The following is a 71,722-nucleotide window of genomic DNA, read 5'->3' on the forward strand; positions in this document are numbered from 1 at the left end:
GGAAGCGTTTGTTGCTCTGTCAACAAGTCTTTATTAGGATTTTCATAACACACAAGTGTCAGTTGAAGTGGTACATAGTGTTCCGAACATAAGTTATATGTATACCACAAGTTCTGCACATGGTATACGTGGTGTGGTGAGTCAACAGTTCAACATAAAATGAGCAAAATTTTATTAAAGTAAGCTCATGTATCACAGAATAGCTCCTCGTGAGTGTCATTTAAAGCAAGAGTTGGTCTGAAGTAGAAAGACTGCAAAAGGAGGTATAAACTCCTAGAGGTTCCATTCTGGATGGTCAGAGACACCTGTGGACGGATTTCAACAATAATAATTTGAATAATTCTTATGCATTATTATAACGGTTTCTACATTTTAGACATTATAATAGTGTTTTGTACATTTCATGCATATAATGAACAGTAAAATGTCTAAATTGCAAGTTTCGTAATATTCTACATATAAATAGTGTAATGTAGTGTATCGTAATGTACATATAAATAGTGCAACCTTCGCCCACTTCACACATGCATGTCCATCCTCCTTCAGCAGGTGACACGACTTTCTGTCATTGTTTTTAAAGTCAACACTCAAAATTAATCCCTGAGCTGTCCTGCTGAAAAGAGGAACAGTTTCTCTCACTGCACCAATAGCAAACAAAATAAAAGTACTTGTAGATAAATTCAACATTTAGCTCGAGCTTAATGTCACTTGTGTTCCCGCACAATTCGTTTTGCAGTTTTAGAAAACACAGTGTTGAACATTGTGATACCAGCAACCTTTAGAGGGCTCGTTCACAAACATTCTGAATCCTGAAGAAACGGAAGAGTCTGTCACATTTCAGTTTTGAAAACAATAAGATGATATAGTCGTATCCGGTAGTAACTTGTTACCGACAGACAACAGAATATTTCAGCCCATCATATGGTAGCCACACTATCAGAAATCTTAAGCGGAAGAGTACAAAAAAGTCTGGCCTCATAAACAGCATTGTGTCTGGTATTGCAGCGATTGCCGGCGCTCTGGTTTGGTATTGCAGTGGTATTGAATGACAGGTTTATCACAGTTACTTGACTACCTGGAAAGGTAAGATAATGTAGGTATTGCGGGAGTCACTGAACAGTTACACTGTGCTTTTATCAGCCATGTTTTAATGCTGGAAAGAAGGAGAAATGACTCGGATGAGCTCGCTGTCCTTGGTCTTCGACTGCTGACTTGCAACGTTAGGTCAAAGGTCAGCAATCTCAACAGCCATTTTGTCTACAAGAACCGTAGCTCGCCTCAGGACCGACAGGAGTCTGTCGGAACAGCAGCTGTCACGTGATGGTGACACTGTTGGCCTTCCTTCGCGCAGGCGCACTTCAGTCGTCAAGCTGGCACAGCAGCGCCACCCCGCGGTTGATCCAGTGGTTGGGTGACAGTGCGGTGGACAACTCGATGGTCAGCACGTAGTTGGTGGAGTGGCCAGTCGTGGACAGGACGCCGCGCCGGGCAGAGGTCTTGTACACGGGGCAGGCGTAGGTCCTCCGAGCCTCGAACTTGGCCTTCTCCCCCGGCTGTAGCCACATCTCGACACCAGTCAAGGTAGCTGCAGGTCACGTGCACACTTAACTGGGTGGGTGGGTGGTTTGAGGGAGGCAGACTACGACAAGAAGGTCTCAGAGAAGTGTGTGTGTGTGTGAAGGGAGGTGTGTGTGTGTGTGAGTTCAAACTTTTCAAACACCTCGAACTACCAGAGAAGGAGGAGAAGTACATGCATGACGAGCAAGATGGCCGACAGCTTGACAGCTAATGTACATCAATGTAACTGCAGACTTTCCTGATATACCATCAGCTGGAGATGTATCTAATCTGCCATTAATTAAAGATTTAGCTAATGTACATTGTTTAATGTAGCTTAGTGCAAAAGGATACAACAGGCATGAGGTCGTGCAGAATTTTCGGCTGACTCTCCGCCATGACACGTGACGTGCGGCACCAGCGCGCGCCCTCCATGTACAGACCTTTGATATAGGCACCGTTAGCCTGATACAGGTAAAACATGAGTATTAGTAGACAGGTATAAGTATTAGTTGACATTATAAGTATTAGTAGACAGGTAGATGTGCTGCATGACAATTGAAAAATAGAAACATCAGGTCTAATCTACACAAACAATTCTAGCTAGTCATGTTTAGGACAAACATTTACACGCGTTTAGAAAGTAATTCAAACGACACAAAAACGAAATGATGATGTGGCTATTGTTCTAGTGATATAAATGTAACAGCGATATATCCATCAGATGTATAACGATACATCATTGAGAAGAGCGATGTGTACCGGCTTGCTGCTTATTTGTGTCTCGTGGTTGGTGACTTCGAACTGGAAGCCCAGGTGGTCGATGGGCACCTTGTAGCGGCGGGCAAAGTTCTGCAGCACGCCAGTCAGGAAGGACTGAGTGAAGTAAAAGCCGGAAATCCAGAACACCGTGGGCGTGCCGCCATAGATCCAGTCCTGTTGGCATAGCAACGGAAACCATGCACCACACCATAATGTACAGTAAACCTCCCTATTAACTTACTGAAATCCACAAAATCTTGTCCTAGTAGCAATCGATGTCTGCTTTTAATAGTCAAGTCGCCCAGGTCCAGGCTCAACCAGTGGCCCAGCAGTTCGCGCGTATGTGCGTGCATTCACGCACGACTGTTCGTTACCTTTAACTCCAGCTACTACGTCCAAATTACGTGTTTTCATTTCAAGAGTGAGCAGACAAAGGTGGGGCTATAACCAACCGCATACCTTGAAAAACGTGAGTCTGGTCAAGAGGTCTGTGATGTAGCCCCCTAATGGCTTCAGAGATGGATAGGATTTTGCAGCCCACATACCTGGAACCTTGTAGACAAAAGAAAAATATTACAGGTGTAAAACTTTGTGATATATTTACGTAAATCAGCAGGACTCTCTGTAATTAGTAATAATATTAATTAATTAGTTATAAATAGTTTAAACCCTTGTGTAGCTTTTAAGTGACGACAATAGGCTTCTTTTTTGTGAACCATCTCTCCGAGAAACCTAATCCATCATCTCTATTGTCTCTTTGTGTTTTTTCTTTAAAAAATAAAAATACTTCCAGTCTATATTTACATCTCGCTATGCAAAAGGTAGATAATAGGTTATATTTACATCTCGCTGTACAAGACAAAGATGTTATGATGTTTTTTACTAGACACTGTATAACAAAGCCGGACCTTCAATAACTGTAAAGCACAAGAAGGCCTTCAAGCATCCAAGTACCAAGTCTGACCTTGCCGACCATCATGCTGTCGAAGACATCCTCCAGCTCGGCGGACATGACCACCAGACCCTTGATGGCCTTGCGGATGTCCAGCAGCGAGCGGCGCACCACGGCGGTCAGGCGGTTAAAGCGAATGAGTTCCTGTAGCAACACCGTGTTCATGGACTCCTCGTAGCGGACAGGATACTTGCCCTGCACACCGCAAGAAACTGTTCTTCAAGTAAACCATAGGAAGACAAATGTGTCATACACAGGTATTGTCATCTTTGAACTAATCGTTCTTTTCTCGGGAAAGCTAGAAGATTGAGCTAAGCTTCTAAAACATTTTTCAAGTTTCTAGCAATACCACAGCATGTCCTACTGAGAGTTGTTTTCTTCAGTTCAGGCAAATGTTAGACACTTGAAATCCTCTGTACCCTCCAGCTGCTTGACCATAGATGAAATGTGTGTGTGTGTGTGGATTGGTAAGTGATATAATAGATGTGACGATGGTTTTAAATGTATTCTTATGTCTTGCTAAGATGTATCACCTGCTTTATCTTGAAACTAGTACATGTACTTGTTTGTTTTCCTAACTGCGGACACTGCCCAAGTTATAAATGTCCACTGGGATTAATAAAGGAATTATTTGTCACTTGTCAGGGTGTAGCAGTTAAACAGCTTTGAGATAATGCTCTATTGTGGTGTTACTATGACAACACTCCTAGTGTTATTACTTCGCGGCAAATGATACTTTCAAAAATGCAGGTGAAAACTGCAATTCTTAAAAACTCAAATTTCATGAAAGTTGTTTGCTTAGATTTAAGGGTTAGTCTGTTTTGAAATGTAGTAAGCTCACTCGCCTGGAAAAAGCTTTGCACTCAAACTAAAAGTTAGTCTAACAAGCGGTAAGTGTCTAGACATCAGCAGTCCATAACATACTGTTAACAGGCCATGTGTGAGATTTAATGGCGGCTGCTGCCTAGCAACAGTCTTGAGCTTGGAGTTCAATGCACAGATACCGCAAAAGTTTCTACCTGTCCTTCCCATTCTTTTTTTCTTTCGCTCTCTCTATCCCTTTATCGCTCGTCCTGCCTTTTCTTGTCTCTCTAGTCTTTTCTTGTCTCTCTCTTTCGAGTTTCTCTTTTCTTTGTCAATGTTCTCTGTTCTCTATTTCTTTATCAACGTGTCCTCCTGTTTCCCAGCCTCTACCTGTCTCTTCTCCCTCCCTTCACATCTCATCTTCTCCCCTCCCCCTCTTTAGACCGCTGAAGCTCACCTGCACCTCATCAAGGTTGAAGTCTGGTGGGATCTTCGACAGGATGTCACTAGCTAACTCCTCAATTATCGCCTGAGATGACTTGCCTCCCCCTGAAGTCTGCAATAAAAACATGTTACACGTGTACAGCGACACCTACGTTTGCATCACACAGTCAGCTGTGCACTTGGAAAGCAGAGTTGCGACACAACACAAATAGGTGTCTCTAACGGAATTTTGTATTTTAAATAAACTTTAATTATATTTCAAAAATCTTAGAAATTTATGTAGATTGAAATCATCCCTGTGTGAAAACGGACGCAGCTACAAGTAAATATCAAACACACTCACACATGAACACACACACACACGTGCGCGCATACGCGAGCGCACATCGTCTGTAAATTATATGTATAAAAAGTCCAAGGGATTGTGTGCAGTTTAAAATAAAAGGAAACTGGAGCAGGTAAAGATCAAGATATCCACACAGACGTATTAGACACACCGACAGCAGAGTAGAGTACCTGCACTTTAAGCTCCTGTCCAATATCATCTCTATCTGCTGTATGTGGACACTGGGAAGGTGTAATTTTGTCTACAGATATTGAAGTATTGCACTGCTGTGCCATTGTTTAAACATTGATCTAGATGTAAGCTTTATTAATCTTCTACTAATTGACATGCCCACGGCTCGTGGCTTTATTGCTGGGGAGTGGTTGTTAGACCGTCATTTGCGCTGACAGACCAGCGGGGGATCGATCCCGGACTGTTGAGACTACCTGACCTGGGGCCGGATACACGACACGTCACCAGGTGCTTGAAGTTCAGTGTTAAAGTTAGTGACGTGCATGCGGCCCCTGTACAGGGACAAGTGTAGTTTTGAATGCGACCCTCTCACAACCCTCGTCATCAGACGCTCACCTGAGCAAGACTCCGAGTCGTCCACTGGTCGAGATACAAACTGCGTGGTGACACGTGACCAGACCGCAGAACGCGTTTAATACAACTGTATGAGCGCTGTGCATGCTTCACATTAAAATGAGCGAGAAAATATGGGAGAAGTCGTGTTTATGACTTGTCTCACAAACACAAGACACACACAATGAGGGACATGGAAGGAGGCATAGAGAGAAGAGAGAGGCAGACAGAAGCCAGCCATCCAGACATACCTGTCTTGGAAGAGTCAGCAGAATTCCATCAAAAAGCTGTTGTGTTTCTTGCTGGTCCTTGGAGATGTCGGCATTTTCATGCAGCCCAAACACCTGTAATAATGGAGAACATCAGCGATGAGCACAAAACGGGAATGATCATCCCTGACATAGGGGCGAGTGCAACCGATGACCCTCATCATTGACCTAACTTTAATATATAGTTCTGTGAACTGTAACGAATAGCTCTTGAGCTTGTGCTTGACTTGTGACCATTGTTTCCCGGCGATGAAGCAGGTAGACATGACTAGGTCAAGGGTTAGCTCATGGTGGCTATGCAGCTGTACATGGCTCTGCCTGTGTAGATGTGACTACGTACACAGTGACTACATACATCTGTGTGTACATTGTACACAGTCACTACCTACCTCTGGATGGGGCACCTGCGGCAGGCTACGAATGTAGTCGACGTAGCTGTCGTAGGAGCCCTGTGGAGGGGCGAAATATAAACCACTGGCAGAGAAACGATAGCCGTCGTCTGTTATGGTCTGTGGACAGCGGAAAGGGAGATGTTCAGTTCTTCACTTTGAAACAACTGTAAGCTGCTAAACATAACATCCACTTCACATCTCAAGCAAGCTCTGTGGCATTATTCATCACATTCCCTTCAGATCCAGATTAATCATTGCAGATGACGTTTAACTGTGTTTCTCTCCTCTCCTCCCACCAGTCCCACACTCCACCTATACCCCGGGTGACTGACGGGTTTTCCGTGGAGACCAACCTCTAGACAGTAGAAGACGTGAAGAAGACTCAGGATGAGACGCCGGTCCCAGTCATCTGTCACACGACCCCCGTAGTTACACTCCCCCGTCAGGTAGCGCAGTGCCTCCAGGGGCGGCTCCTCATAGTCGTTGATAAACATCTGTTACAAAAGAGTAAGTATGTAGTCCATGTATTGCCTCCTCCTTCATATCGCGAGATCGCCACTAGGTGGCAGCAATGTTTAGTGAAGTACATTAGCCGACCAACCCTCTAGGGTGACGTATAGAGGAACGATGAACCTTACCTCCAGCTGTCTGACAGAGATTCTCAGATCCGACTCATTAAACTCGTATGGAATGTTCCAGCCCAAGGGACCGAACTTTCGCCGCTCCTGCACCAAGGCGTGGAAGAAGCAGAGGCCGAACAGGAGCTTTTCAAACACCTGAGGACAGGCAGGTAAGCATCAGACATCCGGGCTCTAAATAGCGACATTAGTTCAGTACATTTGTACAGTTTTTGAAGTGTTGAAAAGCCTACCTTAGGTTTCTTACAGCTGGTGAAGAATGCAGGGTCCGATATGGGGTCGTTGAGGTACGACCTGAGCAAGTTAGCGCGCAGTCCTTTAGGTGGCTCGTTAGTCATCTTCACGCCGTTCTGCAGCACCGACACAGGAAACACGGGTGACGGGTAGCTGGTCAGCCACAACCTGAAGGTGTCTTTGGTGCGAGTCGGGTCGGTGATCACCTGATCAGTAACAAACACAGAGCGTTGAAACTAGGTAAACAATAGTCGTTATGTGTGAGACTACAACAGATACATTGCAGTCTTTGTCCGAAGTCGTATTTACACTTTACAAGTTTGATCTCCTCTTTCTAACATATTTCATCTACTGACTCTCAGTCATGATAGATATACACCTGCTTGAGAAAAAAAGCGAACAAAAGCAAAGCAAAACCAGCAAAAAAACAAAAAACAAAAAAACAAACAAACAAAAAAACAAAAAAAAAACAACAAAAAATAAAAACAAAACAAACCAAAAAAGCACACAAGCACACACACACACACACAAAGACCAGAAAAATGTAACTCACACTTTCACAGATCCGTTCCAGTTCCGGAAGCCAGGAAGCGGCGAGGTGACAGTTCTGTAGAACGACCCACGAGCCTTCTTCTATTGCCTGCAGGTGAGTAGAACGTGGAGTGACGTCACGTGTCGAGTTCTTTCTAACATAAACTATACTCAGACATAGTGGGATTTGTCTAGACGTGCACGTTAAGTGTCACCGCCCTCACGTCGTGACGTAACTAGATGTACATTCATCACAGCAGCAGTACAGAAGAGAAGCAGTCAGCCACTTACCTCCATCACCATCTTCTCAGCGATGGGTCCTTGGCCCTGGCCTAGCGAGATGGTCTGCAGACCTCTTTTGCTGGACCCTACAAACAGTTGTAATAGTTCTACCGTCAAACTGTGTGCGACACGTGACTACGGCATACTGTAACTGTCGCAAAAGTCAAGCACTCATCATTGAGTGGTTTTGTTTAGGAATTGGATAACCTCATCTCACAAAGTTTCAACTCTGAAAACAATGTAGACATTTTAAACACCTTAGTCAGTTAAGATCAAGTTAAGATACATTATATTTTTATTTCTTTTACCCTCAAGAATGATTGGAAACAAATGTATGCAACGAAGGGAAGCAAGATCTCAACACCCATTCAGCACACTAATCTAACCATTATTACCATCACATTTAATAATCCGTACACAACAAAGAAGAATAGGATTTATTGGTGTCATCATGAATATTAAATAAATATTAATATTGTCATTCTCTGCAGCATTCTTCCAAAACACTCTTAATATACACACAAACATCTGCTTTCTCGGAGAAATTAGTTTCTAAATTTACAGCATACCTAATATTATCAGACACGTATAAATAAACTAGCTACGGAATCAAATAAACACTGCAAACTACAACTGAGTTCAAGCTCACAAATAAACTCTGCAAACAAGTTGTGATCCAGCCACTTCATTAACACTGTGGAAGTACTACAAAATGTGTTTTACTAACGAGTGAAGACGTGTGAAACATGTTTAAGTTCGTGTCAGTCACATACCTGAAGCAACTGAATAAAGAAAGAAAAGCAAAATCGTGCAAACGACTTCACAAGCACTGTCACTAATGTTGTATCAGCTTTCACTTGCAGGAAACCCCAATCTACCATTAATCACTGACTTGCTTCGTTAGTCACTGTAAACGCTTCAAAGCCATGTAAACAACATCGCTACCTCTCCTTAGGATTAGTTGCGGATTAGTTTGCTGCTTCATCTAACTGCTCTTTGTCTAATCTCACTGTGGGCAGGTGAGGGGTGCGCTAGTCAGACTATAAGGCTACGGGGCACCTACGGACGAGCATGGATGCTGGGTCCGGCAACAACACCGACGACCTCCGTCTGTCCTTGTGCGCATGTGCCGAGATTGTCTTTTGACGAGAATTTCCAAAGGCTACTACACCTGAGTTGTGGATGATGTTGCAATATTAAAAAAACAGAATGACCTGGGTGCGCAACACTGGCATAGTGATACAGCTGCATAGTGATACAGCTGCATAGTGATACAACTGCATAGTGATGGAGCTGCTAAGATTAAACTAACTGGTAGTTTAAACGTTCTCCAAAAGTAAACGTTAGGACTTCAGTTTCCCTCCCTTGTTCAAACTAAATTACAACGAAACTTTTTCCTTGAAAAGCAAGGAAGCATAGCAATCTTAACTACGTTCCCTTAGGTTTAACGCATAACAACACACGAAAAATATTCATTCACACGTGCATACAACACTAGCAAGATATGAGGAAAAGGACTGGTAAAGGGAGAGATGGGTGAAGCAATAGATAAGCGGACGAATGAGGAGAAGCAGGCAACCGGCTGCAACATTCATACAATCAGCAAAAGGTCAAACAGATGAAGAGGGGAAATAAACTTTTTACCTTTTTCCTCAGCGAATCTGTAGAGTCCCGCCATTGGGTCAGCGCCAGGGGACAACATAAAAATAAGTGGTGAAAAGAAGTTGGAATCCTCGTAGCAAAGCGACAGGTCAAAGGTCGGGGGTTCGGTGTACTGTGGACCCATGTGGTCTGTTATGTAGTTGCCAACAGCGGGTATCATCTGGACAAATGAATGGGACGATCTCATTTCCAGTGCAAACCATTCCTGTTACCAGTACATACTCAGGACAGTTGTTTAGATGCTGTCTGGTTTGAGAGGTAAACAAACACGAGGGCAAGCACACGTACTTTTCCTCTCATACGCTCGCTCGCGCGCGCAAGCACACACACAACCTCTGTGATACTAATTTTCATGACATAATTAAATCATTCCTTCTGTTGAGACTGTCATCTACAATCACTGAGTTGAGGACGAGTGTGTCATGTACAAGGACTGTGAGCTCGTCACCTTGTCCGGTCTGAGGCATCTGAGGACGATGAGCCTCTGCATGGCGGTCAGTGAGCTGGTGTATGGCGCCGGCAACCTCTCGCTTTGCGGCTGCGCAGAGTCATACAACCTCCTCCACTCATCCGGCTGTGAAACAGAAACGGACTGATGAATGATGTTGTGGCTGCAGGCAGAATTCGGTACAGTGGCCGGTTCAGAACGCCTTTGTCTTGTAAAAGGCAATAACATTTTATCAACTCAAAAGCTGAGACACAAGTGTAAGAGGAGTTCTAAACAATCATCATCAAACGGATTTCAATGAAAGAGAAGAGATGAGGAGTGTCTAACCGCTTTCTGAAAATGATCCATGAACCCAGTAAAAGCCGATAACTGCGAAGCTCGGACTATCTCAGCCCAGGACTTGTCCGAGAGCCAGGAGGGCGCAGGGTTGGGGAATGGGTTTTCCAGTGCCACTCCTCCTGTCAACAAGAATCTCCATTCTTCATCGACGATCTTCCCTCTATAAAAAGAAAGACACTTTGTTGACGGGGCAGTTTGGAACACAAAATATTGCTGTGAATTAAATTTGAATGTTTCGTTAAACACGAAGTGTATTTTATTACAGATCATGTGATACAAGAGCCGGGAGCTGCCCGGAAACGTTCATTGTCCCCACGAGAGCCTTGTTTCTTGGCATCCAAGGACCCTGAGGTAGGAGATGGGATGACAGTTACCTGCCCTTGTCCAGGCCCGTGCACAGAAGGAAGGAGAAGAGGAGTTTGTCTTTTTCGAACAGCGAGCGACACACGTTCTTGTAGATACTGTAGGTGAAATGCTGGTTCAGACAGTGGATCCGCTCGTCTAGCTTTGATGATGGCTTGCTGTTGCTAATAGACTGAGAAAATCAGATCTGTATTGCACGAATTTGAACTTCTTTTTTAATAAATAAAAAAAGTAACAAGATAGAAAGATCCATCAAAATTAAAGTTAAGAGAAAGGAAACTGTTCCTACCTTACTCCATTGTGAAATTAATTTCTTGTAAATCCGAAGGAAATATCAAATGGAATTCCAAAAAGAAAATTTTGATACAGGCTTCCGCCATAATCAATAATCAGTGTGATATTTTGCCTGATGTTTAGGGATTTTAATGCTTACACACTATGTAGAAATGAATAAACACATAACTATATGTCTGAACCAGTCTCGATAAGTTAACAAAACAAAATATTTGATTTCTGTCTCTCTAATTTCATCTAACAGTGCGTGCACTATTAAAATCGACAGATGTATCAAGCAGACTAATAACAGAATTACCTGTAGGTACAGATTAATGAACCAAGCCAAGGAATACTGGTACATAGGGTCGATGTTGGCTAAATCTGAGATGGTGAAGAAAAGAATGCTACCATGTTTGGCCACCTGTAGACAGAAAGCTTACAAAGGTTACATGGGTTACATAGGTTACAATGTTTAACCTAGAATCAAGTGCTTAATGTGCTTAAACCTACTTCAAAGCATAATGTATACATTGAGAAGATGCAAACTAGAGTAGAAAAGTGGTCACCTGCGAGATCACCAGGTGGACTACAGCAGGGCTGTGAGAAAGAAATTATATTATGAAATTGTTATTACCAGGAATTATCTATCCTGTAGCCCAGGGGTTGTCCTGACTGCAGACTGAACGATGAAAGGTTTGCATATGGCAACCGAAAAGTGCAAAATTAAAATGTGAAACGTTACTAATGTGTGTTTGTGTGCGTGCGTGTGTGTGCATGTGTATGTGTATGTGTGTGCCACCTACCGGCTTGTACCCATTCCTCGTGGCATCAATCTCAGCCTCGGTGACTGATGCAATCTTCTGTTTCTCAGAGATCTCAAGGGACAACACTTTACTCGATGACAGGATTTCAATGGCTGTTTCGTCCTCTAGAATGTTTCCCTTCAAACCACAAACAACACAGGGTTATAGGGTCATCCACTTGTGTTCTTTGAAACTTTTTATTCACAACAGTGTTAGCTAAAACCTATTTATTCAAAACATGTGCACTTTATATCTCTGTATATTTGATATATAATCAAACCTCAATAATATAATATCAAAAACAAAGCAGGATGGAAGAAATAAATAATGGAATAAACGAATAAATAAAACGCAATTAAAACGAAATAAATATACAAAACCAGTAATTACATTAAATAACGATAACAATATTGACAAAGTCTATGACATATTTTCTTGAAATTGGTCCTGGACCCCCAATTATTTGTTTTTCGAGTGGCATCTTATATGAAGCATCTCCCCAGCCCAGCTTGTTACTATTGACAAGGGATGGAAGTTGGAGTAAAAGGTCCTCGATGATGTTATTGATAATGCTATTTCCGTTTCGTATCTGCAGAATTGAAACATTTGTTAAAGCCACACCTTAGACGACGACAAAACTTCCAAAATTTTATCTTCGATCTCCTTCAGCTGCCGACGGTTGCGAGCGCTCTCCATGATGAGCTCATTCTTCTTCCTCTCCTAGTTGCGGCTTTTCCTTGGCAGCCACCAGCCCCAGCAGCTGGTCCTCCAGACCCAGGGGCGTGATGACAAAGTTGAGCAGTGTGACCTGTCACCAAGCATTTGTGGCGTAAAGCGATGATTAAACCGAGTATATAGGAGACATAAAGTGATGCCGGAAGTGACGAGTGCTACATTTCTAAATGAGGATAATATTCTTACCGTGTGATTTACACAGCACATGAGCACGCTCACAAAGGAGTATGCTGTCAGTGCTTGAGACAAGAACGAGACATAGCATACAGAAGACAGAAGGATAAACAAGCGTGCAGACAAGTAATAAAAGACAAACACAGAAAGTGCAAAGAGGAATCAGGGAACAAACAGTGAGGACTGAGAGTTTGGTGAATCAGCAGAGAAAGACGAGCAGGCGGACTAGTCAGTAGACAGTGGGGGAGGATGATGAATTGTTTTACTCCGAGACAGCAGCTATAAGGAGATAACACGGCAAAGCAGTCAGACTGTCAACAAAACCTTGTCCACGTGCACAGAAAGCGTGTCCCATGAGTGTGAGTTAATGTCACGGAGTTGGACACGGATCTGTGAACAGCACGGTGTCCATCGTGACTGGCGCGTCAAGCGTGGAGATGATCAACAACCAAATAAAGTTCCACGATTTAATTTTTATTTTGGCTTTCAACGAAAAAGGTCTGTTTTAATACTAGAGGATGTCAGAGGGTAACAAGGTCTGACCTTCACCGACACCTCCGGCAGGTAGTGGGGGTTGCGGAGGCGAGTGGTGATGTAGAACTTGAAGTCCCTGCTGAACTCAACCACGTGGTCACCGAGGCGAATATAGTCCAGTCCATTCTGCACATGTACGATGTATATACTAACTTACTACCAGGTTCTTAGGCCTGTCAGATTTCGGAACACACGCATAAACGTGGATTTACTTAAGTTTCTCTTAAAGTTTTGTAACTTTAAAAATCTGTCTATTGAAGCCCTTATATTACGACCCTCCCCATCACCACATCTGGACACTCACTAGTGTCTGTAACTTCATCCCCACTTGAACTACCTGTTTGAAAGTTTGCTTGAGGAGAATGGAGTCCAAGATGGGGTCGAGCTCCTCGCCGATGTTCTCCAGGAGACAAGGGTTGCCGAACTGCAGACAGTTCTCCAGTGACCGCACGTAGTTGGGGTCCGAGAACTTGATGACTTCCAGCTTGTTTACCTTCTCCATGTTTTTTATCCACTTGTTGGCCTGACCTTGAGGGTCAATCATCAAAGGCCACCGGTTGGCAGACTTGACAATGATGGCATTGTCCACCGAATAGCTAGCAAGAAGAAAAATAAATAATCTAAGAATTAGAGATTGATGTACTTTAACTATTGAATTTACCTATTCGTAGAAATAAAATAATATCATTCAAAAATCGAAAATGGTATTTTACATCAATGTTTATAGTAGATATCGATAAAACGATTGATAACAGGTGCCTTTTGGCACTCCTATTAGTTTTCCAATTAACGATATTTATTTCATTATCTCAGCAACTATTTTTTCCACCAGCACAAGGAATCATTCCTGATATTAATTGAAAAAGCTGATAAATTCTGGGTGTGAAATAAACGTTGGCAAGAGGTTGGAGAAGGCAGATATGTCCAAAGCACAGTCGGACAAGAGTCTCCCAAGAGGACAGCCCTATAGCCAGGACATACTTGTCGGCGGGCAGGCCGGCGATCTGCCATTCTCGGATCATGACGGCGTCACCGAGTGTCTTGGACATGGAGAACGGCTCAGAGATGGGGATGGCCTTCTCCTTACACAGTGTGAACCACCCTCTAATGCAGTCCTACACCGAAATACATACATCCACAGTCTGTATCGTTATAATGATAAAATTGTTCATGTTACGATGAAGCCTGCAATCAACATTACTCGAGGCTCGCTATAAATTCTTATTCCTGATATTCTATGACATTCTTCAACTTCTCTCAATGAAATACTGCTCCACCCCAGTGGGGTGTGTGGGGTGATGAGGGGTGAGTACACCGAACACACTGCTACTGCAGTTTACCTGTCGGAAGTCTAGGATGAAAGGTCCCAGGTAGGCGACGACTGCTGCAGACAGTAAAACATCTCCAATGATGTTGTCGTATCTCTCTGTCAGTTCCTCCACATTCTGCACAAACAGAATTTCACAAAATTCATGAGAGAGAAGTTTTATAATAGTAAACAAAGCAAAGTATTCCATAAAAGTAAATACAAGCGCTTAAAACTTTGCTGTTTCATTTCTAGTGATGGAGTTACAACAACTTACACCGCCAGCGGTCCTCAAACCACACAACTGTGAGACTCGCTAATGACTCCCATTCAAAACGATTTGTGAATGAGAAGTCTGCTTTATGTACCTCAGATTGTCTTCATCAATGAAGCGTAAAAATATCAATAGACTAAAAGAAATGTTTCATATTCTACCTGTGTCCACCTGTCCTTCTCTCCTCCCAGCCCACTGATGAGTTTCTCTGCACGTTCAATCTTCACCTTGCACATTCTATGTTGTCCTCCAGGCTCTGTGAAGATACAAACCAGAGCGAGCTTTGGCTCTTGATGACACCGAGTACACACAGAAGCAGGTGAATTTTACGAAAGTACCTCAGCATCAGGGTGGGACTATGCTTATAACACTATGCTTATAAGTCTGATATTACAATCTAGAAAATGTTTACCGTGCCTGTAAGTAATCAGTTGATGTTCCACGACAAGTAAATTTTAGAAAAATAAAATGGTTGAAGGTATTCAGAATGAAATTATTCAAACTACTCACCGCTTTTTCTTCTTGCTTTAAGGCCAGGTTATCGTTGAGACCTTGCAACTTGTCTGTGACCTCCTTCAGTTCTGCCTGTTTCTGCCGAAGCTTCGACATCTGGTCCGCCAGCACCTCCTCCGCCTCCTTCAGACTCTCCTGCTTGGGGGCCACAACCTGGCGACAAGCAGTTGGATTGTGGGTCTGGTCTTGCCATTTCTTTCATGCTCCAGTACAACCAAATGTGTCAGTTAAAAATATAAGGGGATCTCCAAGATGTTGTTATGATGTCAAAGATTATATTGTCACTGCTGTGTTGCCAAGTAACAGCTTACCTTAGCAACGCCATCATACACCTCCACGGCCCGCACCCACTTGCACAAGCCCTCGCAGGCCGAGGAGACGTTTTTGATGATGGCGGGGTCAAACTCCGGGTTGTTGATGTACTTGTCTCTGATTTTCTTAATAATCGGAGCCGGTATACGGTCTTTGTCGTATTCTTTCAGCGATTCTAGAAACTTCATATCTCCTAGCATCTGGACAAACCGGTTACAGACAGTGTTATGACCTGATGTGTATTTAGTATCAATTAAAAATATAAATTACAAGAATGAGATTACAGACTTTTCTGTCAGTCTCGTTTTTCTCTGTAAGTAGATATTGACTTTTTCATTCAGAGACACCTCATGATCAGCACAAAAAAGCTTTTTATAACATTAAAAGTGTAGCATTATCACTTAGAAATATTTAGCACGCGCATACACACACGAGCTCACACAGACAAGAATTATCGTCTCACCTTTTTAGCCGCAGGCCAGTAATCCTCAACAGCTTTTCCATTGAATCAACCTTTTTCTCCGGTTTGATTCCCTGTAAAAATGTCCAATTATAATGAGACAGCCGCGATTTATGCTAAGAAGTAGTCTCTCAAAGCTTGTATGCTTGGAGTTATTTTACTGAAATTCTTTCGTACGATTGGTAAAAGCTGTATTATTTCAGAAAAATCGTCCATCCTGTGAGAACAGGAAACAAAACATTGCAGTGATTGCGGTACCTTCAGAATGCAGACTGATTCCATGACCACCTTTACACCAGAGGGCGGGTTCTGCATTGTTTTCACGATTGTAATGTCATTCTGCTTGAGGGTATCCAGAGCAGAAATAGCAGCCTCCATCGCTGGCATCGCAACGGCCAGGCGAGCCTCGCAGTCGTCCTGTGAGTGAAGTCAAGAAACAGGTTGTAGAGTGACAATAAGCAACAGGTCACTGGCTTTTCTAGTGAATGTAAGCCAGTGGTAAACGTGGGGTATGTAGTGACGCAGCAGCAACACAACGGATGGTTTGCATTATTTTACCAGGTAGGAGATAAAGACAGAGGACATGTGGTGGGGCAGGGAGTTCGAACCTTTATCTCTTTGGCTTCCATGGCGGCCTTGTTGGCAACAGCCTCGTCCGCCTCCACCAGCGTCTTCTTGGCCTCCACCTGCACTGTCTCTGTCTCGATGATGCCGATGAGCTCTTCAGTCTCACGACTGGTCTCAATCAACTTGGGCTGCAGCTCCACCAGCTCTTGCTGCATGACGTTGATCTGCGGCGCATGAATGACATGTTTGTGAACTGGTGTGACATGGTGTGAGTTGAGTCGATAATGAACTAGTGTGACATGGTGTGAGTTGAGTCGATAATGAACTAGTGTGACATGGTGTGAATGGAGTCTAAGAGATGGCATGATGCACGACACGAGCCTACAAAGACGACATGATGCATGACACGATCTAGTGACGGGTGGCGACTCACCTGGGCTTCGGAAAAGGCCAGTTTCTCAAGTCCCACCATGTAGCGATTCTTTAGGGTGAGAATCTCCATTCTCTTCTGGTTCAGGAGGTTCTTAAAGTTCTTGATCAGCTCCAGGTAGGAGGTAGGAGTTACATAGTTCTGGCGCCTCATTGTCTCGTAGTACCTAACAAATGAGGTCCAAGTCAAAGGGCTGCTAGGCAGTGTCTTAGTAATAATGATGTCCCCTACAGGGGATGTAACAAATACACAGCAAATAGATGTACATCACTAGCACGACAAACGACTTGGTAGATATAAAAGTCTATTGCATTTCAGAAAGAAATACCAAAATGGAGATCACACACACTATTTTAACCATTAAAGTCCAATTTTAAGATTCCAGTAAAATCGAGTAAAGTAGCCACTGAGCTAGACTGAAGAGAGACAAGAGAAGGATGGAGCGGTACAGGTGGCGGGTGTCGGCGTTCAGTGCACTCACGTGACAGAGAGGGCCCGCACACTCTGGTGGAAATGCTTACACATGGCCACCATCTCGCCCCGCACCTCAGTCTGCATCTCCACGTCGTCAAGGAACTTGTTGGCCACCAGCTCCAGGCGTCCTCGGGCCATGCCTGTCGCACGTGCAGTAAACAGTTCGTGATCAATAGTGCTCGACCGACTTATTGCTCCGTGACATAAAATATCTCCTAACTAGATAGACCAGAAAACTATGTTTATAGAAATCTTTGAACACGTTGAAACCAAAAGTTTGCTTTCGTAATTCTTGTTTCAGTCGAGGGTACAGGACACCAAACGACAGTCTTACGTTTGTCAGCCGTATTTATTCAAGCTAATATGTAACTCATATTCATCTCCAGTGTATGCAACTTATGATATTTCAGTTATAATCATTCTTATAAGTCTACAGTGAGCGCTAGTCAGACCACAGGGGACTCGAACCTTGAACCAGTCGATCGTGCAGCAGTTGATGAGGGAGGGAAACATCCGCAGGCGGTTGCGGAAGGCGTCGCCGATGGGGCTGAATGCCAAGACGACGTGCAGATGGCGCCGGATGCGCTCCACGAACTTGTTGTACATGTTAAGGGGAGTGAACTCTATTTGCAGGTTCTCAAGCTGACAAACTGTCTGCATCTATCAATGAAAAAAAATATCTTCAGTAAGCGCTTACACATAATGTGTACAAGGTAAACACATACTCTTTCCAATAGTGACATAAATCACTGGTCAAGGTTTTGAACATCATTACCAGTCGGTTTCTGCGAGTGTTTATGTCGAAAATATCAGAAACTCAACCATCAAGTGAATCATCTTTTTGAAGGGGTTGATATTTACAGCATAGTCAATTAAACAAACGCTTTTCCAAATATACAGAAAACTCACAGATATGTTAAAAAATCTTTCAAAACACTGAAGATCGCAAGGTAACAATCAAGTGAACACAACTAAATAAATATTTCATCAGACAGGTGAACCAACGCTTTGAAACAATTTTGAACACTTTACTGAACACTCAAACAACTAAAATGAAGAAACCCTTTCAAATCAAATACCTTGCTAAAGAGACAAGTATACTAACCCTTTCAATAATAGCCAGTCGTTCCTCGTTGTCATATAAGTTTGGAATGTCACCTGTGTTGAGGATCATGTTTATATCTTCTAGGAAGGATTCGTCCTTAACAAAATTAAAAAAATAAATAAATACAAGCGTCAGCATAAAAAATGGAAAAAAAAATATGCAAATTGCAGGTGACCCAGTCTACGCTAATATTTAAGTAGTACTGAAGAGTCCGCGAGTTGCGAACCTTGATCTGATGATCTCCAAACAGGAAGACAGTGGACACGCCCTCGTCCCCGGCTCGTCGCATCATCTTCCTGAGGTCGTCGCGCCAGTCGGACACCGTGTAGTTCTTGGTGATCTCAATCTGGAACAGCTCAAAGTCCGACATGAACGCCGCCAGACGGGTGGTGCTTTGACGGCCACTTCCACCAATTCCTGCGATAAAACAAGGGATGTTCCATGAATACAGGGATTTTTAAAGTGGCCTCCATCTTTGAATTAAAAAATTATTTCATAACGATGGAAACCTTTATAACAAGCATACATCTGTATGACAGTAAATCTTTTCACACAATACATCTTGTCTGTGAAGAGGCAACATCACAAAGCATTACAAGTAATGCAGTCGTCATCAGGAACTATGCAGTGGAAAATGCCAACTAACGACAAGCACCCTTAAAGTGTGGGCTGTCATCTAACGACTAGCACCCTTAGGGTATCATCTATCGACTAGCACCCTTAAAGTGCGAGCTGTCACCTACCGACCAGCAGACAGTGACCGTTAGGCTGCTTGAGCACGCGGCTGATGCGTGAGATGTGTTCAATGGCGAATCGGAACATGACCAGGTCCATAGGGGCTTTGCTCATCATGTTGTACTCTGCAAGGTAATGTTCAACAACCTGGTCGACAGAGAGCGAGAAGACTACATTTAATTTTAGAATGTAAGAAAAAACTAACTGTATCTCTTTTAAATTAGGAGGGGGACTATTTCAACGACATCGGCCTTCGGTGAAATTTGTTCACACTCGCAATACAGTTCATAACTGTTTTTATCCCCGCCTTATAACGATAATAAATTATACAAAATGATCGCCACCTACTTCTCTAAGCTCATCGAGGTTTTGAATTTCGTCGTAAAGTTTTTCGTCTTCCTTTTTCTTCAGGTAGTCGCCAAAGATCAGCGAGCGAATGTCGTCGTCAACGATCAGGCGGCTGGCGTCAACGATGTGACTGAAGAGGTTGTTGAGCTTTTCCTTGAAGTGCATCTCCACTTTAGTCTGGAAGGTCGACCAAAGACTTATCTTTGAAATTGAGTTTCATAAATTTGAAAAACATGTTAAGACTGATCAACAGAAGTACACGTATCCCCAAATTTAAAGCTTGACAAGACCAACAAGTGATAGCAGTGATGAGTCCCTCTTCACGTGCATTATAATTAACTGTGGAGTACTCTTAATACTATTGAAAAAAATACCCGAAAGTTTTAAACATCTATTTAGATAAAACCTAAAGTTCACTCACCTTCACGATGCGGAAGAAAGTTTCTCTGTCGCTGTCGTCGACCAGACGATCATAGAAGACTCTGTAGACCTCGTGAATCCACATGCGGCAGATCTTCTGTGCACCTTCCACCCCGGAAGGAACTACCCGCGGTTTTAGTAGTAGTACACCCTGGGTAAAGTAAGAAAGAAACACCTAGACTGGAGGACTATTCATATCAGCAATATTGTAGACAGAACTGTCAATTTACATACACCTATCTACTCAAAACACAGACACATGGAGACAGGCGAGGAGACTAAGCAGGGCTTAAAGAGTACTGATCAGCGCTCCACAATAATCTATCACAAAACCTCTCGTTGTTACTGGAAAGTATTATATTTAAGGCATCATTCTACAAATAAAATCTGTCTGCTTATAGTTTTCAACTTGCAAAGTCCTCCTGGACTTTGGTGCTGTAGCCAAATGTAAACACTCGTATGTGTCCTGCACTAACACTTACACCACACTGGGCAGGCCTTCACAAGGGAAAGTCCGCTCCACTAGCGTTATTATATTGATACCCGAGATCCACCACCCTGAAGATACAGACAGAATGAGGGAGAGACTACTAACCTGCACAACTCGGGCGAAGTCGCGAAGGTTGAAGAGGTAGTGAGACTTTGAAGGTGTTGGTAAGAAGTTGCTGATGGCTTCCTGATAAACCTCTAAAGTGCAGGTGAGAATAATCTGCCAAGGTGTAAAAGTCACAAATATCTCTATAGTCTGCACCTTTAGAATCTTTTGTGTCCCTTTGTTTTACGCTACGTTGCATCAATCAAGTGGTTATCTCCCCTACGTCTGTCTGGAAAAGTTATTAAAGCTTTTTCTTGTTCTTGTCTAAGCGAGCGGTAACACTAGCAGACACACTGGTCGGTCAGTCAGTCAGCCAGACTGGTTAAAATATTATTTTCTCAAGACATTGACCAGATTCAAACCGCAAACTGAAGTACCAAAATATCTCTAAACATTAGACCTTCGCCAACATCAGAGCACATCAAAGAAGCATGTACAAAAAAAGTCAAAACAAAACAAACAAACCCTTACCCTCGCAAATCGTCGTTGTGGCGTCTCAAAGAAATTGAAATGCCAGTCGATGATGGGAGCGAAGATGCTTTTCATTGTTTCCTCGTCGAACGTCTCGATGCCGATGATGTTGAAGTGTCGCAGGAAGCGAGGTGTGACCATGTTCCTACCGCCACCAGGCGGTCCCATGGCGCACAGCATCACTACGTCCGACAACTGCAGAATGCTCGTGTCCTTCCTAATAACAGAAGACACAACTTAGAAAGCATTTAGTTTGTTTTAAATCCCTTGTTGCTGAAAGGTAACAAAGCACAAGAAGCACACTGCTGCTGTGTAGATGCCTTTCCCCGCCAAGTGACACTACCTGTCACTACCTGTGTAGCTAGAAGGACATACTGACGGTACCTGTTGCTTTCTGGGAAAGCCTGTCATCACAGGAACACTCACCTGTCGTACCAGAAGCCGTGGTCGATCCACTGGCGCAGGATCTCGATGGGTGGCTGGGCGCCATACCTCTCCTTGGCCGGCATGTTGAGGTCATCAACAAACACACACAGCTTCTTGCCTGGTGCCGGCCCGTACGTTCCTTTTTTCCGCCTGTCAGCAAAGCACCGTCATCAGGGGAACGAAACCCAGGCTTTTTTTTTTTAAAGAAAAGAATATTTCTAGAGGCTATACATTTCCCGTCTTGATGCCTCTTTCAGGACCGACGGCTGAGAAGATAGGTAACATCTATATGACTTGTACAGCGATAGCTCCAACTCTGATCACTTTCACCTTCACACAATGCTGTCACACCAAAACTTTATTTCTTTGAATGTATTTTTCGCCCATTTGATCTTTTGGACTTATAATGTCACTCAAACTTCTTCGTGAACTGTTATCAAATCTGCATCTCATGGCTTAGTATTTAACCAATGTATTGATTATATGTTATTCATATAATAATAAAAACAATTTATTTTGATAGTTTGGCCATTTGTAAACTAAAAATTAACTACTGCACACCTGTCCAACTTTGAAAAAATGATATCTTGCGTCTGGTTTGCCGAGGTTTGCGCGGAGAAGTTGATGTTGCAGGTGACGTACTGGTCACGTGGCAGCTCCAGCAGGTGGTTGTTGGTGATGGCACTCTTGCCCGTGCCGGTGGGTCCCACAAACAACACGGCTTTGTCCAGACTCAGGAACCGCGAGAGGAAGAAGCGCTGCCGCACGGTGTCCACGGTGTTGACGATCAAGGCGCTGAGCTTTGGGACCAAGGGGTAAACATGGGTCAACACACCCGAGACAAACATTTGTAAAAGAACAGTGCTATGACCATTGTCTCGTCTGTTAACAGGACACCTTTATCGAATGAGGGACAGCGCTTGGTATTTTCAAACAAGGGCTGTCTGGCTGTTTAGCCAGACTTAAGCCATTTCTTTCCCCTTAACAATGGAAACGAATTGATATTTTGTTGTAAAATAAAAGAAACTTACAAGTTGCTAAATCTCTTTTATTTCAGTTTTTACACATTAAACGCCTTTTTATACAATCTGTTCTGTTTGTGGATGTTCGTTTCACATTCTGAAAAATCTAAATCCAATTAATTTCCATTGCTTTTGTATACGAAGATGTTTTACATCAAGTCTTTAAATAACGATGAGTACACACATGACATTCACTAACAAAATTGTGTTAAGAATCAGAGAATAACGTTTATTCATGGACTTTTAAAGATAATTTAAATAAGGCTAAGAACAAATAGTTTCCTCGCTTTCTTGCTTACCATGATTCGGAGTTCCATGTCTCGCTGGTAATAAAAATTAACTTATGGCAGTCAAAAGGTGATAGACTCGCTATATCTCTAACTAGTCTTTCTTTAACATTTCAAATATTCTTGATGTTATAATGTGTATGTTCTACTGAACATTGAAGATAACAAATGAAGCCGAGACCACGGCTGACCAAATTCTTACTTTTGAAAACCAGGTTTGTATAAACGACTTTATGTTCTGTTAATAAGCACAAAAATCCTCTCTACATCAATTCTCTACTCTCTATATCAATTGCTTATATTTATTTCTCATTATGCACAGATGTTTATAGTATTGGCCCAGTCTCATAATAACTGACAGCGAAAAATAATATTAGCAAATAATATTCAGACCTTGTCACCAGGTTAATATGCAGTCGGTGCTGAATACAATGACAAAGAGTAGTGTATGAATATCCCAATACAATAATTATAACAAACGAGTGGTTATGCACTGAGGTGACAAAAACAAACATGTTTGCTTGCTTTTGATTGAGACATGTTTACTTTATTAAGAACCAGGGCAGTCACTGTCGAATAATTCTTCAATCTTCTGAACCTGTCATCCCCAGTTCTCTCTCCTTTCTTAACTTTCTTACTTCATCATTTAGTTTTTAAAATGTTGAGTGTTTTTTTTGCTACAATCATCCATCGTTCTTTATATTTCATGAAAATAACATAAACTACTTATAAAAAGCTTTTTTCTTCTACTTACAATTAGTTTACTTTTAACGAAATAAGCATAGTCAAAGCATAGCATAGGACACAATGTAGAACCCATCAAATAGTGTTCACAGTAATTGTTCAAGAGACTTGGAATCTTTATATCACATCTTTATGTTCAAACTGGTTTGAAACTCTTTCAATAAGCATGCTGTACCTATCGATGCATTTGTCAGAACTTAATACTACATCATTGCCAGTCTCCTAGTATTATCATTCTTCTATCTCAATCAGTCTGTGGTCCCTGTCTCCTGTAGTCTTCAATCTGTCTCTTCGTCAATACCGACAGCGCGGGTGTGGTCACTGTCATCGCTGATGACAACGGTTCTTTTGTGTCGATCTTTGCTGTTATGGACTTTCTCCCTCTGTTCATTCTGACCTTTGGTCTATGTCTGTTACTCTGTTAGCATCGTTTGAAAAGCCGACAGTAATGTTAGACATTGTGTTAGAAGCTGTCAGAACACCATGGGGTGAGGTCATGATGGACACAGCAGTCATTTCAATCCAACATTTGTACAAACTGTCAAGAAGTTTAGGAAGCCGACTGGTGAGTGACCAGAGGACAATACACAAAGATCGTCGTCAGTAATGTTTATGGTATGCTTTCGTGATAAGTATATTTCAGAATTTGATAACATGGTGAGCTAAATCACATCTCTATTCACGTTTAGAGTGATGGAACTAATACTATCTCTACCAATACGGATCGTTATATATTGCAATAAAAATATATCAATCAAGGAATCGATCAAATAACTCAAGTATGATCAAAGGAAGTACATTGCACCTCGGTGCTTTGATGTCATGTGAGACCATACAAACAATATTAATAATGAGTATTGTAACACGATGTGTCAAAATTACAGTAAGTGTTCAAGCCACCACATGTCAATATGTTGTAAGTTACCATAGTAACCCCTTCAGAACACCCAACACCTCACGTATCGTGTCACATGACGAGTGGATACACTCGGTAGAATCAACATCATGCGGTGTGATCACCGACTAAGCAGAGAAAGCAAGGAGATGGCGTGAGCTGGTAAGGACGAGAAATCAAGATGGTGTCATGTGACAATTAGGAGAAACCAACGGACTAAACAAGATAAATTTATTTGTTGTAAAGCGATAATATGATAAGCAAGAGAAAGTCACGTGTTGTAACGAGTTACAAGGCAACAGTAAACAGCATGCAACATCATGAGTTGATAAGCAATGAGTGGATGAACATGGTGAGCTGTTAATAAACAATATGTTGCTTTGATAAGCCCCTCTTGCACCTTGTCACCTCTGCTTACCACATCCTTGCTTGTCGTGACACTCCCCTGCTTAACCTTTGACATGTACGGGAAGAGGCTTAAATGAACAGTTTTCTGAAGTGAATCAACAACAATTTGCCACGTGTTCAGCGGCGGGTATGCTATTGGCCTTCTTATGTTCGGTTGAACAGAATAAACTGTAAAGTAACTTTGCCTCATTATGTTAATAAGTGAAACACTGTTTTTCTAAAAAATCTATTTAATGATGTGATTTTTTTCTAACTTAGCTACAGGTAGGGATGTTGGTTGGTTGATTGATTTGATGGAAAAGTAACTCCATTTGAGGTGATTTCGCACCATGAGAGAAGAGAGAGAGGTGGGGAAAAATAGGAGTACTCGGGGAAAACCCTCGCTAATCAGGTCTGAAAACAGGTGTCCCAAGACGAGACTTGAACCTAAAGCTTCTGACTGCAGCCTCTGACACTATCGGGGGCTCAGACCTCTAGGTAATAAGAAAAGCGTTTCTTCGTGAGGCAGGTTGGGGATTATTACCTCTCCTGACGCTGCACACGTCTTATTGGGTCGTCGGAAGTAAGTCATTATTCATGTGTGACACACTGACACAACACACTCATAATTTATCTACAATTTTGTCGGACGCTGGTTTACAGAGCAAGTGGCATTTAACGGTTCATGGCAACGTTGATGATCAGATACCCTAAAGGTCTAGCGGTATGAAAACAGTTTTTATATAAGTTTAAGTAAAGCTTAGTGCAAAGTCTAGTTTTTGGTCCAAGATCCCCTTCCGTTCCCATCAAAATACACGCCTACAAACATCGTCCTGCAATGGTCCAGGTCTACAACATATCAACATTGCACATGGATACGTCACGTTGTCATGGCCTCAGCCAATGGAAGATTTACTACCTTATGGTAATTAGGTACATCTGTGTACAAACGTGACATCGCCATTTTCCGTGCAGTATGATGCTTGTAGGCATGTATCGAAAGTGGGTGTTTCCCCACATTCGGGGAATTAGCTTTTGTTTTCATGGACAAACTGCTGTCACGTTTAAAAATAGATATGCTAGACAAATAAAAGGCTAAGAGCAAAAGAGCTTTAAAAGAGATTGGTAAATAAGTAGTTTAAATAAATAAATAAATAAATAAATAAATAAAAGCACTCTAGCAAATGAATCACAAGCCTTGACCGGACTAAGGACTATGAATGGCAAAATTAAAAATGTTTTGAATATGAGGTTATTATTGTACAAGATAATCAAAATCGTTACCTGCAGTTCCTGAGAAATCATCACATTTAAAGTTTTTAATCAAACGCCAAATCGTACTATCTCAAGTGACAAATAAATTTTATCTTGTACATTTTAAATCAATAAAATCTTGACAGTAAATTGCCAAGTACCCGTAATCAATGTTATGGACAATAAATTATTGAGTTTCATGCATCAATAAATTGTTAAGAGATAAACAAAGAACATTTGTAATGGGTGCAACCAGAGAGTCATAAGATGGTGTGACAGCTCGCAATAGCCAAATATTTCACAATTTTATTCTCTTTTTTTTTTTCGTGTATTGTATACTCAGAATTGGTACCTACGTGCGTTTTAGCGTCGATGCTGACAGGTGAGACGAGGCCAGACCAGGTGTTCCAAGACCCATACTGCTTCTGTATGTACACGTAGTCAAACACTGTTCCTTTCTTGGGAATCAGCAAGGCGCGAGCGAACTTCAAGGTCTTTGGGTCTGAGAAAGGTCAACAAAACCAAAGTTGAATGAAGCTTGCATGTAATGAATGCACGTGCAGTGGTATGTGAAGGATGCAACGTGTGAGCGCCATGCTCTGTGAGGAATGTGAGGCTCGGTTATGTGAGGTCTGTAGTACTCGTGACGTCTACACCGTGTAACGTCTGCACTGTGAGGTTTGTAACACAGAAGTCTGTGCTGTGTGACACACATGAGCAGGTGTTCATCGAACTACGTACGGTGTCAGACAGGAGCAGAGAGAGAGAGACTACAGAAATGAAATGACATAATCGAAGTCCCTTGTCCCGTGTGCCTATACGCATGCGCGGGTGCAAGTGTCATCTTTACCTCGGGTGCTTTGCCGAGTTGCTCTCCATCTCGCAGAGGGTCTTAAAAAATTCATCAAACTTGAGTCGAGAGCTGGCGTCCAGGGTGGCGCCCACCGACCAGATGATGGCGAAGAAGAAATGAGCGACAATCATGTTGGTCTGATCTTCTCGAACCTTCTGCTCCATGGCTGACATGGCTGGAGGGGCCGCCGTGGGATCTGAAGACACCGCCTCTTCCCCTTCTGGTCACCTCTTCCGCAATGAAATCATCAAAGTCGTCTTTGCCGATTTTTCTGACCACGAGACCCAGTAAGCCACAGCCGCAGAGAGGCAGAAAATGATACAAGATTAGCAACATATATATATACATCAGCAGCAAGGGAAGATCGGAAATGAGCACAAGGATACCCTCCACTTTATCCGGTTAAGGAAGTTAACTAAATATTTACGTCCCCTTTAGGTGGTAGCAACGTACTGATTTAAACTTGCACTAGACATAAGAACGAAGCTTTCTTCTTTGTATATCTTATCTATTTCTCTTCGTATTAATAAATGTAGACATAAGTAGGTGTACATATCAATAACTCTCAGCGCAGGATCTAGTAAGTAGAACTCACTTCACGTCCTCCATGAGACACTCGTACAGCTTGAGGGCAGAAGCTGTCAGGTGCATGGGATGACAAGTGAGGATGTGCCGGCAGTACTTGCCCACAAAGCCGAGGCATGGAGGGAGGATCCACTCAAACAGTAGCTTAAGAGAACAACAGCATCAGTGTATGGCTATAATACAAGGTATATCACCAACAGAAGACTAGATATTGAGAAAAGCTTTCAATCTTTTTTAGTTTCATTGGTTTTAGAGATTGTCGACAGAAAGTTGACTCATCACTTCTCTTACTTATCCGTCTCGCTTTTTAGGACTACCGTTGCTATCTCACTAATCAGATACTCTGCTGATTGTCTACCTTAATCATTTCCCTCTGTTCTTTAGTCAAGATGTCCGGCAGACGCGTGCGCATCCAAGAAGCGATTAGCGGCTCCCAGCTGAGCTGTAGGGGATCCATGTAGATCATCCCACACCTACAATGAGAGAGAGAAATGTTCTTGCCGAGAAAATCTACCAAAAGATACACAAGCTTCAACACGCATTTCAAAAATGACCTGCCTATATTCTCAAGAGAAAAAGAAAGAAAGAAAGAAAGAAAAGAACCAAATGACTGCAAATAAAAAATAAATCACGAATAAAGAACAAAGGTAATCACGATGAGAAATAAAGATAAAGAAACTGGTAGAGTAAGAAGCAAAGGGATGTAATCGGTGATGTTCTAGACGACGAACAAGGACCGTTACAGGAAGGCCTGTACCTGCTGACTGTGGCCGGCGACGCTTGCTCCAGGTCCTGCGGCTCGAAGATCATGTTCTGTTTGTTGTTCATTTGGATTATTTCCCCGCTCATCAGGCACAACTACAGGAGTAACGAGCCACCCGATTAATTCTTGCATTAAACAGTAGTCTGCAGTACATGTACCCGGCACATTAGATGTATAAGTAGGGTCTTAAGTATGGTAATGTTTGTGCGTGTGTGCATATTTTAAAACAGGAAAGAACAAAAGTAGGTAGAAGAAAAAACTAAAAGATTTTTCATTTGTTCAAATCACTCAGGCTCTCCCCCGAAAAAAAAACTTCAGGGTTACCACTACATTTAAACAAAAACACAAATGCAAAGTGACACTACTCAGTTTTGTAAACCTGCAAATAGAATGTGCACAGATTTTACCTTTTTGTTGTCGTCCAGCACGGTGTTCATGTTCTCAATCCACACGGCATCCACAGGGCCGTCAAAGACAATCCACTTCCGGTCCTCGGTTGGCGTGGAGGCATGCGCGCGGAAGGTGTTAGCTAACACACCTGTGGCAGGTGGATTAATAAAACATCATCGGTGAAGAAGGCAGCAAAGTTTTATTCTTTCTATCGTTTATGATCGTATATGAACTGCTGACAAGGGAAAGATCTTCGAGTAAAAAAATTAGCGGCCAATAACTGTCAGAAATACTGACATAACAAGCGTTTCATACTAATCCAAAACTACAGCTCGCACTCAATGACCCCGCTGAAGCAAAGTGAATTTACATGTCACATTAGTTGGTTAAGGTTCTTTTTAAAGAGGCTGAGAGCCACCTGTGTGATATTAAACGTTTGTGTATGTGTGTGCATAAGTACGTTAAAGTTGAATGACGACTTCCGGTGACTTACCGTCAGTCCACTCATGCGAGACGGGATCAAAGCGACCGTAAAGCTGACCCATCGTGATGGCCTTGGGGTTGATTATGTTGTACATCACCTGAAAATACACACGAGATTAGTTGTGTAATTGTGAATATTTTGTTTATACATGTATATGTTATAAATATTACATATTGAGTATTATCAGGATTAACACACTGTCATACTATCGCAGTCTCCATGACATCTCGTTTCCATGCCTACAACGTCACTTTGTAATCGTCTCTCCTCTCTAAGCATAGAAACAGTTATCACAATATCTCTTGTCGCAGACAAAGTTCATTGTATAAAAGCAACGTTCAACTCTTTCAGCGTGAGATGTGCGACCTTCACCTTGTTTTCATCCATCAGTCTTTTCTCGTGCAGCTGTTGCCAGAGCTGCAGCCAGCGTCTTGAAGGCGCACGTCTTCCCTCCAATGGGGTCACCAACGATCATCAGGCCATGACGCACCAGGATCATGTCGTATATCTGTGCAAGTGAGACGTTAGTGGTGAGTCCGCACTGGTGTGACGTTACAACATAGTGTATATACCAGTGTGACGTTACAACATAGTGTATATACTAGTGTGACGTTACAACATAGTGTAGAGCTATACTAGTGTGACGTTACAACATAGTGTATATACCAGTGTGACGTTACAACATAGTGTAAAGCTATACCAGTGTGACGTTACAACATAGTGTATATACCAGTGTGACGTTACAACATAGTGTATATACCAGTGTGACGTTACAACATGGTGTAGCGTATACTAGTGTGACGTTACAATAGAGTGTAGTTAGTTATACTAGTGTAAATCTGAAATGTGGTGGAATATAATAATTATCGCTATTATTATAGGAGTGTACAGACGATGAAAACATGCAATCAACACAACACCTGTTGCACACATGTTACAGTCTCGCACCTGAATGACCTTAGTGATGAACCATGGGACACACTGCAAGTTGGCGGCTGCCATCTTTTCCTGAACAGCTTTCTCCAGGTGATCGTAATCTGGGTTTGGTAGGTCCACGCCGGGGAAGAGGTCAGAGATGATGCCCTCGAACAGGGGAATGTCATGTGACAAAACTGCAACGAGGTCAGACAGGTCAGAATCTACATTTCTACCAAAGATGAAGAACAAAATTACCATTATGTATTAATGTTGAGAATTTGCTGCCACCCGATGTACAATGACATCAAGTAAGGGTGGGCTTCAGAGGGAGAAAACAAAGAACAGACTCTGCCAATTAATCTGATGTCACTAACAAAAGGTCGGTGTCAGTAACTGTGACAAACAGTCACCTGCAATCGTCTACAACCCGTGCCTGAAATGAAGTGTGGACTTCTGGATGATTCCAGATCACATCAGTGACAAAGCAGTCAGTGAGCTGCACTCACCTTGGGTAGGTTGACGTCGTTGATGGAGCGGAGAACCAGGACGTCTTCACGCTGATCCGGGTACTTGAGCTTGAGGCTGCCGGCCGCCGTGAGCACAGACTTCACAGCGCGCATCCCGTAGTCATAGTGGTGCTGTGAGGATAGCTGTCGACGACAACGACGACGAAATCATCATCATCATCATCATCGTGTGACAGTGTAAAGGGTTCCTGTGATTGTGAGAGGGTCATTGTGTGACTGAGTGAAGGGTGATTGTGACTGTGAGATGGCTATGGTGTGACCGTCTGAGGACTGACCTGCTCCGAGCACAGTCTGTATGTCGCCACAATCTTTGTAGCCAGAGCTCTCGCTTCCACAAAGCCCATGGAGTACAGCGAGATCTCGCCTATCAGCCCGTAGTCTGGCACCATCATGGCGACTGTCCGGAACAGGACCTACAGAGTGCAAATGTATAATGTATAATGATTGTATATGTATAATGAAGACAGGACTCACCAATCGCAAAGAGACTTATAGGGCCGCCAAGCGAAGTGTTGCAAAATGTGTCAAGAAGGCCAAGACATCATATCTTCATGCCAAATAAATAATTTCACCTGCTCCACATCACTTTTTGATACATGCAATCGAATGCAGATATTCCTCACACCTGTATACTGAGTACATTATATATAGAGGGGAAAATCATTGGTCGCTCATCAAGTACTGTCTGATATTTCTGAGGTCACTAAGGTTTCAGGCACTGAACCACTCCAGCACATTTGTTTGTTTGTACGATGGTGTAGGACAAACTGTTTCACTGTCACGTGAGTTTTCTCCGGATGTTTATTTCTGGTAATGACAGTTGTGTAGAGTGACGTGTCCTGAGGTCTACCTTACCTTGAGGTTGTCGGGAAGCTCTGCGCGGCCAGCGTAGCCGGGGTTCATGGTGATGAAGATGGTGCAGCTGGGGTCGAGGGAGATCTCCGTGCCCTCGAAGACGAACTTCTGCTTCTGTTCCGCGATGGCGCGCTGGATCGTCTGCACTTGCTGGGCGATCACCGACAACACCTGCACACCAACGACAGTTTCTCGCTCACAGGCCGCTCGCAATCCTCTAGGTTTCCGTTTATTGTGATGTGTTTACTACATTTAGTTCTAAACATGTACACGTTTCCGTCACATGTTTATATAAGTGGATGTTAAATTTCAAGCAACCCTCGACATATGTGACGTTCATTTCATCCTGTAACTGGTGCTGCAGGACAGAAGGGCAGCAGAGGTGAACTCATGCAATTTTAAAATAAAGCACTTTTAGATAACTTTAAATTTATGTAAATTAAAATGTCTAAACTCTTGACATCGTCACTTTTACAATCACGTTTTACCAAACATTGTTTGCTTCACGAAACATACCGTGTCTTTTTACTCTATTGAGAGATCCTGTTGACATGTGAACAAGCTTTGTAAACACACCGTATGTACGTGCACCATGTGAACAGATCACATGAACATGACATAAGGGATCCTTGTCTACCTACCTCCAACTCTATCCTGTTGAACTCATCAAAGCACGCCCACGCCCCAGACTGCGCCAGGCCCTTGAAGAACTTGCCCATAGCCTTGTAGTCCAGCCCGTCCGAGCAGTTGAACACCACACACTGTCAACACAGGCTCATTATTCAGCTCATTATTCAGCTCTTGACAAACGTTCACCAAGTCGTAAAGCCTCTTTATTTCGAAAACAAAACAAACATACATACACAGACCACAGATGGATAAAATTTTGTTCCTTTCTTGAAATAAGTAACTTTGTTATAGAAAAGAAGAGAACAAGGTAATGTTCTTAGAATGCTACAAAATTACAGTTAGGCAAGGGAAATGAGGATAGTATGGGGCAGTACCTGTTTGGCAACAGCCTTTGCCAAATCTTTTGATGTTTCTGTCTTTCCTGTCCCCGCAGGACCTTCTGGAGCGCCCCCTAGGTTTAGCTGCAAAGCGCCCATCAGGGTCCTGCGACATGGCAATACAGTGTACACATAGTCATACAGTGAGTGTGTGGGAGTACTGAGTACAGTGTACAAATTGTCATAGTGGGGAAATATGGAGAGGAGTACAATTAGGGTTGCTAGTCTAAACATCGCTACTTTATTTCCCAGGAAAACACATTCAGTGAAACAACACTTTAACAACATTCATTCATTCAGATGGTATATATAAATAGTCGTTGTGTAAAAGATAAACTACGAGTGAGACTGGGGTCCTGCTTACCTGTAACACCTGTCAGTAAGGGGCGTAATGACAAGGCGACCTGTGTTGCCCAGGTATTCGTAGGCATAGGCGACAGTGGTGGTGATCATTCGCACCTGCACGAGGTCGTTCTCGAAGTAATAGCGCAGTTGACTGATCCACGAGAAGTCGAGTGGGCTCCGAGCCTGCTGCTTGTGGAGCGTGGCGATGACGTCACGTGCTGCCAGGATATAAATAGACTAGACTAATATACAACCTAATATACAACCCTAGTATACAATAGGGGCGCCAGGTAGTGCAGTGGTTAAAACACTCGCTTGTCACCACTGCAGTGAGAGGCTCAGGGTTCAGATCTCGTCTCGGGCCTTCTCTGTATGTGACACCTGTTCACATGGGTTTTCTCCGGTTTCCTCCCCCTCCCTCCCCATTAGTGGAAGTAGCCGCAAGGTGGAAACACTTTCCTACTCAATTAACCAATCAACCAGAATAGACAAATGAAAAGTCGTTATTTAAACTGAAACAGAAGGCACTTTTTCCCCAACTCTGTAGCCTCACAAACCAACCATGACTATAATGTTGATGATGTGGGAGATGTCAGCACTGACCATGAACGTCGATGACAATCAGCGCCTCCAGTGTGATCCTCGCCATCTTGGACAGACGGCCTCGCACCATTTGCACTATTTCCTCCACCTGCTTGTTGCTTTTGCCCAGGTAAGCTTGCAGTCCGCCGTACGATATCGCCTGCACACAGGTAAAGGTGACTACCATCAGACCTCGCAAATCTGATATTTATCTCCACACCTCCAAGCTTAACCATTCTCAGTTATTACTTTTACAAATGTTTTCTTCTTCCTTTGTTTTACATGTAACTATCTCCACCCATTCATTAATCCGCACCGCACACACACACAGAGAAAAAGACAGATTGGAAGGCTCACATACATTAGTGACCTCCACGGTCCAGTGGGTTTGGCTGGACGCTAGAACCACCTGCCCCGGCCACTGCAGGACCCACTGCCGGCGGGGTGTGACAGCTCAACATTGGACCTGCCATGTATATCCTCAAGCTTTTCATCACCTCATTGTGCTGGGGGAACAAAATTACTGAAAGGGTCATATTATTTTTATAACACGAACGTCGGATTCTAAAGTTTTGTCTCGATAGGACAAAATTTCGGATTGTCATCAAGCTTATCTCTTATTATGCACAAAGAAGATTAAGAGAATGAATTGAAAAAGGAAATGATTTCAGGTGGCTGCGTCTGTCATGTATTAGTGTTTTCAGAAGCCATAACTTTAACCTCAAAGCTAGTATGTTACAGTGTCACGTGTGCTCATGGAGGGGAAATCAACGCCAAAGCGTATGTGCTTCGTTAATGTTTTATGTTTATTTAACTCCATTTTATGGAACGAAATACTGGAAATTGTTTGGATAACGAATCATTCTAACGAACACTTTCCAGAACGGATTAAGTTCGTTTTACTGTAATTATTTTAATTGTTTGATTATTTGTCAGCAGCATGATATAAAAGCCCTATCAGTAAACAGGACAAAATGTAGGTCGTATTAATCCAATAGAAGACTGTCCATCCTTCAATCCACCCCAAACAAAAGCGGATCTTCCCATTTCATAATACGATAGTATGATGACATGTCTCACCTGAGCGAGCCAGAGCTCCACCAGACCATGTGCGTCCTCAGGTGTGATGGTGCGTGAAAAAGGAACTTTTTCTTTCTCCGCCGACTCCATGGCCTCAATGACTTTGTCGGCGCTGAAGCTGAGGCAGGCGATTCCTTCAAAACATTTCTTCAAGTGGGGCTGCACCCTCAGCGGGTCTTTGGTCTCAGACAGTATCTCCAGCAGTTCATCGTTGGACAAGAAGAAAAATCTAGCACAAAAGCACAAAATGAATAAAGTTATTTTACTAGTTATTGCGGATATCCGTCGTCGTCATCTGGGTGGATTCAAGTATTATATTCAGTTGTATTAATATTTTAATTTTTTTTTCAAATAATCTATTTTAAACTATCGATGTGATTCGTGAAAACAATTGAATGAGCTTGGAAACGAGACAAATAATGTTGATACATCTTGCTCTTTGGACTGTGTATCGACGTTAAAAGTATACTCTATATTATAAATTATACCTTGGGAAAAACAGTCGCTTCTTTTCCAGATAGTCATTGAGTCCCTTCTGAATGTCATCTAGCATTGACTGGAAAAAATACATGAGTATTTTAGAATTAATTTTTACTTTCATTAAGTGTTCTTATCGTTATTTTGAACAGTTGATTGCCTCTACAGGCGTGCAGTCCAAGTGTGGAGAAAGCAGACTGCTAAGATGACATGACAGATAAAGTTTCAACAAAACTATATCAGCTGACAGAAAGAAAAACGTGAAAACAAATTTTGGTTTACATGTTTTGCTCGATGTATTTACTGTGCTCACCTCAGAATGTTCCAGATTCTCTAGCATGCGGTCTTGGGCAACAACAACGAGCGCTTTGGTGTTGACAACAGCCTGCTTCATCATCCCGCGCCTGCACGCGCACAGACAGTTCAGCCGCGAGTAGCAAAACATGTCTAGTGGGGATACTCGCACAAACAATGACACTGAGGAAAGATATAAGTTCACAGAGATTACATTGGCAATGTACACACACACACACACACACACACACGATAACACACAGCACAGTCACAGGTCAGGACCTGGACACGCACAACTCACCATTGTGCATCCACCTCCTCGAATAACTTGCCCTCCACGGGGATCTGGTTACGAATGTCTTGTGAGCCAAAAATTGGTTCAAGGTACAGCCATGCTGCCTGGCACCTTCAGCCAGGAGTCCAGGATTGCTTTCATGCGGTGCTACAAAACAACATCAATATGGTGAACACTGTAGTACCAGATATTTTTCATATAACGCTTAAGGTTCATACTTTGCAGGAATTGAAAATTTGAATTTACTGATTGTTGGCATTGTTTTCTAGGTAAGTTATTGAAGTCTATTTCGTTTGTTTGTCACATAAAAGCGGAAAGTCAAATAATTAAAAAAAAAATTGTAAATAGTTTCGCTACTATAGTGTGAAATGTGTAAGTTGGTAAACAACAACCGCAGTACTGAGTAAACAAACATTCAATTAACTTTTAAAAATTGCTTCAATATTTTTATTTTAAAAGCTTAAAATTACAATTATCTAGCACTACCCAAGTTTAGTCTTGAAATATATAGAACAGCGAATAAAGGGATTGAAGGGATATGTTCATCAGACAGAACTCTGTGTATACTGGACACTGTCATCAGGATACACGTACCAGGTTCTGATCCCACTCGCCTATTTCTTTCTCAAACGGTCCAATGAAAGGCGAGCCCTTCATCGTCATGGTCTTGACGATGTGGTCCTCGAGCAATACCTGGATGTCGTCGAAGGACGCGAGGATGCTGACGTCAGTGTCCTTGTAGGACACAAAGGTGAAGGTCATGTTGCTCCAGTCGTCACGCATCTTGGTCAGCGCCTGAAACCAAGTGACCGTGACCACCAACACTTCAAAGACAGGTAAACAATAGGTACACGTGTCTGTAGGAACCGATAAGGTTGTGTCTTCGTGAAGGCAACATCACTACAAAATGATTTTGCTGTATTTCCTGGAATGATTGTGACGAAACATCACATTCCTGTGTTGGATGCTCACTTCACTTAACATGAGACATCAACTGCCATCAACATGCAGTCTAAATAAAGTCTGTGTTTTCAGCTTTGCCAGGACACCGGTATTGCCGGCCTTCTATGTTGTCTTTTATTTATTCTTCTTTTATTTTTTGCTTTTTTTCCAAGTCAAAGGTCTTTTTGAAATATTTAGACGAGAGCCAACTGACCTTTTCGAGCGCAAACTCTTTGCTAGCTCTTGAGCTGATGCCCATCAACTCATCCAAGTACTTCTCCAGGCCCATCTGGAGCACCTCATGAAGCGGAGTCGCCTCGCTGGGGGCCATGTTAAAGCCAACCTGTCCACATTACAGAAAAGTATTTTTCAGCATTACAATGGCTAGTGGAAATCATGTATCGCAGAAATTTAACAATGTTTTTCTAGGTTATCTAAAACTTCAAATATTTTGAGGAGAAAAGCATATCTACAGAGCATGAAAGAAACAGTGACAGACATATTATTGTCACTAGTAGGTTAAAATGGAGACAATAAGGAATGCATTTATGGTATGTCCCACAGTGCATCATAGTACGTATATGTCACATAGAACACCATTGTATGTGTTGCATTTCTGTCATACAGTATTCAATAGTATGAATGTTGTAACACACCAAAGTATGTTTCAGACTATTCATTTGTCACAATACATCTTCGTATCTCATAATGTACACCATGGTGTTCTGTTACACCATAGCAATTATATTTTGTCTCACAGCACATCAGGGTATAGGTCACAGTACACCATTGTATCATCCTGGTATACGTCACCATACATCAAGCACGTGTCTCATAGATTGTGGTATGTCTGTATGTCACCCTGTAAAGTGCATCCTATGTATTCAAGTCCCGGGTACCAGCACTCCCACCCACCTTCTCGCTCATCATGTTCCAGTGGCGCTGCTTGATGCCGGGGTTACACAGTGCGTTGATGAGCGGCATGTTGATCTTGAACTTCTCCAGCTTCGTCTTGATGGTGGCCGAGGCGCGCATGGGTCCTTTGTAATCCGGGTGAGCGAACACTTTGGTCAACTTGTACGCCACACGCCACAGATTTTGCACCTGAGCGATTCGAAAGAGTAAGAATTTCTTAAAGACTTGTGAAGGTGCCCCAAATGGCCTCAATGTGAAACCAGTAAACATCAGCCAATCAACAAGTCAGGGAAGCGTTACTGACACGGAGGTTGTGACAAGCCAGGTTACGAGAGGTTCAGTGGAAAGACGGAGAGAAAGAAAATATAAAAATTTATTTAATGTTGTTTAACACCGCTGTCTCCTCTACTACACCCTCCGCAATGACTGTCCCCACCTCCTCCTCGACATGCTCAGCGTTGACCTCCAGCAGCGGTCCGTTCATCCACTTGTCGTGCTGCTGGTGGAACTTGACGGCCGTTGACCACAGCTTGTCGTACGGCTCCTTGGCCACCTGGATGACCCCGATCTGAGCGTACTCCGTCTGCGTCTCCATGCCCAGCATTTGCTCCTCACGGTTGATCTTCACTTTCTGCGAGCACAGACACACACTTCTAGTTCTTCTACTAAGGCAATCGTCATGGAACTAAAAAAAAATCTCCGTTTGTTTACCGGTAGAAATTTGAACTCTCCTCCAGCAAATATCTGAACAAACCAGTGTAGGAGAATTTACCTTACCTTATTCAATTTTTAAAAAATTTTGAAAAATTTTGAAAATTGTTCCCTGTCCCTAAACCCAGACAAAGCATCGTTTTGTTCTCGTAATCATGGAAAGTCCTCATTGGCGGAGTGCTGACCTCTTCTTTAAAGACCTGCAGCTTGCTGTCGAGGTCCACCAGGTCCGCCAGATACTTGTCAGCCTCCGACATGCGGTCCTTGGACGCGAAGTCTTTGACCTTCTTGACCGCCTCGTCCAGCTGCGCCTGGAACCGTTTGCGCCAGTCGCTGAGTCTGTTGATGGCCATGTCGTGCTCCCTCTGCAGCTTGTTCTCGCTGCACGCACACGGTGACGTGCAATGTGTGACGAACAGAGATTTGATGACCACAGATGTGAAATATCTCTATTAATTTTGAAGATGAGTTGTTTGATCTTTGAGTGTCGGTTGCCTTTCACAAGTTTGAATTCGAGATACATCCGGCGTTCTAACTTTAAACCATGTCATACATAATAACGAGATAGTCATTCATTAATTGCTACAGTAATCATGCTTTGTTTGCTTACAAATTTTTTTGGGAAATATTTACTGTAGAGTTATACATTATCCAGGGTAAGCATTTAAATGATATTAGTTTTATACATATCACGTATTTATAAGTGATATTATCAGTGAGAATATAAGGAATCAACATACGCATTTCTGACGATGGGGATGATCCGGTCCGGCCAGGTGAAAGTGGTGCAGTTGATGAGGATGTTATCTTTGGGCAGGTAAGCGTAATCCATCAGAAATAGTAGGTTTCCCCCGGCTATCTCCAGCTTGTCCTGTTCATTGTACATGCCTTATACAAGGAGGAACACGACACACACACATATATATGCGCTTACAACGACTTTCTCAGAAGTGATATCTGATTTTATATATATATAAATATACGTTTTGATATTACTTGTGGAAGTTTGGCTTTATTGTGACTTCAGTGACCTGAGTATCTATATACAGTATTAATCAAAGTTTCTCTACAATCAGAACTGTGAGGCCATCCATAGTGTGTGAACAGCTGACAAAGCCTCTCCAGTGGGTACAGCTGGGGGCAAGTCCGTTACACTAACAGGTGACCGCCATGGTTGCCTAGCAACGGCTGGAGCGTTATGAGTGTATAACAATCACCTTGAGCTCCAAGAGTTCGCCCACTCTCAGACCCTCCACGTAGTCCTGCAGCTTGACCAGCTCCTGTGTGTTCTCCGCCTGATACGAGCTCCTCTTGACGATGGTGTCGTACTGGCTGCAGATTTGGCGGTTAAACTTGTCTGAGGTGTCCATGATCTTCCTGACCATGATGTTGTTCAAGTCCCTGGCCTTGTCTATCAGCCACTGCCATGAAGACACGGACAAATCTGACATTATACAATACCCTGGCTTTCAATGTCTTCAAACTGTATTAGTTTTAGTCTGATGCTCATTCGGGGTATTAACAATGTCACGTTTTATTCCAAGTCGCTGAACCGTTACCGACGTGCATTTTTATGCGTTAAATATTCTTCACAAGCGTTTAGAAAACAGATTCTCACCTGATTCATGTGCGTGCAGTCCAGAAGGAAGAAGTGCATGGGGACAAAGACAGGAAAGGACCCGACGTCTGACGCCATGCGCTTGAGTCGCTCGATCTCGTGACTGTACTCTCGCAGCGACCTGTCGCGACTGACGAACCTGTGGACGGCCTGGTCTGTGTCACGTGAGTACAGGTATCGGTACGGCTCGTACACACTCTTATACCTGTCAACACGAGGCGCAACCTCCCTTCAGCAAACTGAAGTCCGTTATAGTTACCTTCACTCATCATTACAGCACTGAGCGAGCAGTCATTCCACTGACATTCGACACAAGTAAATTGTCTTCTGGAGCCTTGTGTTCGAAACCTGCCGCCAGTCTGTTTGTTTGTTTGGTTTTTTTTGCATACTTTTTAAGACTCACAAACACACACATCTCTTTCTTTCCCTCACTTGAGCGGTCCATGGCTGTTGGCGACGATGACTGTGTGTAGCCTCCCCTTGGCCTGCTCCACGAGCTCCTCCTGCACACCCACGGAGCTGACGTAGCGCACAGGGAGCTCTTCTACGTCTTGAAACAGGAAGTGTTCCACGCGCTTCACCTGCTGCACGCAGGTCACCATGGTGTCCACGATGAGGCTGAAGGAGTTGCACAGGTCCAAGCTGGGACGGAAGCAGAGTGCCGAGCTGTCCACGTCTTCTTTCTGAACCAGCCACCCAAACAACCAACCGATCAAGCGAAGGGAAAAACAAACCTGTTTTAATTATTTCCCCATCACCCGCTCTCCTTGTGACGTGCTTCGGCAGCGGACCATAAGAATTGTAACAACTATTATCATGATGCAGTCTCATTAACTTGTATGAAAGTGAGCTTAGTAACACTATTCCTCTCTAGATACTTTTTCTACAGCTTTAGAGTCATATATACTAAATATATTATTAAAATAGTCTCACTGGCGCTTGTTTCAAAGCAGATAAACCACCACAATCGTCACCGCAAAACCACCATCACTACTTTTCGCATCATCTTATTATCAACGCCTCCTCGTCATCGTCTTACACCAACAGTTTTCCACTGTGATCCTCACCCTCGCTACTGCAACAAGAACACTGACCAGGAAAAGGCTGACCGGATGGCCGCGGCTCGGCAGCGCCAGCGATGACGTCATGGTGTAGGTGCCGTCGTAGGCGTTGCCGCTGTCGTACTCCTCCACGAATGACACAAGGTCCTCGATGGAGGCTTGGACACACCGCCGCAGCAGGATGGACATGAGGGACGCAACGCTGCCGAAGAAGTGGTCCAGCTTGTTCATGCGTTCCTTCTGGAGACAGATGTTCATCGTAGATCAACGTCAATGAATGATCGTGTAATCTTCTTATAGGTAGGTGTTGACAATACAGCCGTTACACGGTTCTGGTCCCCATTACCAGCGCTGTCTTTACATTTTGTCTGCTTTATAAGTCTTTGTTTTATGCATGAAGGAGCATACACATTACAAACAAACAATAAAAAAAGCAAAAAGGACGGATGGAAAAGGATGAAACAAAATGTGTTCTTTCACCGTTTCTCTGGGCATAGTCATTTCAATGGCGTCCCGGTGCTCGTCGACGATGGTACAACACTCGGCCACCCAGTCACGTGACAGGCGCTGGAAGCCCTCCGCACTGGAGTCCTGCACGTGCTTCACGAAAGTCTCCATAGTCACAGGCATCTGACCTTTCAACCCCGGCAAGTCGATTAACCGGAGGGTACCATACCTGCGTAAGAAACAAAAAACAACTGAGCGAGCACCATTCACTTTTTATGGAAACGATAGACACGGTGTCAGAGAAGTCCGTACACTCACTTGCTTTCGAAGTGGTAGAGGATTTTGATCATGACAGGGTGGGTGATGTACAGGTCTGTCTCCATGAAGGTCCGGGTAGCCAACACGCGGCTGTGCCAAGGGAAGCTGTCACGACCAGCGGAGTGTGACGGCTGTAAAGAGTATCTTCCTAAAGTTTATGCAGGTCTGTGTTAAGGTTGTCAAGGAAAATCTACCAAGCATAGACATACGTGCGATTTTATGTATGTTCTGTTACGAAGCCCTTGGCGTGGTACTCATACTTCGAGAACATTTGACATTTGACATATGTCGGTTAACATCAATCAATGTGGAAGGTTTAGTATTGTGTGACCCTTGGTGGTGTATTAGTTTTATGTGACCAGCATGAATAAACAGACATCCCGCTTGAATTTTCACATGAATGTAGCTGAATGACTAACTTTTCAATAATACTGATATATATGGAGACTTCTATGAATCTGTTGGATTATTTATATACCTGGAGTATATAATGAGTGTTTCATTGAAACTCGTTTTGATATGCCAGACATGTTGCAGGCTTTGAGTGTATTTGAATGTTTATTAATGATAGTATTTGCCCCACGTACTAACTTTGACCTTTTAGGAATTGCTAACATCTTGATGTTGTGCACAAAACCTAGCTCTATCGTCTCATACTCTGTAAATGAATTTATTCTTGCACAGGCTAGGTGAACGCGCGAGAATATGTCCTGTAAGCATCTGGATGTGATTTGTTTATAAATGAGGACAGATGGAGACCTTGAAGGGCATGGCGAGCCCAAGGCGGTCTTGTTCCACAGGGTCCAGCAGGATGTAATCCAGGATTGCCCTCCTCACGGCCACCCGGTAATCCTCGTCCATTTCCTGCAATCAATGAGCGAGACTTTGGCTAGACTGCACTTGGAGCTCTGCCAGTGTTGTCCTCGTGTACAAACGTGTTTACACACAGTTTACAAACGTGTTTACACACAGTTTACAAACGTGTTTACACACAGTAACAAAAGTTTACTCTCGAGATTGTTCAGTATTTATATGTGACAAACATAAGTTCCTAACAACGACACATGATAAACCAAAATTGCTTGAGTGTAAGAGGGAATCCAAAGAATCAACTGCCGCCTGAGCCCTTGGTTGCCACTCAGGGCAAGGACTCAGCTGTTGAGTGAACTCCAGTCTTACCTGTAAGAACTCCGTGGTTGCCTGTGCGAAGCTGGAGCGCAGGTGATGGGGCACAAAGCGGTAGATTCCCTGTAGGGTGTCGTCGGTGATGGGCCCCACCATGTCCGGGGGGATGGCTTGCTCCAGTAACGTGTAGTACCTGCCACAGGTGACACGTCACAGGTGAGCATTATTTTACACGCAAACTACCCTTACACTGACCAAAGCCTGCACCAGGTCTTGCATATCAAAACAAGTTTCAATGAAACAAAGCTTGAATGCTTATTTATGACACAAGGCATTGGCATTGACTCTCTCAATGTCTAACAAAGACCCTAAACATAAACCCGAGCGGTGACGAACACACGTGTCTTTGTAGGACAGCCACTCAGCTAAAAGTTTTATTGCCCTCGTCGATGTCGTATTTACTGCTCCTCGCCATTGGCTGTCTTAACAGTAAAATATACTGCACTAAAGTGCAAACACCTGATGACGCAACGCATGAGGGGCTGGGTGTCCATACTTGCCACCTGAATGATTGCACGTGATCAGCCCGTTAGTGATCAACACACGTAAGTGTAAGTGTTCAGTGTTGAGCACGGACATTGTCACAATTTGCTTCAAGTACAGGTTACAACGGTAAACAGGCTTTCTGACCTTTCTTTGTTTTCCGGATCCGGTGAGGTCGGGCGAGACAGGCCGTGTGTGGAGAAGTACCATGGCGGGAACTGCACGTGCAGAACTTGCCGGGTCTCCTCGTCGTGCTCGTCACCATTGTGATAGACATCTCCATCGCTGTTGTCGTGGTCATTGGCCGTCCTTATCTCCTCTTCGTCATACTCATTTTCGTCTTCTAAAGAAAAAAAATGTTTATCTCTGCTTACCCCATCTTTCTGTCAGTCAGGAGACGGCACCAGGGATCATACATTTACATGCACATGCACGCGTGCAAACACCCTTACATTATATCTCTCTCTCACACACACCTGTTCTTCTACAGACAGATTTGACAAGACTAGAAAGTGTTACCTGGTGCTACGCTCTCAGGTAGCGTGGGCATTTCGGGGACATAACTCATGGATGGGGGCACCCCGCTGTCCATACTGTCCACCACACTGTCCGCGCTGCTGACCCCAGTGACCCCTATCTGTGGCACGGCAGTGACATCGCTGACCCCTGTCCGTACTGAGCTGTTGTCCAGCGGATGTGTTGACCCTGTAACCTCACTCACCCCTCATCCTCTTCGTTCTTACCAAGCTCGTCTTCATCCTCCGCGACATCTTCGGGGTCTGTCGTGAAATATTTAGAGACGTATGCGTCACCGTTGTCTTGAAATATTTGAGCGGTATACATTAATGTCGGGTTAGTTATAAAACAGAAACATAAGTGGGACCCAGGGCAGACGATCCTTTCGGGGTTCAGTCTGAAGTCCGTGTGTGAGCCAATATTAATGAAGAAATTTTTAAAGTAGTGCCAGAGAGAGTTAAAATTATCATTTTGCCCTGATAACTATAACTTTGTGTGTGTAGACAATCAGTACAGTAATGCCTATAAACACTATTGTTGACAATACTATTAACAGTATTATCAACAATATTATTGACAATGTCTACCGGTGAAAAGCTTTGTTTCACTCGATAATTAAAGAGTGAGTAATAAGAAACTGCATAAATTGATTTAGCTCTTCGTAACTTTAGTTTTTATTTAACATATCCTCCTCCTCCTCCTCCTCCTCCTCGTCATCATCATCATCATCATCATCACCACCACCACCACCACCACCACCATCATCCCTACCACATTATGTAAAATCTCTCCCCGTGCCTCACCTTTACCATGGATGGTATCTATGGTAACTCCGTTCTGTTCCTCAGCGCGCGCTGCGTGTCCATTAGTTATTGGCGGCAGGACAGGTGTTGCGTTCAGACTGTCCCTGTTGTTGGGTTTGGCTGGTTTGGCTGCTTCTCCGAGTATGCACAGGTGGGGATCTACAGACTCCAAGGAGCTAAACAAAAATTAAAGCATGCTTTATCACTCTTTCTCACACCCATACTCATGTTCAGTTTCTAATACTTGGTGGTCTGAATATGAATCTTGAAACTTGATTGTTACAAGAGTAACCGCTTTCAAAGATTCATATTTCCTCATTAAATAATAGTATGCGAGGGTGCAATATTTTCAAATGATTAAGGTGAGAAAGGAACAAGGTAATACTTCCTAATCTCTGATAAATAAACAGATAGATACAGATTTACAAATATCACCACGTACAGAAGAGAACACAGACCTAACCTGCAGTAGACACAGATGGGTTTCAATTAACATTCAAAGGAATAACTGGGACTATAGGTTGGTGAAATGCACCCGTATCTCGCATATTACCTACTTATATACATGATGTGTGTAGCCTTGTACTGAAGCAATTGTGTGGGTGGGTACATTCACTCAACACAATTATTTAAGTAACAAGTGTTTGTAGGCTTTAACATCTGATGTTGTTGAGGGTTTGGATAGATTGTAAAATTAGTTCACGTGTCTGCACGTTGTCTGATTGCAGTGGTTGTACTTATTAACAGACCACAAAAAACTTATTAAAATTACGGGACCCAAGCTAGACTTACTAGCGCCGCCTCTTGTCGGGGTGGATCTGAATGAGGACTGGACTCCTGGGTCGTGGCGGCTTGCGAGGCGAGAGAAAATAGCTTTCTTCCACTGTGTATGCTGCAACCAGACGGCAACCCCAGTTACAATAAACACCTCTTTCCCTCCACTCCCCTCCCCTTCACCATGAACAGCACAGAAGGAAATGTTGAAAATGAATGTGTCGAGGGTCCAAAGGGCTTAGCAACCTGCCTTGATTAATCTTGTGTGGATGACTCGAAGCTCTGTGTACTCCAGGTGATTGAGGGAACTAACCCGAGAAAAGAGTCCGTATGTGCAGATCGAACGATACAAGACGAACACCCAGCAGCTACTGAAATATGTTGATCTGGGTGTATCGTTACACCCTCCCCCCTACACAGCCCGTTACATGTCAAATGATTACAGTGATATCTTGATACATTTCTCTACAAGAACAGACAATACTCTAGCAAAGAAACAAAGTGTTCGTGCAACGGTTCTTTGCTGACAACCACGGTATTTTTTTCAAGCAGATGAGAAATAAAGGTGCAATGCTCTTGCCAAAAAGATTCATCAATCTATCTTTGTTTTCCAAATGCTGTGTAATGTCGACATTAAACTGATAACTCAGTGTAGATAACTAGGACTAGAAGACAGCCATTCACATGATCCATTAACAAATATTGGATTTAAAGGAATAGGCCTTCGCTTATCTTGCTTACCTCCCCTTGTAGTGTTGTAGATTAATGAGGTGGTAAATTTGTTTGCACCAGGACTGTAGTTGTTGCCTATTGAGTCGCTGACCCGCCGGAAGTACTTCTTCTCCTTGACTGGCGCGGCTTTGGTGTAGGAAGCCTGCTCGACAATCCTCGGCCGCTCACTGAAGGCAGGCTGCAACACATCAAACCCTCCTTCAAGTCTCTGAGCCTTTTAAAAAAATTAATGAAGGAATTAAAAAAAAAAAAAAAGGCATTTGTATTAAAAAGAAATAGTTTACAGCACTTATCGTTGGGATCGTCAACTATTTTTTCTTTGGGAAAAAAATACTGGAAACGCCTGCATTTTCCTTCCTTGTGTTTGTGTGTGTGGACGCGCGTGAAGGGCGATGTTTATCTCTATACACGTCTCTGTGTGTTTGTATCGAAATTGTAGTCTGTGTTGGTCACATGATGTGTTACATCTCCCTACAAATATGTAGCGAGGTTAGGGTTAGGTAATCACAAACTCTGTCGGGTGGCTGTCTCGAGATAACCCATAAAGTGATTTGTTTTTCCTTCTAAAATAAATCTTCCAGGGTTCGTCACATTCTGTTTGCTTATCATTGTTTTATTTTTTGTGTTCTGTTTGCTTATGTCTGTTCTGTTTTTACTCCTGTTACTTTGAGTTTGTCTGTATCTGTACTTATTTTTTTACCTCTGAGGTTGTCACCTGTCTCACCTGAAGGGAAAAAAGGACAAGCTACAATGATGCCAGCCCAGTGTGCTACTGTCCCCGCCATCGACACATATTGGATGCATTTCACGATATTATTGCTAGACTTCAACGGTCTTTTATTTGGTCCCACGCATCCAGTCCGCCGCGAAAAGAAATGAGAAATTACTGGCTAACGGCTGTAGTCTCACCAGCAAACACTGAAGTGTCGAACCCCTTCCCCCCCAACCGCCCACTTCCACACAAAAACAACAAAGACACAGTGGCAGTGGCTGAATTTGTTTTCTGTATTATTAAATTACAGAGAGAGGAGGAAAGTATAATAGTGGGAAGAAGACAGAAGAATGTAAAGAGGAAAAGAAAGAGAAAAAAACTTGGGTGTCAGTATCATGTCAGTATCGTGCTGGCACCATGTCAGTATCATGTCAATCTCATGTCAGTATCATGTCAGTATCGTGCCGGCACTGTCAGTATCATGTCAATCTCATGTCAGTATCATGTCAGTATCGTGCTGGCACCATGTCAGTATCATGTCAATCTCATGTCAGTATCATGTCAGTATCGTGCCGGTACCATGTGAGTATCATGTCAGTTTCGTGTCAGTATCATGTCAGTATCGTGCCGGCACCATGTCAGTATCATGTCAGTCTGATGTCAACATCAGGACCACACAGCACTGCTTGTGTCAAGTACAGTCCTACTTTCTTCACAGCAGCAGCTCCAGTAGCCGCCTTGGACTACATATCGACGAAGGTTATGGCTGTCACTAGCTTACGAATGTGAAGGTCCTCCTGTCTGACCAGTCCGATTCCAAAAGCAGTGTCAACAGGTTGGTGTGGGAGAGTTCTTAGTCCCCCAGGAACACCAAGACTGGGCAGACTGGGTGCCAGAGTCAGTATGGCACACTGCGACAGTGACATCGCGGACAACTGTCCCTCGCGACAATCGACCCCCAGCCAGGCGCATGCGCCGTGTAGCCACACGCTGCACGTGCACACCGCGGAAGTTGCCTCCCCTGACATCGATCCTATCGTGTGGCGCCACCATTAGCAGAAGACACTTCATTGGGTTTCTTTGAATCCGCGGCTCTCAGGTCCAGCCGTCCGCGAGATCTCTGAACCCAGCCAGCCACGCAGCCAACATGGCGCGTAATTTACAGGCGGGTTCAAGTGGCACATCCGGATAGGATCACGTCACAACTAGTTTTGTTTATTTGTTTATATTAGACGATGCAAGGATGTAGTTAACCCCCCTTTCCTAGATGACAGCCCTCACGAATACACAACCTTTGACCTCAAACTGCTTCCACAAGGTACAAATATGAGAAGCAGTTTTATGAACAGGCCTCACGTTCGCACATGAACCTGGTCTGAACGTGCGATCGCCGTGTAAGTACTTCAACAATTACTGACACGTGAGCCCGTCTAACGTTTAATTAAGAGCAGGCACACAGTGTCGCCCCGTGCAACAGCTGACACAATCGATGCATCCTCCCCACAGGTCCCTCCCCAGGTGATTGTGTGCCATCGTGACGACTGCTGGAGTGGAAAAGGCGCTTGTTTCCAGAAATCTGGCGCAGATGGTGCTGACGATGCTGTTGGTAGTTCCAGCTATTCCACTGTCAGGGTGGTAGGTATGTAAGTAGGTGTAAATTAATAATACCCTCTCACCGAAAACACACACACAAAGGAGAGAGACTCTACCATTGAAGTGTAATGAGGCGCTCGGTCGGCCTGTATATTAATGGGCTGAGATTTCCAGACAGGCTCATATGTATTATTTACAGAAATGTGAGCCATCACTACCGTTGTAATCTAACTATACAGCATGGAGATGTGTCATGCTTCCACACGGCGAATCTCGTAATCACAGGTGTTTATAGTCAGCGGCTCCACCCCCAGGCCAGGTGATTAAAAAGACAAGTCTTGGCCTGTTGAAGATCAGTAGTTTGCATGCAGTTTGTGAGGAGGCTTTGTGAAGGATAAACACCAAATATGTATCAACAAGGTCTTTTTTACAGAAAAGCTGTTAAAATCCAGTTTTCCGACCTCCGACTCTAATAACTGCCACTGCCAAGCCACCAGTCAAATTCGTGACCATACATACCCTTTGGTAATTATTATCCCAGCCATTGACTTCTGACCGATGGAAAACGTCCAGAGAGATGTATCACTCTCTTTTTATCTGTTTTCGTGAGAGGAGACTTTTAGATGCAGGATATCGCCTGCTCATTACTGAAATATCTTCTACCTGGCGGTGTAGGCCGGGTGCTGGTCACCTGACGGTGTCTCGGCACGGGTACATGAATCAGGCGATCTGCAGTCGTCCTCCAGTAATTCTGTGAAAGCCACCCGCTATGTCGTGGCGAGATGTCCAGAGGACATGTGACAATGAGCTGTTAGAGTTATCTCGCACGTGCTCTATTATGGACTGTCGTAAAATGAACGAGTAAGCAGCACACTTGGAGAGTTATGAGAGACGGAAGTTCGTCATTGATTGTGTGAGTGCTGTCTGGCCGTTATTTTACTGGCTGCTAAGTCGGCGCAAGCTCTGACATCTTCGTGCCATCAGTCAGTGATGTCGGTTTGGACACAAATCATGATGCAGGCCTTATTTATGTGGCAGATAGTGAAATTGTCCAGTGGTGTCTGACAAAAAGTGCCGATAGTGAGGGGAGCAGTTACAGGCCAGGTTCTGCTGACACACGCGTACACACCCAAGTGTAACAACGTGTCCCTGGGGAAATGTGGAACTCGAGGGCAAGCATCTTATTTCCGCAATTAAGAAGCAATGTTCACTAATGTTGCTTTGAGCTGAGTAACCCAAGTGTATCTTTGCCACTATATAGCTAGGTTGGCACCTTAGTGGCCTGCGTGGTACTAGTGAAATAAAAATAAGAAACCACTACACATTTCTTAATCAAGTCCTGTTTAGTAATACGATTTAAAGTGTAGTATACCAGAGACCTCGTTGTTTTTCGTTCCTTCTTAACGCCCTGTCGTTTAGGATAAAGCTATTGTATCATGTTTGTATGTAATTTACATAATATTAGGAGCAGAGCATCTACATAACATCACTGGGGGCATGAATCGGACACGAGATCTCGCAAACAAGGCGAGAAAAGCCTCAGCTCCTTCCTGTAAATGAGTTTTCACGGTTGTTTACTATCCTTTGTTCCTGTTCACATCTCATCCCCATTGGCGAGGGGAGGGTTCTTTTATGGGTCCATTGTCTGTGAAAGTCTATAGGTTGGACACGTTGGTGACAAAGTCAAGACTTGTTCATCTCGTCATAAATTGTGTTTGTCACTGTGGTCACACGCCTCGCTTACACGTTTCTTTACAATTAAGACCTATTAACAAGCGAGGTGCGAGCCCACAGACTGTGGCTTGTGTTTATTTACGGATGAAGAAAGCTTTGTGTTCGGTCTCCAGGTCCCGCCTTGACTCCAAAGACCACGGCTTGCCAGGGTCACCGGAAATAGCTCCGAGCAGAATGCAGGTAGGGGCCCACATCGCTATTCAGATACAAGGCCATCCTTGCAGAAGTGAAACAAGAGCTGAAACAATTATAGCCCCCTCCCCCATTCTTCTTCGAGAAATACAAGCAGTCGATTTATGACTGTTCAGAAAAGAGTCCATTTTTGCGTCTGTGTGCCGCCAAGTGGCCGCCTGGACCTGGACTAATGTGATTGGCGTCAATGAACGGCTGAGTAAACGAGCGGAAGAATGGGTGAGAGAAGTGGTAAGTGAGGTCGTCAGTTTGTTGATCAACCCATTAATCTTTCAGTACGTCTGTACATTTTCTCGTTGTCTTCTTACCTTGTGCATGCTAGAGTGATGAGTGAGGGAGTAGATAGTCAAACCATGCTAAACTCTGTCAGATGTAGTCGCCATACTACACGTTCCCAACAACAGCAAACTATACTACATTCGCCTGAAATACAAAATGTCACACTTAATTAATGATACCCCATCTCATAGACATTCGTTCCGTAATACACAAGCCATGTGAACACGCTCCCAGTCATAAGCCAACCATGTGAGCGCTCACAACAGTAAGAGGATTGTACATGGATACGTCTTGTTGCTACGGCTCCAGCCAATAGGAGAGCTGGACCCATATGTTAATCAGGTATCAGTGGACAATGGTGACCTCATGATGTTGACCTGTTTCTGTGCATGGTGTTGTTTGTGTATTCGTATCTCGAGGACGGAAGGGGGTTACAGTTGACTTCAGTGATTTAAAAATCATTTTCACCGTACTGACAAAGACTGCCAAAAGGTTGGAGAGTGAAGGCTGTTCAGCCCTTTAAGCAATGGCCAGACACGTTCAGCTCAGCGGATTTTCATTCCAATGAAGTGTTGCCCACCCACAGCCTCAAGCTTTTTCTTCTAATCAGCTCTGTGTTATGGTGTGCTGAGACTGACTGACTAGCACACAGGACATGATACCTGTATGCAGGGTGGTCGTCACCCACGTGTACGGACATGGTTGTCTGTCCGATTATCCGTCAAAGGTACATAACTCCAAGTTTCTCAACTTCAAGCATGCATCTAACCGTTTCAATGAAACATCATGGGTAGACATCGCAGTGCATTTATAAAGACAAGACAAAATCGAATACACACATAAACAAACAGACCTAGCAGAGAGTCCCCACGGCAGATATGTACACAAAGCCGTTGTCATCGGGAAAAGAAAACAAAACTTTAACAGACAGCGGCACCATTTCTTTCTTTTTATGAAGAAACCATGGAGATGGTTCTTAAAGTATAAAAAGTTATTAATCTACTATAACAAATAACCAGGTTTAATTACAAAATAAAATTTCTTCTTCACTCCAAGAAAAGGTTTGGACTAGGAGTTCATGGCATCAATGAACAACACAAGCGCTACCGCTCCCTTTGCCTCGGAGGTATCAAGTGGCTTATGCTCATCTGAGACACGACAAGTGCATACCCGAGTGGTAATATCCACCCGCCAATCCCCTCCCTTGAGACAGCCAGGACAAGAACCTTGTTTCCAAGCAGAAGGTAAGAGCCACACAGCTCCAGTTAGTTAAGTCCCTTGAAAGTAGGCAAGTATTTCATGTCACACCTATCGCCTGTGAACCTTCAACTCGTAGTGTGTCAACAGAACTTAACTGCTGTCGATGCAGACCAGAGCACAGGTTGAAAAAAAAATCCTGTTCGTGTTCCCTGTCACCAGGAACCGAACTTATAGACGAGTCCCGACCGTGCTGTATCTGGGACAAACAGTAATACAACTCTCCTGCTGATGAACGTACATCGTTTACATATCGGATAAAAAAAACTACAGGTAGTAAACCCGACCTGCTACATTCTGTGTGCTAATTGCTGCCTCTGCTAGGAATTGATTTCTCACTCTTTTATTGACGTGCGTAAAACACGAATAAATAAAATGTCAATCTGCCAAAATAGACATTTATATTTTTCGCATGATCGCGTCGGTACGGAGAAGTTTTTGCTTATTGTTGCAAGGTGTGAAAAAGTGAACAAAATAAAGACAGATGAGTTCATCGACATGTAAACATGTCCCCATCTTTCCGTGACGTACAACACACACCTGGCTCCACTTTGTAGATGGCGCAGTCACGTGACAGCTCACGAGTGCTTCGTAGGAAAGCCATAGAGACTAAGTTTTCATCGTTAAAATGTTTGTCCACCTTGCATCATTTTCTGGGCACCAGTCCACTTTTACACCACTTTATTATTGCACCATTGCACATTCCACCAATATTTACACCATTGCTATAGCAACCATGTCATTCGGGTTTAAACCTCGTTAATTCATTACTAACACACGTGAAAGCCAAAAGCATTGCAGGTGCCTCGGAAGGAGCCGTCTATCTTTTATTGCTGCAATAAAATCGTTTGGTTACAGTTCTCGGTGTACAGGTGAAATAGAAACTATTTTTACAGCCTCTGTTTAATGTCTGCGGCGGGAACATTGTGCATGGTGATTTCTGCACTTAACAGAGTTTACTTAGTGAAGTCCTTGCGTAAGTAACAATAACCATGTCAACAGGATGTATACTCACCAACGAGGCGCTAAGAGGAGGTAAGTGACAAATGAAAGCCGGGCGATACTTGGCCTCGAACTCACTGGGTTGAGCCACTGGGCCCCCGTGCACCTGCGCCTGCAAGATGGAGTTGTAAATTAGTTCTTATTCATCATCGTCTGAAGTCTGACTACTCATTGCTAAAGAAAGACAAATTTGTCTGTTTACCTGCAAGTCAGTCTGTCGGTCAGTCTGCCGATTATTGTCTAAGTGTGTGTATTCGTCAGCACTTGATACTCAGTGTCTGTGTGTCTGTATCGACTCACTTCTAATGTCTGTTTGGACTTGCTCAACTTGTGTTTGTACGTGTGTGTTTTCGTCCGTGAGTTTGTGTTTGTATCTGTGTGTTTGTGTGTGACTATCATCTGATGCTGGCCCTTGTTATCCCACAATGTACAATTTGCCTTTTTCTGTGGTGTTCGCTGACCTCTGCCCTCTCAGTGTTCATTCGTGTTGTACTTTGTTGTACTTCTGTAAGCGGAAGACCTGCTATTCTCACCTTGGCATCCCTCTGTGACCCACCTCACCAATCAGCACGTTGATAATGAGGTCAGGAGGGGGAGGCAACAACAAACTCTGGGTGGTAATGAGGGTGTCTTAGAATGATCTAATTATCCTTTAGTTTGTGTACGTGAAAAGGAATTGATAACATAACAATAGAATATTAAATCTTCTATTTTAAAGACGTTATTAAGAAATTCTTCACAGGGCTTTCCTCTACTTGACCATCAGCAATGGCTGAAAAAACTCTCCTTGCTGAAGATGTAAATAGAAATATGAACAGCTTCACTGCCTAGAAAACCTCAGTTGTGGAGGAATTCTCAAATATTTTATTTAATTCTGCATGCTATAGTAACCTTACACTGCCGCTACTCCTGTAAGCATTTACCTTTAAGGAGCTGTCTTTCAATAGTATATCGCCCGCCACCTGGTAAACAAGCCCAATGTAAACAAGCTCACTTGTGTGGTAGAGACAAGAGAAGTAACCTATGGCCGGGGAGGTAAGCCAAACAGCTGGCTTCTGACCGGCAGACATTCAAGTGTCATGACATCAATGCTTAGAAACTAAGTAGTCAGACACCACTGTGGTGTGGCTCCACCTGCCAATCGAAAGGATTGAACAAACCATGGAAGTACCAAACTTACTGTCATTTTATTAATTTTCTGAGGATGTAAATGTTGGCTAGGAGAACTGTTCTCCGAAACGGCAGAAAAATCAATTTAATTCTATTTAATTAAATTGGTTTGCAGGCGGGCTTGAGTGTAGTTAAGTAGGTAAGCAAGCAGATGGATTCACAGAATCCAGAAATAGCGTCTGCAAAGAATGTTTTGAAATTTATGTCCACCGCTGCACTGACACAAGGATAAAAGGCTTCTTTTTGGAACACACACTCATACACACTTGCACACACAAACGCAAACATCGCCGGGTGAAACGAGGGCGGGTGAGCACTCGGCACTCTAGATAAAACACTTGATCTTTAGAAACCAGTGTGAATAAAAGACAGGCAGCCAAAGGCAAGAGAAACACTACCTGCTATCTTCACACAAAGTAAGCCCCAGCACGTATTCAATTTGAGCCAATTCGGGTTCAAGACTCAAAGAAATGGGTACTACAATCAAGACAAGGATTGTTGAATCAGCCTATCCAGAAAATCAAGTTGGGCATAAACAGGTTCACGGCGTTGAACAAGAGAGGAAAAGTACTGTGAATGATCCCAGTACTCGGTGTGTGTGTGTTTTCTAAGCTCCTCCCACCCACAACTCCCTCCCTCTCCCCACCCTCCCCTACTCTACCTGTGTTAGTGCGCAGACTCAGGGTGGCGGGTTGACAATGATGAATATACAAGGTGGTCCCTGCACCCGTCAGGGATTTCTCGCTAATAGCATCACCTAGGACACAATTATCGACGGTCTCATTAAGGAGACGGGTGGCTACGCACAGTCGTGCCGTTGATGTGTGTAGCTTACAATCACTTCCTTCAGTCGTCAATACTTCAAACTGCCGCCCAGACGGTCCCACCACGCTTGTCATTTGAGGAAACGGATGAGCTGCTCTGTCGTTGAAACGATTTCATGTTGGTCTCAGGGATGACAGACAGATGTTATAGTCTCTTCTCAAACTGTCAAAGAGCACGTGGACGATTGAAAGACTGACGAGTCCAGTTGACTGTCATGTCACAGACTGTCTACCCAGGGAAGATGAGTGCACTTCACTTTCTCATATCACTACTACAGTCTGGGCAATTGTTTTACTTTGAGATGAGGGACAATAACCATACGGAGTTAAACTGACGGTACTACACTTATATATATTGGGATAATACATGTGAGCAACAATACCATACATGATGTAACAATGCTATCTATAAAATGGAACTCTTTGCATGCCTACCTGACATACACGTACTTTAAATAGAGTTTATTGCACACGTGAGTGTCTCTGGTTATCTTTCGTCGTGTTTGTTTGCTTTGTTGTTGTTGTTGTTGTTCTTGTTGTTGTTGTTTATTTGCTGCGTTTATCTGGTGTGTTCCTTGCACTGAACGAAGAGAAAGCCAGTGAGACAGAATGCTCCTGCATCTTTATCATTTTTATAAATAAATCCTCAACATCACATGTACCTGTAGTTGCCTTGAAAACACCACGCCAGCTGCTGTCTAAAGTTTGTACAACACTTGTTAGAAATGCTGAATTTCTCTAATAATGATAATGATATTAATAATTTTAAATAATAATAATTATATTATTTATCAAAAGACTTGTTGATTGTTTTGCTTTTCGTGTATATTGTATATTTGTACATTGTCTAATCTCTCGTTTGGACAAATAAATAAATTACAATCACGCTGTGGATCAAACTAGCCAGGTAACAAATATGATGTGAGTTTACGGTGAAAGTTGCCCGCACAAAAGAAGAAGCATCGCGGCCTTTTGAACTCAAGAGACCTGGGCTTCGACACCCGGATCACCTGTAGAAAAGGCGTTTATCACACCTGGCGCGTGACCTCGCTAGCACTGTGACAGACTCACCTGGCGCGTGGTCTACTTAGCTGTCACGGACAACTTTTGCTCCCTTCTCCGCCCCAACTTCGTTCGGAGTCAGTTCCCTAACACTTTATAGTCAATGAGTGAAAGCGAGCCCCTGTAAATACCTGTTTATCGAAGGACATCGTGGTAATCCTCTGGTCAGCCAGATATGTTTACTTCGGCAGGTACTGTCCTATGAGGACTGCCCATCGTTGTTGTCACCACAGCCCTACCTGGCACCCAGGCTGATCAAAGTTTCAGGTAGATTCCACACCGAGTTACCGACACCCGCAAAAGTACTCCGCCTCGCGCCTGTTGCCACACGGAACTGCCGAGCGGGTCTGGCCAACGGTAGTCTGGTCCTGCCCACCGCACACCGCCTGCCAGTCTGCTGTCGTCGGCTCTCACTTTACCTCTACTTATCTACCTGTTACCCCCTACCCGCTCCCACTTCTGCTACCCCTTTGAACTGGCGCGCGACACTTTCCAGGGGACGATCGCATTTCCTCCGACGCGCCTTCATATGCAAATTATTTCGTTGCCTAGCGCTTTGAAAACAATACGGCAAACATTTTCTTTAACTGGAGTTTTTTTAATATAAATCTTTTAATATCTATCATACTGAGATCGGTTGAAGGCGAGTCGGCGACAAGTCACGGCGTACAGATTGAGGGAATCGCACTGAGAGGATCAAGAATGTCGGAGGCCGCCAGGTAGGAGACATGTACTGTAGGTAATAGTGACAGGCACTCGCTGGAGCTGAGGAGCGTCTGAACCACATTAGTGTATCGTATAAACTGGAAATGTGGCAACGGCACATTACTTACACAACCTGCCCATTCACCTGCCTACCTACCTAATACATACGGACGTACACACACACTTCACTCGACGCTTTCATCTGTTACAAAAATCTTACGATGATAAATAACAAATAACTAAATGTAGAATGCTGGTCACTATTAATTAAGTCCATATTATTTTTTCTCCTTTATTGTATAGGAAAATTATGTCGTCCTGGATTTCTGGATAACATTTCTGGACTGGCTGTGTGAATACTTCTTAAATTTCTTATAAGAACAAAGTCGAGTTGAATTACCTGTTAAGCAGGTACAAAAGGTTAAGATTTGATTACAAAGTACGATGAAGTTAGATGGCGGAATATTGGCTGACAATGGTGGCTAAATAATCACTAGAACATGGCGGTAGTTCTCTAGGTGTGAAGTGATTGAAATTAGCAGCTGGCACCAGTCTGACTGGCTCACAGCTCACGTGACAATCAGTACAAACATTAATTGTTTCCACACGCTCGCTAGACACACAACACACTATACGGGGTGTTTGGTCAGCAGGTGAAAGTTATGTCCACCCTGATATCATTCCGTTAATATGACAAGCCTGTAAGTTCACCAATCTACAGAGTGAGAAGTGTTCACCACTCACTCGGGTGTGACAATAAGCTGCAGACTTCACGAGTGCATTTCGGTGACAGTCGTGTTTTGAGTGTGACTGTTGACAGTGCTTGCTGCCTGACCCCACTATCAGTAAATAAACGAGTTTCAACATCGTCTCGAGTTCCTTTCCCCTTTGTATAGAAGGAACGGCCGGGTGGTGGATGACAGGTAAAAGAATCAGGGGTAGTAGGGTTGGGAAACTTAGTCGTGTCCTGTGAAAAAGCTCAGGTGTCTGCTGACATGTCTGCCTTCAGCGGCTTCCCACAACGAAACTGAACCTTCAGCTAAAGAGAGAAGGCAGTAAAACTTTTCCCGAAACTAAATGGCTTTCTGTTTGTTATCAGAAACTAGCTGCCACAACCTGAGCGAATAAACGTTTTCCGTACACGGAATGCAAAAGTTTTCACCTGGAAGACACCGGGTGGCTTAAAATGTCCAACTCCCTCCCTCGGATGACGTCATGTTGGAATGAGGATACGGCTCATTAACATACGGCTGATTAGCATACGACCCATTACACCAGCTCTTACACTGACTGTAAAGTACTAAAAGGTCACATTGTCTAGGAGCCGTATTGGGAAAGAATTGCAAGTGGTTGACAGTGTCAAAGATTTAGCACATCGAGGGACAGTGTGCATGTCATTTGTTCTGGAACAGATGCACATCTAGGTGGTGTGGACGGCCCTATCGTCAGGAGTATGCTTATGCCACACTGCCTAGACGAACAGATGAAAAGGTTTCAGTTACCTCGGGTAGACAACAAACTATCATTTCAGGATAATACCAACATTTACTCCAGGAAAAGACATCAGGGACTGTTTCTGCTAATGGAGGCTATTGTCACTGGCCCTGTCCTCGAATCAGTCTATCTCACCCTCGTCGAAAGGATTTTAACATTCAGCCTGTCTGTGATAAAGATGAAGCTTGTTTGATACGGGTGGTCAAGATTGCCAACTCTGTGTGTGTAACTGTGAAAGTGTGTGTGTGTGTGTGAGAGAGAGAGGTGTGGCCTTATTTTGCTTAGTTTATTACTTATGGAAGGTCCCAACAAAAGTAAATTTCTATGTTGTAAATAGAAGTAAACAAACAGGCATTGCACTGTGTTACCTGCAGCTTGTTCACGTCAAGACCAGAATGTAACACAGGGAGTGACGCCACCGTAATGCCATACTTATAGGACGAACGTGACATAAACAACGTGCGTGATGTCACAAGCAAGTGACGTCACACACCAGGTATCTTGTTTCTCCAGGTGAGACGATGCAGCATGTCCCACTCTGTACGCCGCATGCTGCTGTAGTTTGTCAGCGCCGTTGACGATCAAAGTCTCGTTGGACGACGATCAGCCGGGTGGGAAGATCCGGCGATTACTGACTTCCGAACGCTGACGTCACGCTGCCTGAGAAGCGTTGGCGGTTCTCCGTCAATGCAAGTCATTCACGGTCGGTTGCTTCCGGAAATCAAGCGTGGCTCACAGCGCTCCGTCGGTGGTGGAGGCCGGGGGTTGTGGTAGTGGTGTGTGTTTGGGGGAGGGAGGAGATGGGAGATGGAAACAAGCTTTGTCAGTTCAAAGACAACTGCCAAGTCCAGCCCAGCACACCATTGGAAACATCGTCTGGTCGTTAACGCGGTCTGCAGGCAGCCTCTCCACGGGCTTTCTTCGGACGGGAAACCGAGAAAACAGAGGATATTGCATCTGACTGCTTGACGACCGACGACTAAATATCGTCTGTTAATAGACATTCCTTGGCAATGAGCAGTTTCAGAAAAGGTTTGTGTTATGTACACAAACGAGGGGAGTACGATGACACACACACACATGCACAAAACACATCAGCCACACTAAGCTCATAGCGATAATCTCACCTTCAGGCAAAATTTAACGGCACCAAACAGGCAAACGACCTCGTATGACAGGTAACCTGCAGTAACAGTCCAGCGATAAAGGACTATACTTATTAAATTAAATTTACTTATTAAATATGTTAAGTCTGATTAGAGACGATAATTATTCATATCAGCATAACGACAACAAGGTCATGAGATCAAGCTTGGATGGATGTTTGGATTTTTAGTTAATGTGCAGCAAAACAACGGAACTCTCTCCCTTTCCATATCCGCCACCTACCCACAATTGAATCCTTTAACCGTGCACTGAGAACACACCTCTTCTGTATACATTACTCCTAACAACAGTCCACACAATGTCAGTCCTTCTACCCCTTTCCGCTTATTGCTACTCCCTTTGCAAGATCCTGCTACTCTTAGTCCCCGTTACTTGGTTCTTCTTTGCATTTTCTGTATTTGTCCTGTATTCAGTACTGTTGTTTATCGTACCGTCGTTCATATTTTGTTTGTTCTTCTGTCCTCGTTTGCTGTCCACGTATCATTCTTGTTCTCAAGCGATAAGAGCATGCTCCTTACGAGTGTGTTTGTGCTATATAAATCTTTCATTTGTTCTATTATTATTATGTTATACGTTCTTTTACATAATTATGATTAATACTCTATTTAAATTAAAACCCTTCGAAACGGGTGCCTTGTACACAGGTAGAGAATACGTACATGGACCTTTCTTTACAATTGCACATATTGAATTCCTCCCTCGGCTGTGTTGCTGAGGAGTGTTATTGTCAGTAGGGGGATCCCCCTCTCCTGAGAGACAGGAGACGCATTTGAGCACTTACTGGACGCAGTTCAAGTTAGTATATCCATTCCCAGGGTAGGAGAAACCGGCGAGGTCGGGTACACTCCGCACAATGCTAGGAGGCGGAAGAGGTCGGACGTTCGTTGACAGCGTTGATAGAATTGATTGTCGCCCCTTTGATGTACCCGCTAATCGATGCCAGTAAAGCCGGCAACTCGGTGTAATCTCCCCTTGTGCTGCTGCTCACTTTGCCAGTCACCTTCAATCAGTGAAGGGGAGACAGTCTTCAGGTCAGCTCTAGGGCTTGCCTCTAAGGTCAGGTTAAAAGAGTGCTGAGTAGAAAATAGCAGACTTCAATAAGATGGCGATAACAGCAGAGTAGACATGGTGAAAGACGTGGTGTAGAAACATCTTCAAAATATCTTTGCTTCGGAAGGGGAAGGCCAGAAAAGTAAATTTTACATGCATTCATCCGCTCTTTCGGTCGTCCGTTCTAAACAATATGTACTTGTATAAAATATGAAAACTTCCACATGCTCCTCACACGTTTTCTAGCAATTGTGAAATATTCTTCACAGAGGCTGAGGACATAGATGTGAAATAAAATGCTCATGAGTGTTTATCTGTTCTCTGGGTTTTTTTTCACTCTTTTTCTGTCACGCAGACAGAGAGACAGACAGAAAGCCCAGCAATCACGCCTCTGAATGACGCCCTCTTGTCAAGGTTCGCTAGAGAACGGGGTGCAAGCAATAACAGGGTGCAAGTAATCATGGGGTGTAAGTAATAACCGCAGCTCACGCTAGGGGTGTGGTGAACTCATGTCGCACGATAATTTCCGCACCTAGCTTTGATCCTGTGCGCTGTTAACAGCGTGTCCGCTGGAGGTCGTTGACACGGTCCATGGATTACCCTTCCGTGTGCCGTCTCTCAGCTGCGCAGGTCCGCACCATGAAAACATAATGCTGGAGCTAAGAAAGGACTGCCTAGACGTAATAGGGAGGGCAAACAACTAATGTCGGCAGCAGCAGTCAGGCTGAACAAGATGGCTACCACCCACGAGGCTCTCTAGGTGGCAGTAGGTAATAACAGGTACCCCCTACCTCTCCTCAGCACGTACAGGCATGTGCGCTAGCAACTCACCCTCAAACTATAAATTCAAGTACAATCAAACATAGTCCATCTACGACCACCGAGGAGAAACTTCTTTGGTTTTACCAACTCCACTAATAATAACAATAACAGAAGTTATTGGGTGGTGGTGACAGATGGATGTTACGACATAACAGAGACAATAGAGCTGGTGAGTCAGGCTTACAGAAAACTAACCAGGGAGTTGATGTCAGACAGCATCGGGAAGCCATTGCAAGTGGTAAGACAAGTGTGGAAAGCAATGGAAGAACACAAGAACAACCATGACCAGCACTGCCCTGTCGCACAGAACAAAACGTTCTATCAGATTTTAAAAAAAAATGAAAATGAGTCAGTAGCTTCCACTTCTTAGCAGTTACGACGTCCCATGCCTCCTTGAGTGTAAATTTATCAAGTTCTGACCTGTGCTAAATGCTCTACATCGAGGCTCCTATATTACCACCCTGTCCAAATACCTCCTTATACCTTTTTGGTTTCTATTTCTGCACCTGCTAATGCCAAACATGATGTCATGAAATTGCTCATAAAGGCCCCATCCAACACTTTGTGCTTAATAGATATGCATCTCCCAGAAACTTTAGAAATTGGTATCAAAACAAAAAGAAAAGCAATAAATGAAAGATTTGACATGCAGAATCTGTACATGAAATCCTCCACAAAATTACAAGAGAAATTTGTTTACCATAAACAGAGACTTGTTTCCCCCCCTCCCCTCTCACACACTTATTATTTTTAAGAAATTGTTTTAAACAATGCAAAACAAAAAAGATGACTCCTCATTACTTTTAAGTATTGGAACTGACAATGCATTTTTTATTCTGTTTTCAAGTGTTACAAAATATAATAATAAACATATGTAGGCTGTCAGACCTAAAACTTTATCTCCAATGAAGAAGGAAAAGAAAATTCAATACAGTTAATAAAATTTTATACCATGGATATGTAGCAAAAAATAAATGGCCAAACTTTGTATTGCTATCTTGAGCTTTATTTTCTACTGCATTCACACCACTAGAAAAATTGGTACATTATGTTTCATTCATAAACAATCTGCTTTTTGATTAAACGTAAATTATTGACACCGTATTTCCAGAACAATAAATGCAATAAATAACAGGCCTTGCTGGTGTTTAGATAATGCAGTCTTTCTTAATGTGTCTCATGCTTTCTTTAACAAAGCTAATACTGATACCATAGAATCATAAAAGGAAGAAATACATGATAGCAGCAACTGTGCTTGTATCTCTGCAGACATGACAATAACTGGGGAAAAAAAAAAAATAAGCCAATGACTTTGAAATTACCTGTAACACCTACTCCCATTATCACAATAACCTCTGTAACAGGTGAGTCATTAATTAGGAATCCTGCTCCAAGGTGTTCTCTATCATGTCATTAACTATAATGCTACAGTAAGAGTAAATGCTAGGTTCTATGCCTTTTCCTCAAGCCATCTGAAAATTAAAAAATAATTATACCAAAAAAAAAGAACAACTGAGATTTTTGCAATTTTCTAAAATTTTCTGTTGTTAAAAGTAATTCTTTGTTCAATAATTCTGTCAGGTGAAAAAAAAAAAAGTTAAATAATGTTTACGCTTGGTATATGTTCATTTAAGTTCTTTAATTGAAACCATCAAAGGAAAACAATTGGTACAGTGTCTTCATTAAAAACAACACAATAAAATCTTTCCTATCACTGGTGTGGTATTGTCCAGGTCAAATCAAACATAAAACTCATTTCACCTATCAGGGTAGGTGGCATCCACAGTATTGGATGGTATTGTCTTTGCGTAGTTGGCGATGGTGCACATTTCCAGCACATCAATAATTTTATAAATCCAAAATGCCTGACAAACAAATGTCTGCACAATATTGCTGAACCTAAAAATATATACTCAGTATATGGAATCCAGTGGCATCTGCTATAAACAAAACTGTTGGGACAGCAGACTCCTTACAGAATTTCAATGTGCCTTGAGTCTCTCTAAACTCCATCCAAGTGGGTCAAGCTAGAATCCCCCTCTCCAGCTCGTACGGAACCTTGACTCTATGTCGACAATCTTCTAACTACTGATCATGTCATAGTCAAGCATGCATATCCGCACACTTGACTCGACCAGTCTTAATAAGAAGACTGCAAATGCAGTGTAAAATTAGACTATGCAAACAGCTGCCTCTGGGGATTTCAAAGAGCGAGTTGTTGAGGCTACAGCGAGTGCAAAATACGGCTGCACCATATTATACTACTGACCTACTTCCTGTGGAGAAGAGAATTGAGCACAACCTTGACATATGGCTGTCTTGCCTGTCTATCTACAAGATCTCATTTTACCAACCTCAGCGGAACCTTCGTTCAGTTCAGCAGGGAATACTAACAAGAAACTGCGGTTTCAGATCCTTCTCCAATGTAGCCCCGCAATCTCGACCAAGGAATCTGTTAGTCTTGCATCTTTCAAGAAAATCTTAAGCTCAGGCTGCTGGGATCACCGCGCATTGAGCGCATCTTTGTGATGCGGATACTAGCGCGTTATAAAACTACATCATCATCATCATAATCATCTCATTTCCAGGATCAATCCTTTTTAAAGCTCTCAGCCACAAAGCACTCCATGATGGATCTGAATGTAACCTGAAAATGTCAACACACCTATGCATGTGAAAAAAATCATTTTGGTTAAATGAACTTTTAAAGTAGGCAATATTCTTAAAATTAATCATGAATTTAGTGTACATTAACTCATTTTGCTTCTGCTATAAATCCTTCAATGTTTGTGGAGTGGTAAACTTTATCTTTCACCTGAAATGTCTTTAATATATGTTAATACTATATTCTCATATTATTAACATTGCATCATATGTAATGTAAATAAATGAAACATATATCTTTGATAGGATTTTAACAAATATTATTTCTTCTTCAAAAATTTTCAAATTTAACTTGCATGCGTAATGAAGTGAATTTTTAGATGGACAAGAATACTTTGATAAGTGTTTACATTTTTACTAATAAAATAAGCAAAAAAACATCTAAATGCATATTTACACAAAGTGACATGCTGAATTTTTCACCTTTCGGTTAGTGCAACCATCTGCACTGCATGAGCTTACTAATGATTAGAAATGTTGGAGTACTGACCCTGTAAACACACACATACACATGCTCCAAGCTCCTTCTGCCTGTAGTTGAAGATCCTCCATGGTTTGCAGTTGAACTTGAGGAAAGTTTCAGTTTAGAGACCATAGAAGTCTGTGGAAATTATATATTCTTATTCACTCCTACATGAAGACACTTTAAACATTTATAATACTCTCCCTTGATATACATTTTTCGTATTCTGGCTGGGATGAGCATCAGTTGTTGATATGCAACATGCAAAGAATCACTTAAAAAACAGTTCTATTAATGTATTAAAATACTTCCCTTTAAGGTAAGTTAATCAGGCACACATGAGAGACAGACACTACGGTCAAAACAAAGGTAGGATATCCTACACATCAGATGGAGCACAGCAAAGTGTGCAGCATCTGATAAAGAATGATTACAAGATATTTCAGATATCCTTTTTTTTATATAAGAACTATTATAATTTATTCGAACACAAAATGCACAATAGGTTTAAGAGTGTAATCAATCTGAACAGTAATAATACTCACTTCTCTTATTTTCACCAGAGATGCCATATGAAGTCTTCAGATGTAGTAGATGGGACTTCATCATGGATGCACCATACTGCATAGCACGCTCTTCATATTTCTGGCTAATATAGAATCCATATAACATAAACTTCAGTGAGTTGACAAAAGGAAGAATAAAAACAACATATATATGTACATGAAGGCAACAGTGATGATGGATCAACCATTATTTTATTTATCCCTAACCCTAACTTTTAATTCATTTTATAGGTACCTTCACAAAGGTACAAGTATAGCATAGGTATTGGATCGAAGAGGGGTACTATGCATGAAAATCCTTTTTTTAAAACAATACCTCTCACACCTAAAGATTCAGGACATTCTCCTGACACAATTACTTTCATTCTGGGCTACAATGACTTTTAAGCAGGATACATGTACATTGCTTGATGTTGCTAGGAGAAAACAGACTTTTTCATGACACTTGAGCGTTGAGCTCCTATTGAAGATTGCCCATGTATTTAAAGTAGGGACAATTTCAGCTTACACACATTAAGTTCAAACAAACACATGGGTATAACTGGTCCACTAAAAAGAGAGAGAGAGCTGTATAGTGTCATCTGATAATTTGACAAGATATTGACTGCATTAACTGTTGGTATGCAGAATGCATATCATATGTGAAAAAACTGATTTACTCGCTTATTCACAGTAATCTTTCTTTAATGATATTAAAACTCTTATCATATAAAAATAACTCTCCTTGTGGATTTTAATTATTTTCTGAGAACTAGCTACATCCTTTATGAATGTGCCAGGAAAGCTGTATGACACTGCATAGTATCATGTATGACAGCACATAAAGGATTTGCAGATTGTTCCTGAGTGATTATATATATTGTTGAAAATGACAACCATGTTTATAATGCATGAATTATATTGTGTAGACAAATCTTTTGAAAAAGAGACACATTTCTTTGTACATTGTAGTTGGCTAGGATTAATAAAAGGTAGGATTTAATTAAGGTAAGATTAAATAAAATTATATAAAATTTTCAGAAGGTACACAAGCTATAATTATATCATGTTGATAACTTATAATTTTTGTTACAAAGTATACCTTAACTCCGCATGTCAACAAATAAGATGTGCAGGGGAGCCGGTCCAGAAAGTTAAATGCCCAAAAGTAAGACTAGATTTGAGGCACTCATACTCTGGTGTGTGCAGGCCTCTGACGTGTCTTCACTAGACCCAGAATAAAGTCCTGCTTCAGCAGCTTCCATTGCCTGAAAATTTTGAGATATTAAAAACAGACAAATAATAGGATTGCATTAAATAAAATGCTAAGCTACACACTAACTGCAAGTTAATTTAATTAAACTAATATTTTCATTTTTATAATCTATACCTACTAAATAAAGAAATTCTCCAAACAGAGCATTTATTCCTATTCAATTTACATAACCATGGATGTTCAGTATCCTACTAGTCTTAATAAATGCATGTCACTACCCAAAAAAACTGACATAATTGGCTATGTTAAGATGAAAAATAAATGTGGGAGAAAACTGCAGTCACTAAAATGATTATGATACACAGTTTTTTTAAAAGTTTCTTACATTAATGGGGCAATTTTAATTTAGCAAAATAAAAGTTATAGAAATTATTGACACTGCTACAGTTACCAATTAACTGGAAGCTAAACATTGGCATGAGAAAAATTAAGCGTGAACACATTGCAGATATAAATAATATTGAGTGTGAATATTTTGAACATAAATACTGTCTGTCTACTAATCTGTTCTCTCTCCAATTCCCTCCTTTTTATATCTGGATTAGACTGTCCTACCGTTAACTCTTTCATGATTAGTTTTTTTGCTTCGTCATCACTGTTTGCTGTCTCTGTACACTATACATGTCGTTCTATCTTTCTGTTCCTTCTGCATTTACTCCCCATTGACCTAGTTTTTATTTCAGGATCGCAGTGCATGCTCCTATAGGTGAGTGTGATTCTACTCTATATAAATTGCACGATATTATTATAAAATATCTGATTCAATTAAACTCAAAACAACACTTTTCCTTCACCATGCTCGCTACAACAGCAACAAAACACCACTGGACCATCATTCGAGACTTCTTATCTGCAAATCATCGTGTATAAATATCAATTAACACTGATCGACATGTCATTGTCCCCTTGTGTCCATAATCACAATCAAATGTAATCGTTTTGTTAATAATCCAATAAATGTCAGGACTTTACATCTTCAAGGAATTTTAAGTTGCATCACGAACTTATATCCCGTTATATATACGAACTTATATAACTTATACTAAATACACGTTCATGGTTGCATGATAAGAACTCGTGCACCGGAAATCGAAATTTAAGGCGATTACACTTAACTCGTTACTTTGCACCATTATTATTAATGATCAATGGTAAAAAATATAGAATTTTAAAGAAAAACATCTTTCAATACTTGATTTACTTAGCCGTAGTTTTGCAATCACATTCCTGCACATGACCTACATTGCTCAGTGGCATGGCTCATTCTAGCGTAGTGGGTGAAAAGGATAACTTGCGCACACCAAACATGCAACGTTAAAAGATAGAAGTATTATTCCAGAAGCCGCTTTATTATTGGAGCATCTATTATCATTACCTGCATCATAGAGAGACACAAAGCTTTGACTTAGTTAAGGTTTTTACGCTAACTTCACTGTTACATAACAATCTCACATCCCTATAAATATGTGTAGAGCTCTGTAAACACTACTGACCTCATTGAAAACAGTACCGTATTTTCCCCAAAATAAGACATCAGAAAAAAAAGGTGTTATTATTTTCAGGGGATATTTTTTTTTCATCTACTGATATCTACATTTATTCCAGCACAGTCATGTCATCTTCTTCGGGAACATCGTCATGATTAACTCTCCAAACCCTTTATTTCCTTTTGAAGCATGACCCTTAATTATATAGACATAATCAGTTGTTTAAAGGACGAATGAAATCAACCAGTCTGGCTGATATTTACATTTTAGGTAGGACTCACACCACGAACTAAATATACGTCCGTGCTTATACCACGAGTGTATCCTGGGGGAAAAAAATCATTCTAGGACTTATTTTCGAGTTAGGTCTTATTTTGGGGGGAAATACGGTATAAATGTCAACTTCGCAGGCAGAGTGGGAAAATTTAAGCTCCTTATACAAGTGTGATTGACCTCAGTTGCCGAAGGTAGGTACACTACGTGGACAGAAGGTAATCTGTTCTTTTATTTTATAACATAAATTCTGCCTCATAAAATTTGTCATTTCAACTTGAAAAAAATATCATACATATATATGTGGGCGCGTGCGCGCCTTTGTGTGTTTATTTAATGCAGGATGAGCACTAAGAACTTGTGGTTCCTGATGTTAGCAGTTACTTATCTACTGTCCAATGTGGCATCAGAAGCTTTTGGACTTTCCAGAGTACGAAGAAATGACAAGCAATTAAACGTTTTACAGTAAGTGTTTGTAGGACACTTAAGTGTAAGTGAAAACTGGAAATACATTCTTCCAATTTTTAAGGACATTTTTTGATCAGGTTCATCAGAAATAATCCTGTCAAAACGTGTAAATCAACAGCTTTTTTATGCTTGAGTTTTCAATGCTTCATTTGCAATATATTATTCCAACCTTAATCTTTATATAGATCTGTAATGTACATATTATCGATAGATAATTATAATTACATTACATATATTACTATATATTCCATAGTCTGTAGAATAGATTACTTTAGAAAAACTCATAAAACAGAGAAGACCTACAAAAGAAAATAGCTAGATTGCATGACCAGTAATCAAGATAGCAAAGGACATACAAAAAACAATATTGAGATTTGGGATCACTCTTCCCTATCAGTTGATGTTTTGTATAGTGATAGTTGATTGCTATGTATCACAATACATTAGAGTTGCAGTCGTAAATACTGGAGTGAAGCAAAATCATATCCAGATTCTGTGACCCATGCATTTTTGTGAGTGGAGGATTTATTGTACATATGTTGCCACATTTCTGGCATATATATATTTGATTTATGCCATTTTAGCTTCAGTCAAGGCAGGATGAATGCCAAAGACCCAACAAGCTTACGACATGAGAGACCTGCTTTTTGTCGTGATCTTGACTGCCCAGAGTTCACGGTTGTCAAAAATGAGACAGTAAGAATCATATTGCAGCCTCTGTTTGTAATTTTATATTGTTTGTATCATTTTGTATTTAGAAATATGATAAATTTGGAAGTTTCAGCTTGTCAAAAAGTTTAACAATATATTAACAACCAAAAATGCACTAATAATTAAGTCTTGTAGTTGCTAAAACTTCTTCTGACAAAGATTTAGCCAGAATTTTGGATGATATAACATTGTATTTCTCTTACTGTCTTACATTTGGTTACCATCAGTCTCAGTATAACTCTTGGTGGCAGTTTTTTGGAATGGAACAACACATGGAAACTTACATTTTCTTTTACAAGGGATACGAGCTAAGGGAATATATGCCGACTCACTGGGTATCAAGTAATGTTGCTGGCTTGAGTTACGACACTGCTGTGTACCAAGCATTCATGCGCCTCTTTGGCTATATAAGTGGTGAAAACGAGAAAAGTAAGTGCACCTTTTTTGCCATGAAACCTACAAACAAAAAAAAATACATGTACGATAATGTATCATTGTAGTATAGAATGTTTTAAATTTTTTGCTGGCATGCAGTCTTTGTTGTTTCAGGTGTGTAACCATAACACGTCAAAGAGAGTAATGTATAAGTTCATTAACAGTAAATATTTTCTGGACGTTTAATTTTAGAAGAGAAGATCACCATGACAGCTCCTGTCATCACTCGCGTCATCCCTGGCCAGGGGCCAGCTTGTGAGAATAATTTCACTGAGTCATTCTTCATTTCACCACAAGTTGACCCCCCTTCTCCATCTAACCCAAAGGTGTTCCTGAGTTCCCTACCAAAGATGCTGGTCTATGTCAGGTACATATATGAGATATGGTTATCATACTACTACCTAACTTCATTTTTATTAGTATAAGATTTGTATCTTTAATTTTTATTATCTTGGTGTTATGGACCCAGTTTTCAGTGCAAGATGCTCAGAGAGGGGCTTGTTTAGCATCCAGCCTTGAAAGAAGTGTGTGTCTATGTGTCTATGACACGAGACTTCAGTGACATTAAAATCAGTTACATCAAGCATCTGTTACAAGGTTGGGTGTTATCTGCTGAGAGAAAGAGTCTACTAAATTGTTGTATGAGAGTGTCATCTGTATATACATGCAAGATGACACTCTCATACAACAATTCTGACTTGCATTTTTGTGTGTTTTTCGTTGATGCACAAATATTTCTTTTGCACATGTGACTGGTTATGAAGTTAATTTAAGGAGAACTGCTGAACGAGAAGCAGAATTTGATTTGATTTTGCTAATGTTGACAGCTCAGTTTGTCTTACAGTGCAGTTTGTGTAACATTTGCACTCTGAATGTTATTTAGCAAGCTGAGTGCAAACTTCATGTAAAGACATGAACACATAAGAGAATGACCAAAGAATGTGTATTGGTGGGATACTAGGAGAGGGTGCTTATTCACCCCAAGTGGCTCACATACAGCCTTCTTTTGGAGATACAAATATTTGTTTCAAGGTTTTATTTTTTTAAAAGAAGAAATACTTAATAATCTTTGTAAGTAATGTATCAAGTAATGTCTTTTGTTCTCTAAAGAGGCCTTCTTATGTACAGGTCATTCCCTGGTTTTGCTACAGAGAGCGATTGGCTGGCTCAAGCTAGGGAACTTGCAGCAGCTCTGGGTCCTAATGCAACCTACATCAAGGACTATTTCTACACTGCTGGTTATGACAGTCCTTTTCAAATCTTTAACCGTCACAATGAGATATGGTTCATTGCTCAGTAACTTGACAACTGTTTCCTAAAAAAACAGGTGTTTGCATAATAAGGGAAAACCGTAACAATGAATCTCGAGAATATGTATCTGAAAATGGCAAATTCTGATCGCTTGTTGTGACAAAATGTATTTTTAATCTGGTTTGTTTTGCAATTTTCTTGCTAGCTCTAGACAAAGCAGTTCCAACATATTTCTCTTATGCAGGCACAGTATTTTGAGCACTTGACTCCAGTAGTTACGTCTTGGAGAAGGAAAACCAGTTTTAAACTAAAATGCTTTGTAGACGATTGTTTTCAAAGAAATGAGAAAGGTTGGTTGTAGGTGAGGGAAAGTAGAAATCATCGTCCATGCGTAGACTCGCTTATCAAATACATAGCAACGTATACCTAACAGGCTTACTGCATAATTTCAACAGTTATACTGTACTTAGCTATTTAAACTTTTTTGTTGTTCATTCAGGTTTGCTTCTGTAATCTAAATATTCTGTTTAGTAGCTACAAAGATCATTTATTTTCTTTAGTGGTAAATGGTAATAGCTCGGACTGTTCAACTTAACGTTTTTGTGTGTGTATGTGCGAGAGAGAGAGAGACTGTGAGGGAAAGAGTAACAGCAGTTAATGCTCAATGACAGAAATGTCTGTTTGCACCTTTTTACAGTTATAGTTTTCTATAAAAAAAAATATAACATTAAATACATTCCAATATAAAGTTTGAAATTTACACTGTCGGTGTTTTTTTTTTATTTGTTAATCTGTCATGTACGAACACGTAGATTTAATGGTTTAAAATGAAAGAAATAAATGTGTTTCGACTCAAAAATATGCTCATCAACGTGGCAGACGTAAAAAAAAAAAATTGGCAAGATAAATTGCCCGTTGGTGGAGTGCATGTGAATAGAAGCATTTGAGAACACGCGACATTTCCTGTATGCAGTTACATGACTCCCTTTGGA

The 71,722-nt window shown here is 42.3% G+C and overlaps 3 protein-coding genes and 1 long non-coding RNA gene across 5 annotated transcripts; 1 reads left to right on the forward strand and 3 right to left on the reverse strand.

Annotated features, from left to right (window-relative positions):
• Positions 1–1,358: 1,358 nt before the first annotated feature.
• LOC112572210 (dynein heavy chain 3, axonemal-like) lies at positions 1,359–44,758 on the reverse strand. Its single transcript, XM_025251782.1, is given in 91 exon segments — positions 1,359–1,565; positions 1,912–2,022; positions 2,320–2,493; positions 2,779–2,871; positions 3,284–3,466; positions 4,533–4,631; positions 5,681–5,773; positions 6,088–6,207; positions 6,444–6,584; positions 6,729–6,866; positions 6,962–7,168; positions 7,516–7,602; positions 7,785–7,861; positions 8,839–8,946; positions 9,420–9,597; positions 9,886–10,011; positions 10,213–10,384; positions 10,599–10,759; positions 11,180–11,284; positions 11,667–11,804; positions 12,288–12,377; positions 12,379–12,474; positions 13,119–13,235; positions 13,447–13,705; positions 14,091–14,224; positions 14,450–14,554; positions 14,851–14,924; positions 14,927–14,945; positions 15,200–15,355; positions 15,514–15,714; positions 15,978–16,021; positions 16,024–16,048; positions 16,233–16,391; positions 16,583–16,765; positions 16,975–17,137; positions 17,453–17,570; positions 17,573–17,585; positions 17,914–18,105; positions 18,551–18,646; positions 18,777–18,967; positions 19,294–19,432; positions 19,634–19,810; positions 20,055–20,204; positions 20,649–20,762; positions 21,120–21,336; positions 21,546–21,695; positions 22,107–22,345; positions 22,867–22,890; positions 24,912–24,947; positions 26,165–26,173; positions 26,491–26,636; positions 26,807–26,834; positions 27,045–27,258; positions 27,583–27,716; positions 27,931–28,045; positions 28,330–28,430; positions 28,743–28,873; positions 29,219–29,306; positions 29,582–29,620; positions 29,622–29,717; positions 30,158–30,321; positions 30,630–30,777; positions 30,930–31,067; positions 31,510–31,680; positions 32,151–32,270; positions 32,514–32,622; positions 32,881–33,079; positions 33,465–33,603; positions 33,805–33,896; positions 34,415–34,752; positions 35,012–35,079; positions 35,314–35,404; positions 35,596–35,696; positions 35,698–35,736; positions 36,184–36,384; positions 36,746–36,874; positions 37,447–37,635; positions 37,883–38,077; positions 38,343–38,538; positions 38,898–39,028; positions 39,375–39,578; positions 39,776–39,980; positions 40,208–40,458; positions 40,870–41,076; positions 41,317–41,512; positions 41,602–41,732; positions 42,361–42,465; positions 42,781–42,919; positions 43,417–43,612; positions 43,789–44,048; positions 44,595–44,758. Coding segments are annotated over 90 exon segments (12,165 nt in total). The 5' UTR covers positions 43,862–44,048; positions 44,595–44,758.
• Positions 43,987–56,344, reverse strand: LOC112572211. The gene is made up of 6 exons (XM_025251783.1): positions 56,051–56,344; positions 52,877–52,975; positions 46,104–46,272; positions 45,381–45,480; positions 44,589–44,764; positions 43,987–44,048 (listed from the first exon to the last, which is right to left on the reverse strand). Exons 1-6 carry the CDS (start codon positions 56,066–56,068, stop codon positions 43,987–43,989), a joined length of 624 nt encoding a protein of 207 aa, XP_025107568.1. The 5' UTR covers positions 56,069–56,344.
• A 10,370-nt stretch (positions 56,345–66,714) lies between these two features.
• Positions 66,715–67,755, reverse strand: LOC112572557. The gene is made up of 2 exons (XR_003101028.1): positions 67,286–67,755; positions 66,715–66,828 (listed from the first exon to the last, which is right to left on the reverse strand). It is a non-coding gene; the product is annotated as an uncharacterized LOC112572557 (long non-coding RNA).
• A 170-nt stretch (positions 67,756–67,925) lies between these two features.
• LOC112572556 (heme-binding protein 2-like) lies at positions 67,926–71,492 on the forward strand. Of its 2 annotated transcripts, none has more exons than XM_025252291.1 (6): positions 67,926–68,059; positions 68,208–68,330; positions 68,918–69,029; positions 69,344–69,473; positions 69,672–69,846; positions 70,608–71,492. In XM_025252291.1, the coding sequence occupies exons 2-6, from the start codon at positions 68,209–68,211 to the stop codon at positions 70,777–70,779; spliced, it is 711 nt and encodes a 236-aa protein (XP_025108076.1). In that variant the 5' UTR covers positions 67,926–68,059; position 68,208; the 3' UTR covers positions 70,780–71,492. The 2 variants fall into 2 exon arrangements, with proteins under 2 accessions (XP_025108076.1, XP_025108075.1); XM_025252290.1 differs by having other exon boundaries at positions 67,970–68,083.
• Positions 71,493–71,722: the final 230 nt, after the last annotated feature.

This window comes from Pomacea canaliculata, linkage group LG9 (genome assembly GCF_003073045.1).
Source record: "Pomacea canaliculata isolate SZHN2017 linkage group LG9, ASM307304v1, whole genome shotgun sequence".
Lineage (NCBI taxonomy): Eukaryota > Metazoa > Mollusca > Gastropoda > Architaenioglossa > Ampullariidae > Pomacea > Pomacea canaliculata.

Excerpts from the sequence above, each read along its gene's own strand:
- LOC112572211 (XM_025251783.1), bottom strand. Across the intron at positions 46,273-52,876 it reads CTCCTCTTAGCGCCTCGTTG|CCTGCCTTCAGTGAGCGGCC; the intron begins GTGAGTATACAT and ends GATGTGTTGCAG. Across the intron at positions 45,481-46,103 it reads CTACAACACTACAAGGGGAG|CATACACAGTGGAAGAAAGC; the intron begins GTAAGCAAGATA and ends GTCTGGTTGCAG.
- LOC112572556 (XM_025252291.1), top strand. The coding sequence starts at position 68,209 with ATGAGCACTAAGAACTTGTGGTTCCTGATGTTAGCAGTTACTTATCTA. Across the intron at positions 68,331-68,917 it reads AAGCAATTAAACGTTTTACA|CTTCAGTCAAGGCAGGATGA; the intron begins GTAAGTGTTTGT and ends ATGCCATTTTAG. Across the intron at positions 69,474-69,671 it reads AAGTGGTGAAAACGAGAAAA|AAGAGAAGATCACCATGACA; the intron begins GTAAGTGCACCT and ends GTTTAATTTTAG.